This window comes from Dermacentor silvarum, chromosome 3 (genome assembly GCF_013339745.2).
Source record: "Dermacentor silvarum isolate Dsil-2018 chromosome 3, BIME_Dsil_1.4, whole genome shotgun sequence".
In the NCBI taxonomy this organism is placed as follows: Eukaryota; Metazoa; Arthropoda; class Arachnida; order Ixodida; family Ixodidae; genus Dermacentor; species Dermacentor silvarum.
In genome coordinates this window covers 22038725-22110813 of record NC_051156.1, presented here as the reverse complement: position 1 = coordinate 22110813, position 72089 = coordinate 22038725, and the positions used below count along the sequence as shown (strand labels likewise).

The 72089-nt window shown below is 48.6% G+C and overlaps 1 protein-coding gene and 2 pseudogenes across 1 annotated transcript; 2 read left to right on the top strand and 1 right to left on the bottom strand.

Annotated features, from left to right (window-relative positions):
• Positions 1-24386: 24386 nt before the first annotated feature.
• Positions 24387-25707, top strand: LOC119444255 (uncharacterized; annotated as a pseudogene).
• A 2067-nt stretch (positions 25708-27774) lies between these two features.
• Positions 27775-32998, bottom strand: LOC119445369 (uncharacterized; annotated as a pseudogene).
• Positions 32999-33629: 631 nt separating this feature from the next.
• LOC125944195 (uncharacterized) lies at positions 33630-34630 on the top strand. The gene is made up of 2 exons (XM_049664516.1): positions 33630-33898; positions 33993-34630. Exons 1-2 carry the CDS (start codon positions 33832-33834, stop codon positions 34628-34630), a joined length of 705 nt encoding a protein of 234 aa, XP_049520473.1. The 5' UTR covers positions 33630-33831.
• Positions 34631-72089: the final 37459 nt, after the last annotated feature.

Genomic DNA, 72089 nt, shown 5'->3' with positions numbered 1-72089 from the left:
CACTCACCTGCACTCACACTCACTGGCACTCATTCGCACTCACCTCCCCTCACACTCACTGGCACTAACTCGCATTCGCACTCACCTGCACTCACACTCACTGGCGCTCACTCGCACTCACCTGCACTCACACTCACTGGCACTCATTCGCACTCACCTCCCCTCACACTCACTGGCACTAACTCGCATTCGCACTCACCTGCACTCATACTCACTGGCGCTCACTCGCACTCACCTGCACTCACACTCACTGGCGCTCACTCGCACTCACCTGCACTCACACTCACTGGCACTCATTCGCACTCACCTCCCCTCACACTCACTGGCACTAACTCGCATTCGCACTCACCTGCACTCACACTCACTGGCGCTCACTCGCACTCACCTGCACTCACACTCACTGGCACTCATTCGCACTCACCTCCCCTCACACTCACTGGCACTAACTCGCATTCGCACTCACCTCCACTCACTGGCACTCACTCGCACTCACCTACACTCACACTCACAGGCACTAACTCGCACTCGCAATCGCACTCAACTCCACTCACACTAACTGGCACTCACTCGCACTCACCTGCACTCACACTCACTGGCACTCATTCGCACTCACCTCCCCTCACACTCACTGGCACTAACTCGCATTCGCACTCACCTGCACTCACACTCACTGGCACTCACTCGCACTCACCTGCACTCACACTCACTGGCACTCATTCGCACTCACCTCCCCTCACACTCACTGGCACTAACTCGCATTCGCACTCACCTCCACTCACTGGCACTCACTCGCACTCACCTACACTCACACTCACAGGCACTAACTCGCACTCGCAATCGCACTCAACTCCACTCACACTCACTGGCACTCACTCGCACTCACCTGCACTCACACTCACTGGCACTCATTCGCACTCACCTCCCCTCACACTCACTGGCACTAACTCGCATTCGCACTCACCTGCACTCACACTCACTGGCGCTCACTCGCACTCACCTGCACTCACACTCACTGGCACTCATTCGCACTCACCTCCCCTCACACTCACTGGCACTAACTCGCATTCGCACTCACCTGCACTCACACTCGCTGGCGCTCACTCGCACTCACCTGCACTCACACTCACTGGCACTCATTCGCACTCACCTCCCCTCACACTCACTGGCACTAACTCGCATTCGCACTCACCTCCACTCACTGGCACTCACTCGCACTCACCTACACTCACACTCACAGGCACTAACTCGCACTCGCAATCGCACTCAACTCCACTCACACTAACTGGCACTCACTCGCACTCACCTGCACTCACACTCACTGGCACTCATTCGCACTCACCTCCCCTCACACTCACTGGCACTAACTCGCATTCGCACTCACCTGCACTCACACTCACTGGCACTCACTCGCACTCACCTGCACTCACACTCACTGGCACTCATTCGCACTCACCTCCCCTCACACTCACTGGCACTAACTCGCATTCGCACTCACCTGCACTCACACTCACTGGCGCTCACTCGCACTCACCTCCACTCACACTCACTGGCACTCATTCGCACTCACCTCCCCTCACACTCACTGGCACTAACTCGCATTCGCACTCACCTGCACTCACACTCACTGGCGCTCACTCGCACTCACCTGCACTCACACTCACTGGCACTCATTCGCACTCACCTCCCCTCACACTCACTGGCACTAACTCGCATTCGCACTCACCTGCACTCACACTCACTGGCACTCATTCGCACTCACCTCCACTCACACTCACTGGCACTAACTCGCATTCGCACTCACCTCCACTCACTGGCACTCATTCGCACTCACCTCCCCTCACACTCACTGGCACTAACTCGCATTCGCACTCACCTGCACTCACACTCACTGGCACTCATTCGCACTCACCTCCCCTCACACTCACTGGCACTAACTCGCATTCGCACTCACCTGCACTCACACTCACTGGCGCTCACTCGCACTCACCTCCCCTCACACTCCCTGGCACTAACTCGCATTCGCACTCACCTGCACTCACACTCACTGGCACTCATTCGCACTCACCTCCCCTCACACTCACTGGCACTCACTCGCATTCGCACTCACCTCCACTCAGTGGCACTCACTCGCACTCACCTACACTCACACTCACAGGCACTAACTCGCACTCGCAATCGCACTCAACTCCACTCACACTCACTCGCACTCACCTGCACTCACACTCACTGGCACTCACTCGCACTCACCTCGCCTCACACTCACTGGCACTCACTCGCATTCGCACTCACCTGCACTCACACTCACTGGCGCTCACTCGCACTCACCTCCACTCACACTCACTGGCACTCACTCGCACTCACACTCACGGGCACTCACTCGCATTCGCACTCACCTTCACTCACACTCACTGGCACTCCCTCGCACTCGCACTCACCTCCACTCACACTCACTGGCACTCATTCGCACTCACCTCCACTCACACTCACTGGCACTCACTCGCACTCACGCCTTTGAAATGAGTGCGAGTGAGTGTGAGTGAGTGCACTCATGAGTGAGTGCGCCGACCTATGTCGCCAGCTGCGGGCGCCGCGTATACTTCTTCATGCATATAAAAGCCCGCTTCAAAGGGCGTGTATGATGAACCGACAGTGGCTGAATCGGTTAGCGTGGTGGTCTCGCAACACCGAGGTGCAATTTTTATTTTCGCGCGACTTAGGCATTTTCGTACGCCAACGCCAACATCAACACGGACACGAGTGAGGCAATACATGCTTCGCTTGAAGAAGACAGGCCGTATGAGAGATGATATTATTACGATACCATCGACAGATGCTAAAGAGACGATGAAGTGTCTGCTAGAGATGGGCAAAACGGCTCACTTCAGTGAGCGGCTCAGAATGGCTCAGCTCACTGAAATGAACCGGTTCATTTGAACGGCTCACCGGTTCACTTAAACGTATAACCTGTGTTATGCATATTCTATAGTTATGTGGCTTTGAAAAAAAAAAACGATATATGCATAATTTACTAACCGTGTTATTGTTATTTTCGCTATGTTTGGAGAATATTTTTACATATATTAAAAGCGTGAATTGAAGCTTTCTTTTCTGATATTGGGGATAAAATGCTTATGATACTGTGACAGGCAGAATGCGACGTACTTTTTTCAGAAAAAAAAATGTAACTTCATCGTCATTACAGAAGCTTTTCCGTTTTTGGGATGCTTTAAAATAAACTTTTGCCTAACTAAGAACACAAAATGATTGTACATTATGTTTCAACTTTATTCATTTATTCACATACTATAATATGAGTAAGCTGTAACGCCATACAAAATGAATGTAAAAATAATTCCTTGAAGTACAATACAAAAATCATACGAAAGATCCACAAAACTGCCGCCGTACCTTTCGTTTTTTTTTCTCTTGAGTGCACGCGCGATACTGGCGATCATGCCATCCAACACCAGGACAAAAAAAAAAAGAAAGAAAGGAAATGAAGTTATATTACAACACAACAGATCATTGGCCTCGTTTTATTGACGTCCTAATGATACACGCTCAGAAAATGCACTGAAGTGGATGTCATGGGCGACAATTTCATGACTACACTAATTAGCACAAATGAAGACCAGGACGTAAACTGTACGTTCACCTCTTGTCGTTAAAGGGCCCCTAAACCACCCAGAGGTCGAAATTTAGTTGTGGTGTTGCAGTTGTGCACGAGTCTACAACGAAATTTTTCGAAAAATTTTTCGAAATGGTGCCGTCAGGGGGGGGGGGGGGTTATGATCGAAAAACGGCCCTCGCTCGTTTCGCTCTTTCCTTTTGCTACTCTCCTCATCGGCTGGTTTCCCCTCCTCGCCGAGTGCTTCTCGAAAGGTCACGTGACATACGTCATCGCCAGCGCACTTCTCAAAACACTGAATACTTCCGGTCACGTCAACGCTAGCGGCACATATACCGACTGCGAACCGGCCGCCAGTGCCGTAGAACGTCTGCCGTGCGAGAGGTGTCCAAAGTAGACGACAGTTCGGCCGGCGCCCCACCCGCTGCACCATCAATGTCCGAATCGACGACCGCGAACCTGCGCGCCTCCGCCACCGGCAACGAAAACATCAGCTGCAGCCGGGAGACGACGGGCTCGGCTGTGCTCGCATCGCAGCCGACGGCGCCGCTAATAGCGTATTTTTCTTCTTTGTGTACAAGTATTGCGAAGAGCGATAGCAACGATAAGAAAATATTGCGGCTTGATTTGGAACTTGCGTTGCGGGCTGTAATTACCGATTCGCAAGGGCGCACAAACGAGCAACACGACGAGGAAGAGCAGAAAGCGCGCGTACCTGCTAGCAGACTAACCGGAAGTCGTAGGTTCTTGTTAAACCAATGGAAATCGTTTCCGCAGTTGACATCACCAGATTCCACCTGCTGACATCGTAACGACCGCTGGGGATACCGGAAAGGCGAGGGGAGGAGAAGAACGGCATTGTTCTTTTTTTTTGTGGCGCTCCCGCAGCGCGTAGCGCTGCAGCGTTTGTCATCGTTGATCGTGACGGCGTTCTGAACTCGATGCGCGTTTACTTAAAATGTTAAAAAAAATCTGAGGTGGTTTAGGGGCCCTTTAAAGACACGGAAGACCATCTTCGAAGTGTTTTTGGACCAGCGCACGATGTGCGATCGGTGAGAGTCGTGCGACATCGTTCGAACAGCAGCAGGCAATGAACGGTACCATCCTTTGCCAATTAAGACTTCTTTACTTCTCCCCTCGGTGGCATCGGGTGCCACACCAAAAGACGCACAAAAAACCAAGGGGACTGCTGCGCACACCACACACTGCGAGCGAGTACGAGTAGCGCGAGTCGGCCCACACTGGCCACCATTCATCGGTCAGAAATCGAAAAACATCGAAACCCATCAGAAGACCCAGATCTGACGGAACGGTTCGGCACGGCTCATTCAAGGAGAGAGAACCGGTTTCCTCACTCCGAAAAGAACCGCCGTTCACTTACTGAACCACGGCTCCCTCGGTCTTCAAAAGAGCGGCCCGCTCCTGAGCGCTCAGGAGCGAGCCGGATCTTTTGAAGAGCGAGGGAGCCGTGGCGAAAAGAGCGGCTGGCTCCCGAGAGCTTTTTCACGGGAAGCACACATCGTGTGTCTCTTGTTTTTTATTGCGATAGCAATTATATGGACACTTCAACCGGATTTCTGCCGTCGGCGTCGCCGTCGCCGTCGCCGTGAGGTTCCGTATAGATAAAATCTTCACCGCGCGCCGTATGCCCGTGCTTCCGGGAAGCGTGCGGGGACGCGCGCTATCACGGAGAGCGAACGCACTCAATCTCCCTCGCGCAAGCAACGAAGCGGGAAGCCAGCGCCGGAGGGAGCGGGGGGAGGGGGGGGGGGGGCGTTTCTACTCTGCCAACAAACGCGCTCGTCGCTCGACCGCGCCGTCTCTTATCTCCACACGGCTCTGGCCTTTAAGCACTGTGCATTCGCCGCTCAGTATCTGTTGCAGCGATAGACCACACGTACCTTCGCCCGCTGCAGCGTACGGGCTAGCTGCCAGCGTTTTGTCAGTCGTCTGCAGTCATTCAGTGTGATCTATTCATGTTTGTTTGTGGGCGCTCACACCACGCTTGTCCATTCAGTTAGTAATAGTCGGGCCACATTTTCCAACGCACGCTACACATGCAATGCTGCCCGGATCGGCAGTGCAGCGCTACAGGTGTTTCCCTTCGCACGCGCGCTGCCCACGGGAAGCGCTTCTCATCAACACCACCGTTTCACACGCGCCTTCTCGTGGTCATCGAGTCTCTCTTCATGTCGGTCTACTTACGCCGCAGCACACCTGCTTACTTAATCAGCTCATGTTTACTACAATTCATATTGCTACCAAAGCCGCTCACCTTACTTCGTATGACATCGCTGTGTTGCTATCGCATTCATTACTTCGCCCTTAGGGCGAAACTGTGACACTTTTTTTTCCTCAGTTTATTTTTTCGCTACTGGTTATTTGGGACTAAAGAACGCAGTGATTCTTTTAGGGAGAGCGGCTGTTGTTTACGTGGCAAGCGAAGCATTGTGATTTTCTCTGATTTCTCAGCAGATATCTTGCGGATATCAGGTTGTTACGTTATATAGCTGATTTTTTAGACGAATATATTTGTAGCGTGGTGCTCGTAAGCCGATGGTCATTCGTGCTCATTCCCGATCGTAGTGGGTACTGTGACGGTCTTTAAATGCCTGTGCACGGTATGCCCAGGTGTAGTAGAGTTAAGGGGTATCATGGGACCAAAATGTTTCGGCGCTTTCTGGCATGGTGTCGGTTGTAGCCTGTGCATTTCTTCGAAACGTGTGAAGCGAGGTAATACAGCATTACTTCTGCGAAAACATTTTTAAGCACTGTAAGGGGTTCTCTGTACTTACAAGGCAACTTTTCATATCAATAATCACTTTTCTTGTTTTACTTGTACTTAGAAACAGTTTGAAGAGGACCAGTACGAGGGAAATCGACAGGATGGGCGCCGTCTGTTAGTCAACAGCCCTACATCATCATGGACTATATTTTCGAAGTGAAAAACATTGTTAATCTGTATTTGACTGTCCTAGTTTCATTTACGGTTTTTGTACGCGATATGTATGCAGTGTTGTTTATTTTTTCAATGTAGTTATCAGTGTTCCAATGGTTAATTATAAAATGTTCTGTACTCGCCATCGATGTGTTTGGCTGATGCGACGTATTCGACGGTAGCTGATGTATTCTGGCTGGATACCTTGATTAATATTATCCGCGGTTGCGTTTTCTTGTTTGTATTCTTGTTTTCGATTTATATTGTGTGTAATAAGGTTGATGTACTCACTTGAAACCCCCCCCCCCCTCCATGTAATGAATAAATAAAAAAAAACTATCCCTATCCCGAATTGTGTGTGTCGAGCCTACCTTGCGAATTTCTTTATCTCGTCTTTCACATAACCTTCAGGCGCCACACAGTACATATAATTTTTCATGTACATATCTCTTTCATGATTGACTGTACTAGACATTACTAAGTAAATGTATTTTGTGCATCGTTTGGTTTCTTGTGTGTACTACGCAAGATTGACACAGACAAGTTGCGTAACATTTTTCTCTACAGCACTAACTAAACCTTATTTTCACATCGCAGTTATTTTTACACCAGCTTAATCCTGTCAGCACACAGTTTTGTGGGCTAAAAAAGCAAAATTGCGCATAGATATCGTCAAATAATTGCAACGAACGCGAAGAGCACGCGCAACGCAAGGGAAACTAAACGCCGTGCGCGAGTGGCTGGCTATTGTAAAGGAGGCGTGACGTGTAAACCAAAATACAGCAGCGAAAAAGAAAAACTTCCGCACACAGGGGTTCGCAAGCCTTATATACCAAGAAACGAAGCGAAAAAAAATGGTACGTATTTCAAACATACACACGGCATATTAAATGTGATTGAATGAGGCAACTTGAGGCATGTTGCCGGCGCCATACATTTACGTGTTCGACCTTCGACGAGTTAACGGCTATTGGTTATAAAGATGTGCAGATGTGATACCGATAAAAAAATCCTCATCAAGGCAAAGCACTTGGAAGTGCGCCGCGAGTAACACTATGAACGCAAGCGTAGCTGTGTCTGAGCTCGTGTGATTCAACATGGCGGCGCAAGCGGGGTTGTCTCCACCCTGAACGGCGGCGCTGGCATCGAGGCACCCTAACCCAGCAGGAGACGGCTCTGACGGAAAGCATCGGCACGGCTCTCTGAACGCGAGAGAACCGGCTCCCTTTCTCCAAAAGAACCGCCGCTCATTTTTACTGAACGACCACTCAATCGCTTTTTAAAAAGAGCCGCTCACAAGATCCGGCTCGCTCCTGAGCGACCCATCTCTAGTCTGGGCTCCTGGCGCGAGCGAGTGTCTGCCTTGTGGTCTGGCTCCAGTGTAAATAGCATGTAAATAGCCGCTTTTGTCTGTGCCTTTCCATACGTGACATTATGAGAACGTGAAAGGCAGGTGGAGAGGAAAAGGCGACTACTGATAGTCCCCGTGTGAGGAAGAAGATCGGCACGCTGAACAGCCCCGTTGCCATCGTGTGGCCCGTACACAGTGGGCTCTACCTATAGGTAGGCTACGCCCTACCTGCTGGTGCTGCATTTGTCGCTGCTCCTCTACGACCCAGATAAACCCCCTTTACAGTTGGTGGAAGTGTTGGGTACAACAGTAAATCTGGAACTTCGCAACCGGACACTACAGCCTGTCTTCATTATGCCGGAAGAAGGACCACCACAACCACAACCCGCTGCCCCGGTGACTACCTTGGTCTGTCCTGGCTCGTTACGTCAACGCGACCCACCCATCTTCAGTGGTACAGGAGATCATGACGTAGAAGACTGGCTCGCTGACCACGACCGGGTGAGCACCCACAACCACTGGGACGACACACAAAGGCTGAATTACGTGTAGTTTTACTTGAGCGGTGTCGCCAGCGTGTGGCACCGAAACCACAAACGTGATAGCACGACGTGGGCCGCCTTCAAAGCTAACGTAACAGAGGTATTCGGGCGCCCCGCCGTTCGCAAGCTTCGCGCCGAGCAACGTTTGCGTGGTCGTGCACAACAGAGCGGGGAGACATTTACCAGTTACATAGAATATGTTGTCGACCTCTGTAACCGCGTTGACGCCGCAATGGCTGATGCCGAGAAGATCAGGCATAGTCTTAAAAGGCATTGAAGACGACACCTTCCAGATGCTGCTGGCTAAAAACCCGGCAACAGTGTCAGAACTCGTCAGTCTCTGCCAAAGCTTCGATGAACTACGCAAACAACGCGTAGCCACCCGTCAATCTCTTCCACAGGCCACTTCAATGTCCAGCTTGGCTGTTGCCCCGGATAACACTTCGCTGTTATCCCAAATGAAGGAGTTCGTCCGTGAAGAAGTTGTTCGTCAGCTTTCACTGATGCCGCTTACACACGGCCCGTCGAGTTCTCCATTGGCGCCCTCTCTGAAATATGTCATCAAGGAGCAGGTAGCCGACCACGTCCTGCCTTCGTTCCATCAGGCTCCGACTGCCGCTCCCCTGACGTACGCCGAAGTCACTGCGAGACCTGGACTGCAGACCTACGGTCCACTTCGCCCGCCTTTGCGCCCGCCTGTATCCCCTCCCGCCCGACCAGTGGTACAGCATGCACGACTTCAAGACCATTGGCGCACGGAAGACAACTGTCCGATTTGTTTTTATTGTGGCCGTGCTGGACACGTGGCACGTCGCTGTCGCTTACTTGCACCGAACGTCTCCAACAATGTGCGTCCATATGCGCTACGTTTCCAACAACGCCGCAATTATTCGGACAGCTATGAATCTCCTCCTGCCGCCGAGACCGCCTTCTCCACTCGCCGTTTACCATCTCCTCGCCGGCGCTCCGTTTCGACCATGCACCGTCGGCGGAGCCCTCTGCGCCAGGCAAACTGAATACCGCAGTTCAGGAGGCAAGAACTGCGGTGTCAGCAAAATGTATAAGGCCTGACAGTTCCCCGAAAAACGTTATTGAAGTCGCAATAGAAGGAATATTGACGCTAGCCCTTGTCGACACCGGCGCTGCACTTTCAGCGATAGATGCCCGTATTTGCTGCAAAATTGGAAAAGTGACGACACCGCTTTCTGGATTATCCCTTCGGACGGCCAACGCGCAGCACGTCGAGCCATCCGGTGCCTGCACCGCTCGTGTCGTCATTCAGGAGGTTCTCTATGTCATCGAATTCTTCGTGCTGCCGTAATGTTCTCACGACGTCATATTAGGATGGGACTATCTCCACCGAGCGAGAAGGGCAGCTAAGGCCGCCGGACTCCTGGACTGAGGGGACCACCCACTGCCGAGCGGGGGAGCTACCTACGCTCGCGTGCTCTTTTCATTAAAGTTTATTCTCTCTCTCTCTCTCTCCACACATCATGCGATCATCGACTGTGCCCGTGCCGAAATTGAGATGTTTCTGTTTTCGACAGATGTTATACATACCAACAAGGACCCTTGTCACAAAATAATCGTTTCAGAAGATACCGTTATACCTGCATAGTCTTCTGCTTTTGTCAGTATATCTTGTGCCTCTGTAGATGCCGGCACAGTACTCTTCACTCTGTCTGAACTCTTAGTTCACCGCCGATCACTACCACTGCCGTTCGCTGTTCTCGAGTGAATCACTGGCGTCTCTCTGATGTGTGTGTCAAACCCATCGGCTGAACCAATTACTTTACGCCGCCGTGAAAGCCTTGGGAGAGCAGAGTCACTGGCTTCACCTTCAATCTTTGGCACAATGGACGACTCCGCTTATCTTGCCGCATTCGAAGAATCGCCTCCTCAGTCACTGCCGCGTTCTTTTACACCGTCTATTGCGGGTGACCTTACGACGACGCAGCGAGCCGAACTTCTTCACTTGCTCCAAGGCTTCTCTTCCTCTTTTGACTGTCAAACAACGTCACTCGGCCGCACAACGACTGTTTCGCACACTATCGACACCGGAAGCCATGCAACCATTCGGCAGCGTCCGTACCGAGTATCGGCGAGCGAAAGACGCGTTTATTTATTTATTTACAAATACTGCCTTCTCAGTGTGAGACATTGCAGGGGTGGGTACATAAGTAGCCTAAATAGGCAAAATCAAACATTATATAGCATACAATCAGTAGAGCATGTTACATATGTACATGGTCAGTACAAACAATATTGCGTTAAAGAAAGGCATGTATTCAAAGCTACAAAAAATAAAGAGTACACCAGCAGATCTTAGAAATAATGAGAGATGTGGTAGATTTCTTTCGCGAATTGTGCAGGAGGTAACTGTCGAAGTGAGCCGTCAAGGCCATTCCAGAGTTCGACTGTTGACGGGAAAAATGAAAATTTAAAAGTGTTCAAGCGTGATTGAAATGAAACAAGGTTAAGGGGGTGAGTGCTTCGAGTTGCACGCGCAGGACACTTCACAAATGAAACCGGTGCCGCAATAACCGACGACCCGTGTATGATTTTATGTAAAGTGATAAGACACTCACACGTGCGTCTGTGTGCAAGTGTGTCAAGCGATAGGTCATGGGCATGTGAAGAGGGTGAAAAATTGTGGTCATATCTGTTTTGAATATATCTTATCGCTTTGTTTTGCAGAGATTCCAATTTGTTAGCGTCACAAGAATACGGGGACCAGACAAAGGACGCATACTCCAAAACTGGCCTGATCAGTGTCTTGTATGCAGTTATAGTTTGCAATCCTTAGTAGCGTCTTTTAATGTACGTTTTAAATATGCTATTTTGCGAAGTGCCTTCGAGTGGATGCAGTCTATGTGTTTTTGCCATTTCATGTTATGAGCAAAAGTTACCCCGAGGTACTTGAATTCATCTACATGTGCAATTTTAGTTCCACTGAAACCATAATTAAAGTGCAAAGGTGTTTTCTTATTCGTGAAGGTCATCGAGACTGTCTTTGTTAGGTTAGGTGCTAGTTGCCAAGTATCGCTCCAAGCACAGAACTTAGAGAAAACTTCATCATCATCATCATCATCATCATCATCATCATCATCATCATCATCATCATCATCATCATCAGCCTATATTTTATGTCCACTGCAGGACGAAGGGCTCTCCCTGCGATCTCCAATTACCCCTGTCTTGCGCTAGCGTATTCCAACTTGCGCCTGCGAATTTCCTAACCTCATCATCCCACCTGACTTTCTGCCGTCCTCGACTGCGCTTCCCTTCTCTTGGTATCCATTCTGTAACCCTAATGGTCCACCGGTTATCCATCCTACGCATTACATGGCCTGCCCAGCTCCATTTCTTCCGCTTAATGTCAACTAGAATATCGTCTACCCCCGTTTGTTCTCTGATCCACACCGCTCTCTTGGAACTTGGAGGTTTACAAAGAAGCTCGAGAACAAGTTAAGGACCGCACAAAGAGCAATGGAACGAAAAATCTTAGGAGTAACGTTAAGAGAGAAAACTTCATTTAATACTAACTGGTCATTTGCATTCGACACTTCGGAATACAATACACATTCGTCTGCGTGCAACCGTAGCTTAAATGGCGTGTTTTCAGTGACCTTCACGGCGTCATTGATATAGATTATAAATAAAAGCGGGCCTAACACAGATCCTTGGGGCACACCAGATGTAACTTCGATAGTATTGGACTTACTTTTATTAAAGGAAACGTACTGGCTTCTGTGATGCAAGTAATCAGCAATCCAAGTAATTAGTTGGTCTTTTTCAATAACCTCACGAAGCTTGAGAAGCAGTTTTCTATGATAGCAACAGTCGAAAGCTTTAGCATAGTCTATAAATAGAGCATCTAGCTGGCCTCGCATATTTAGCACCGTAGCAATATCATGCGAAAACTCAATAAGTTGTGTTATTGTCGAGAAACCGGGCCGAAAACCATGTTGACACGCCGAGATAACGTTGTTGTCTGTTAAGTAACTAACAATGTGTTTGTGAATAACGTGTTCAAGTAACTTACAAGTAGTACATAACAAGGAAATTGGCCTGTAGTTAGAAATGATTTGCTTTTTACCAGATTTAAAAACTGGGACCACGTTAGCCGTTTTCCAAATGCTCGGAACGGTAGATGTCAGAAGTGATTTCCTGAAGATAATTGCGAGGTAACGTGCGTTCCACTTAAAGTATCGCTTAAGAAAAGTGTTTGGCATATTGTCTGGACCACAGCTTTTAGTTGTGTTGATGTTGAGTGAAAAATTAAAAACACCTTCGACAGTTATGGTGATATCGGGAAGCGCTGGGAGGGCAAGAGGGTTGAAAGGTGGATTAAGACCATTGTCGGAGACAAAAACGGATTGAAAGAAATTATTGAAAGCCTCTGAGATGCTGGAAGGCTCGGTACAGGGGATACCATCGATAATAAATGACGAAGAACTAGAATCATAAAGATTGATGGTTTTCCAAAACCTCGAAGGATTAACTTTGAGAACAGTCGCTAGGGTCACGTTGTAGTAGAAGTGTTTCGCCTCGTGTATTTTAGCTTTTAGTGTCGTCTTCAACGTTCTTAGTAGACTGACAAAAGTATGGTCTTTGTGATGACGCTTACGAACTCGTTTTATTCTGCGCAACAGGAGAATGATTTCGCGATTGTACCATGGATGACACCGATTGCGTTTTATGCATTTCTTGGGAACATGTCTAGAGATACAGCTGCGCACAATACCATGAAACATGCTCACTAAAGAGTCAACACTGCACTGGTCACTGCAAAACAAAAAAAATTATCGTACGCAGAAGCAAGCGCATTTACAATGGATGCATCGTCGGCTTTGTCGAAGTTTCGTACGTATTTAAACACTGGTTTTCTGGCTTCGCACGTAACATTCACACTCACGATCACTGCCTTGTGATCAGACAAGCCTTCAACAGTGTAGCAATGGTGTCCATTATGTACAAGCTCGTGGTTTACAAAAACAAGGTCTAAGATAGCATTCTCGCGTGTTGGGCAATCAACAAGTTGTGTCAGATCAAATGACAAGGACATGTCGATAACCGACAAACAAAGCTGTTTATCGCGACCAGTTGGCTTGAGCGATTGCCAGTCGAGATGTGGGAGATTGAAGTCGCCTGTAACTACTAATTTCCCATTGTGTAGTCTATGCTGTGCAATATATTTCTGACAAGGCAAAAGATATCACCAGGGGTATCAGGGGGACGATAAATAGCCCCTATTGCAACAACCAGGGATCCAACCTTTACCTTACACCAAAGTGACTCGGTACCAGGAAGGTCAGGCAGTAGGAAGAAATCAATGCCTGTCTTAATAAAAATCGCTACGCCACCCCCTCGGCTACCGCCCTCGGCGTTATCGATGATTTTCCGACCCATCTTCGCCGTTTACATGAAATTTTGACCTGTCTTCGGTCTCCAGCTTAACTTGAAAAAGTGCCAGGTGAACGATATACTCAAACGCGGTGTCATCTAGCCTTCTAGTAGCCCCAGGGTATCACCAGTAGTCATAGTTAAGAAAAACGATGGCACCATACGATTTTGCGTTGATTATCGAAGGCTTAACAAGATTACTCGAAAGAATGTATACCCGTTGCCATGTATAGACGACGCACGTGACTGTTTACAAGGGGCGGAGTTTTTTTCCTCCTTATCTTTCCGTTCTGGCTTCCGGCAGGTGCGTCTGGTTGACGCTGACTGTTCAAAAACCGCGTTTGTAACACCAGACGGCTTGTACGAATTCAGTGTAATGCCGTTCGGTCTCCGAAACGCACCCACCACCTTTGAACGCATGATGGACGGCATCCAGCGTGGCCTGAAGTGGCATACATGTCTCTGCTACCTCGATGACGTTGTCGTCTTTTCCTCTGATTTTCCGACCCATCTTCACCGTTTACATCAAATTTTGACCTGTCTCCGGAATGCTGGTCTCCAGCTTAACTTGAAAAAAAGTGCCTATTTGCAGCTAGAAAACTGATTCATTTTCTTAAATTTCTGTGCGCAAACGAACAGGGACGAAGAAAAGGAGACACAAGGACGAAAGCGCTCGTCCTTGTGTCTCCTTTTCTTCGTCCCTGTTTGTTTGCACACAGAAATTTAAAAAAATGAATCTGTTCCAACTAGGCCGACTCGCAGTTATGCTTTAGAAAACTGACAATACTAAGCCACGTTGTCTTCAAAGAAGGCATTCTTCCCGACCCTACTAAACTTCGTGCCATATCCGAATTCCCGAAGCCCACTAACTTGAAAGCACTACGCAGCTTTATTGAACTATGCTCTTATTTTCGACGATTCGTTCGCAATTCCGCTACTGTGATCGCACCCCTCAACCAACTTCTCCAAGGCGACAATGAACTTTCTGATTGGTCATAAGCCTCTGAGGATGCGTTTACGACTCTACGCCGCCTACTTATGTCTCCGCCAATCTTGCGCCATTTTGACCCAAGCGTACCTACAGAACTTCACACTGACGCCAGTGGTGTAGGCCTTGGTGCCGTGCTCGCACAACGTAAGAACACTAATGCCGAATACGTGGTCGCTTATGCCAGTCGGGCGCTTACAAAACCTGAGGCCAATTGCACAGTAACAGAAAAATAGTGCCTGGCCATCGTATGCGCACTTAAAAAAATTCGCCGATATCTCCAAGGTAGACCTTTTGACGTGGTGATGGATAATCATGCTCTTTGTTGGTTATATAACCTCAAAGACCCGTCGGGTCGCCTCACTCGGTGGGCCCACCGCCTCCATGAATATGATATCCGTGTCGTCTATCGCTTTGGACGCGCACACTCTGACACCGATGCCCTCTCGCGCTTCCCGGTTACTTCAGACGCCAGTACTTCTATCAACAGTCATGATATCTCACCACTTGACATCATGGACAGGGCCTTGGAGCAACGCAAATACCATGGATCATCATGTTATTCGATATTTTGTCCAACCCTCCGGCGGCTTCGGCAGCTTGAGCTGCCAGGCAATCCGCGACGGACTTTTATACCGCCACAACTACCGCAATGACGGCCGCACATTGCTGTTAGTCGTGCCCCGCCACCTTCGAAACGATTTATGCTCCGCTTCTCACTCCGACCCCCAGTGGAGTCACGTCGGAGTGTCGAAGACCTACACACGGCTTCGCCTACGCTACTATTGGCGCGGGATGTACACCTTCATCCACAAATACGTACGCTCCTGCATTGCCTGCCAGCGACGCAAATGTGTCTCGCACCTCTCCAGCCACTTCCCTGCCCAGCTCACCCATTTGACCCTGTCGGCATTGATTTATACGGGCCTCTTCCATCTACTGGCGCTAGCAACCGATGGATTGTCATCGCCGTAGATCATTTGACCCGATATGCTGAAATCGCCGCCTTACCTGCCGCATCAGCAAAAGACGTCGCCGCGTTCATTTTACACAACTTTGTTCTCCGCCATGGCGCACCTCGTGAACTGCTGAGCGATCGGGGTCGCGTATTCTTCTCGAACGTGCTGCAGTCACTCCTATCGGAATGCCAAATTATTAATCGCAGAACTACCGCTTAACAGCCACAGACGAATGGATTAACAGAACGATTCAAGAGAACTCTTGGTGACAAGCTATCAATGTATGTGGCGTCAGACCCCTCCAACTGGGATCTTGTACTTCCCTTCGTCGCATACGCATATAACACTGCCTCCCAAGCCACTACCAGGTTCTCACCATTCTTTCTGCTTTGCGGCCGCCAGCCCTCCAGCACCATTGATACGGTTCTCCCGTACCGGCCGGACCCTGTCGACTGCTCACCTGTTGCTACGGTCGCTCAGCACGCCGAGAAATGCCGACAACTTGCCCTTTCGTTGACGTCTGCTCAACAGTGTCGCCAAAAACAGCTTCATGACCTAAAACCCCCTCCTCCCCCTGTCGCCATCGATTTCGACGTGTGGCTTTGGGTCTCGCCTGTTGCTGCTCCTGGCCTTTCGTCGAAGCTCCTCCCCAAGTACCACAGGCCGTACCGCTGGGTTGCGCAAACATCACTAGTTAATTACGTGGTTGAGCCCGTGTCGCCCTCTTCCGATCTCCGTCGTCGCCGGCGACAGACTGTACACATTGACCGGCTCAAGCCCTACTACGATCCGCTGAACTCTCCCTAGGTCGCCAGGATGGCTACTCTTCCATACCTGGGGGTGATTGTGAGGAAGAAGATCGGCACGCTGAACAGCCCCGTTGCCATCGTGTGATTCGTACCAGGTTCGATCTATGGCTACGCCCTAACTGCTGGTGCTGCGTTTGTCGCGGGTGCTCTACGACCCAAATAAACCCCCTTTACACCCGGGATGGGTGAATCTGGAGATACTGTCTGCGTGCTACCGGTGAAAAGAGGTTTATTGGACGTGGACCCTGCATCCAGAAAGGTCCGCTCAAAGTGGTGCGTTGCCTCAATCGAGGGACATTAAAGGCCCCGGAGCTCGGCACCGGCTCAACCACGAAGATCGCGTTTTCCCCCAACTCGGTTAAGCCACGCACGCCTAATCGCAAGAGGCGATAACTCCCATGTGCTCGGATCCATGGCGTCACAATACATTGAACGCTCGGGGACCGCAGACATTGAGGGAACGCGAAATTCCATCGTAGTCGGCGGTACCAAAAGTGGCCGACGGCGCAAAGCGTCAAAAAAAAAAGTTCAGATTAACGTGAAATTTCCCAGGGAGGTTCCTGTAAATAAAGTGTAGTGGAGAAGAGAGACACGCTAGTGGATACAGCGCTACTGGCTCTAAACGCTAGTGGGTCAAGCGCTCTCGCTCAGCAACGGCTCTCGTGCTGGGAAGCTGTTACTGCGCTGACCGTTGACGCTGCGCTGCTCCAAGCTCTGCCGAATAAACACCCTTAGAATTGGTGGATTGTGCTAGGTAACCTCAGACAATCATCCTGGAACTCCGGTCCCGTACCCTACCATCTACCATGGCCCAAGACGCCTCCGAGCAAACGCCTCATCCTGCGCCCACTGCGTGTCCCGGGGTACCTCGTCACCGCGGCCCTCCTATCTACACTGGAGCGGACGACACTGACGTGGACGAATGGCTCACGGCGTATGACAGGGTAAGCGCCCATAACAAGTGGAACGAAGTGGACAAACTGCGCCATGTTCTGTTCTACCTCGCTGGTGTGGCCAGCCTGTGGTATAATAACCACGAAACAGAGTTCCAGACATGGTCTGAATTTAAGACTTCCCTCGCCGATGTATTTGGTCCCTGCTGTTCGCAAGCTGCGGGCCGAGCAGCGTTTGCGGGAACGAGCTCAACAGCCAGGAGAAACATTCACCGGCTATATTGAAGATGTCCTGGACCTATGCAGGAAAGTCGATTTGACCATGGCGGAGTCTGATCGAATTCGCAACATCCTGAAACGCATAAAAGACGACGCCTTCAACATGTTGCTGGCCAAAAGTCCTCGCTCTGTGGCTGAAATTATCACACTCTGCAAGAGCTATGAAGAACTCCGCAGGCAGCGATCACTGACCCGTCTATCTCTACCGCGTGACGAACACCTCGCCGGTTTGGCTGCCATATCCGACCAGACAGCTTTGCTCGCAGAAATGAAGGCGTTCGTCCTCGAGGAAGTTGCCCGGCAACTGTCATTAATGGATTTTGCACAGCCGCAGCCGGTACACGCGCCAACGCCGAGTTTTGCGCCTCCGCTTCACCGCGTCATAGCGCAAGAACTGCGCGAGGTTTTGCCTGAGTACCACCAGCGCGTTCCTGCGGCTGCGCCTCACAGCTACGCCGAAGTCATGGCCAGGCCCCAATAGATACCAACGACTGTGCCACTCAGCTACGCGGAAGTCGTCACCCAGCCTCAACAACTCCCTCAGCGGGGACCTCTCACGTACGCCGAAGTCCTCGCTATGCCCCGACAACAGCCTGCCGTGCAATCACTTCACCAGCCGCCACGTCCAACGCGTCCTCCCACATGGATGGAACCTGCCACAGCGACTCGGTGGCGTACGGCGGACAATCGGCCGATATGTTTTGCGTGCGGCTACGCAGGCCACGTCGCACGCCACTGTAGTCGCGTGCAGTCGCCCAGCGCTACACCATATGCGCCAAGTCCTATGGTGGGTTCTCCGCGCCGATATTACGACGACGAACCTCGGGCTGCGTCACCACCATTCCGCCGGTCTGCCAACATTTGCCGCTCACCTTCTCCACGCCGACGCTCCCCATCACCGATGCGGCCTCGTCCCGAAGCTTGGGATGAGGAAAACTAATCGTCGCAGTCCATGAGGCAAGGGCTGCGACGCCGTCGAAACGCGAAAGTCCTCAACGTAGCTCAACCAATGTGATAGACGTGTTAGTTGACGGTGTGCGCACATATGCCCTCGTGGATACCGGAGCCGCTGTGTAAGTTATGGACGCAAAGCTTTGTCGCTTCCTTCGAAAGGTCACGACGCCCCTTGCCGGATTCTCCCTCCGCACAGCAGGCGCACAGCGTATTCATCCGCTAGCGGCGTGCACCGCTCGTGTTCTCATCGAGGACGTTGTATACGCCATCGAATTTGTTGTGATTTCCTCGTGCTCCCACGAAGTTATCCTGGGGTGGGACTTTCTCGCCCGCCACAATGCTGTTATTCATTGTGCAGGGGCCGAACTAGAACTGTCGCCGATCTCAGATATGACGCCTGTCGATAATGCTTCTTTTGCGAACAAACCGCTCGTCAGGCACGACACCAGCGTTCCTCCCAAGTCGTCAGTGATTGTCTCAATGCATTGCAGCAGCCTCTCTGACGCCGTCGCCCTACTTTCTCCGTCTGGCCGATTTTATACTCGAAAATGTCTGCTGGTACCTTTTGCAACTGTGAACGTCAAACAGGGCTCCACCGCTATTTTCATCTGTAACCCCTTCTCATACCCCGTGATGCTGCTTCAAGGCGAATGTCTTGGCCATGTGGAGGTGATCGACGACGTACAAATTACGGATGTTCCCGAAGCCACGTCCTGCGCCAGTTACAACACGCTCAGTTCTCTCTCTACGTCCGACCTTTTGCCCACAGGTGTGTTCGATTCATCTATTGCCGATGGCTTCACCCCAGCTCAGCGTTATCAGCTTCTGCGCATCTTAGAAGAATTTCGTTCTTCTTTTGATCTCTGGCAACCTTCCCTGGGCCGGACGTCTGCTGTCACGCACCATATTGACACTGGCTCCCAACCGCCATTGCGGCAACGCCCATATCGCGTCTCTGCCACAGAACGCCGTGTGAATAATGAGCAAGTGGACGATATGCTTCGCCGTGAAGTGATCCGACCCTCGAACAGTCCATGCGCATCTCCTGTCGTCCTTGTTACGAAAAAAGACGGCTCGGTACGGTTCTGTGTCGACTATCGGCGCCTGAACAAGATCACTCGCAAAGATGTTTACCCGCTGCCGCGAATCGATGACGCTATCGATAGCCTACAAGGAGCAGAATTCTTTTCATCTCTAGATTTACGCTCCGGATATTGGCAAGTACCCATGGCTGACGTCGATAGGCCGAAGACAGCCTTTGTCACACCCGACGGTTTATACGAATTTAACGTCATGCCGTTTGGACTTTGTAATGCGCCAGCAACATTTGAGCGCATGATGGACACAGTTCTGCGCGGTTTGAAGTGGCACACATGCTTATGTTATCTCGACGACGTTGTTGTTTTTGCCTCTGACTTCACCACGCACCTTCAACGCCTACGGCGTGTTTTGACGTGCTTAGAAAACGCTGGCCTCCAACTGAACCTAAAGAAGTGCCGATTTGCAGCGCGGCAGCTCACGATACTAGGTTACGTCGTCTCGAAGGATGGAATCCTCCCCGATCCAGCCAAACTTTGTGCCGTCGCCGAATTCCCTAAACCGACGTCCGTCAAAGAATTCCGCAGTTTCGTAGGCTTGTGTTCCTACTTCAGGCGCTTCATTCGCAATTTCGCCGCCGTCATATCGCCCCTGAGGAAGCTCCTCGGAGGCAACGGACCACTCCATTCGTGGTCATCCGAGTGTGACGAGGCGTTCACTAAACTCCGTCGTTTGCTGACGTCTCCTCCTATTTTGCGCCACTACGACCCAACGGCACCTATTGAGGTGCACACAGATGCCAGCGGTGTTGGCCTCTTCTTCACCCCAACTCTCGCCAGCTGGTCTGCAGCCTCTACCCTGCCCTACCCGGCCGTTCGGGTGCGTTGGCATCGATTTGTATGGGCCACTTCCCTTGACGTCGGCTGGTAACCGCTGGGCCATTGTGGCAGTAGATCATCTTACACGATACGCCGAAACCGCCGCTCTCCCAGCAGCTACGGCGCGCGATGTTGCCTCATTCCTACTTCGCCGATTCATCCTGCGGCATGGTCCACCTCAAGAACTGCTCAGCGACCACAGACGCGTCTTTCTGTCGGAGGTAGTTGAAGCGATTCTCAAGGAGTGCCACGTTGTTCATCGTACGACTACGGCGTACCACCCTCAAACGAATGGCCTCACAGAACGCTTCAACCGTACACTCGGCGACATGCTTTCAATGTACGTCACCTCCGATCACACGAACTGGGACGCCATTCTGCCCTTCGTGACCTACGCGTATAATACCGCTACGCAGAGCACCACTGGATTTTCACCCTATTTCTTATTGTATGGTCGACACCCTTCGCACACCATCGACACCATTCTACCGTGCCGGCCGGATGCATCCGAGTGTGTGCCTATTTCTGCCACGGTCAGGCATGCAGAAGAGTGCCGCGACCTAGCACGGGCCTTTACTTCCGATGATCAAGAGCGCCAGAGGAGCTCTCGCGGTGACGCCACTTCCACGGTCACCTTCGATCGGGGAGCGCTCGTGTGGCTCTCAGTCCCTTTCACTGCCCCTGGTCTCTCATCAAAACTGGTCCCGAAGTATGAAGGCCCTTATCGTGATCTCGAACGCGCATCCCCTGTGAACTACGTAATCGAACCAGTTGAGCCATCTTCAGACATGCGCCGCCGTGGACGAGACATTGTCCATGTCGACCGTCTCAAGCGTTACTTCGACCCGCTCATCGTGACGAGCTGTTAGGTCGCCGGACGGCTCCCTTATCGCTCCCGGGGGTGATTGCAGTGAAGAAGAGAGACACGCTAGTGGATACAGCGCTACTGGCTCTAAACGCTAGTGGGTCAAGCGCTATCGCTCAGCAACGGCTCTCGTGCTGGGAAGCTGTTACTGCGCTGACCGTTGACGCTGCGCTGCTCCTAGCAGCGCAGCGTCCTTAGAAAAGTAAAATAACCTTAGAAAAGTAAAATAATGGTAATGAATCTGGGGTGCGAGACGAGCACGCTTCCCCGACGCTACGGCGGTCCCACAGTTCTGGGGGGTACCTAGTGTGCGTATCATTGCACACATCACGTCGCAGCGATCTGTCTGACTAAAGGTGTGGCCTAGTGCATGCGTCATTGGGCACGTGACGGCACAACAAAATGTGGCGCCACGTTATGAGCGTATAAAATCAGCGCGTTCATGACGTTCCGAGGTCTACAAACGGTATAATGGTTTGGCATTCCCACACGTAAGCAGTCTTAAAGGGCCCCAAACCACCTCAGATATTTTTTGATCATTTCAAGTAAACACGCGCATCGAGTTCAGAATGCTGTCATGATCAACGATGCCAAACGCTGCAGCGCTACGCGCCGCAGGAGCGCCACAAAAAAAAAAAAAGAAAAAAAAAGACAATGCCATCATCCTCCCCTCGCCTTTCCAGTATCCCCAGCGGTCGTCACGATGTCAGCAGGGGGAATCTGGTGATGTCAACTGCGGAAACGATGTCCATTGGTTGAAAAAGAACCTACGACTTCCGGTTAGTCTGCTAGCAGGTACGCGCGCTTTCTGCTCTTCCTCGTCGTGTGCGCCCTCGCGAATAGGTAATTACAGCCCGCAACGCAAGTGCCAAATCACTCGCGTTCCAACACAGTCGTGCTTAGCGGTCTGATTAGCAGCGCGAACAGAGTGCGACAGTGTTGGCCTTTCCAGACGTGCGCGCAACACAGGGTCTATTAGCCCCGAGAACGAACACTGGCGTCGCTGCAAACGCCGCGGTGTGACGTCACGGACAGGACTCCCCTGCTACGCCACCGCCGTTCTCCTAGATCTGCACCGTCCGCCCCCGCTTTTGTGTGATGCGATGGTGACTTACTGCTCTGTTCCACAATGTAAATCTCGCAATGAAGATGGTGTAAGTTTTCACTACTATCCAAAGTCGATGAAGCTAAAGAAAGTTCGGATAATAAAGCTTAGAATGAGCAAGCTGCCGTCAAAACGCTCCGTCGTCTGCAGCAAGCACTTCAGAGAAGAGGATTTTGTATATTCCGTATACAAGACGCTAGGTAAGGCCACTTCGGGTGTACTTCTCGCTTCTTTGCAGTCAGTTGACGTGTCCGTCACTTCATTACCAGGTTACAAGTACCGAAAGTTGTCGCCGGAAGCAATTCCGTTCGTCAATCTGCCTGAACGGCCACACGATGCGAGGCGGCGTCTCGTGCGAGCGGCGATGAGACGGCGTAAGTTTATCGGATATTGATTCTCTTTGCGGTTAGTATAAATAAGTCGTTCAAACATGTATGTAGATACATAAAGAATTGAAAATGATCTGTGGGAGCCAGAATGGGTGAAATGTGCTGTCGGCCGCTCCAGCATCGCTCGGTGTAGGAGCGCGCACGGTAACACATTAGACAGTTTTAGTTTAGCGTTAGCGTAATAGCGGGGTTACGGGAAATAGCGTTACCGTTCCGCAAACCAACTTTGCAGAAAGAGAGTTTTAGTATAGCGTGATAGCGTAGTTTACGTGCGGGACGCTATTCCATTACGCTTTGAATTTCGCATACACAGGGCACCTAATTCTATGTGTGTGTGCGTCCGGAAAGTGCGATAGGCAGCGCAATGGAAGCCAGGAGCGCGTTCTATTTTTACTTCACATGTCCGTCGATCTGCAACGAAACAGACAAGCAGTACAAGCTGTCTACCATAGCCTCCGAAATCCTCCTATCTCAGAGGCCATATGCCGTCGTCGCGCCTATCTCCCGACTTTAGCGACAGATGGTGCTCGCATCTCAGAAAAAATTTCTCTCGTTAGGCTTAGGCGCGTTCGAAACGAGAAGCGATCTCGAAGATTCCTCAAGATTAGCCATAACACTCTCTCGGCGAAGCGGCATGAGACTAAGCAAAAGCCGTTTACGCAGTCATTTGCTACGACAAAGTGAATTCTACAAAAACAACGCCAAATTAAGTTCGAAGCGGGCGACCGCGACTGCCGCCATGTTTTACGTACACTACGTACACCACGCTAACACGGTAACGTTAACTCTGAGAAATAGCGTGCGCACGGTAAACGGTATGGGTCAGTTAGCGTTCTGCGCATGCGCACTTCGATCCCGCTATTCCGGTACGTCCGCTATTCCGGTAACCACGCTAAACTAAAACTGTCTATTGATTCACGACAGATGTACTATCGCGTTTAATAATGTAGAAGCATCGCTGATCGTGCATTTGTACCCGCACGGGCGCTCCCTCGGTTGTCTAGCTTATTATTCACGGTAACAGCGAGTCATTACTGTCTACGTATTAAAACAATTCCGCAGCCATCTTAAACGTGTGCCACATGGGACACTTTCTACCGCGATCCGGCCTGACCGAGATGAAAATTGATCGCGATTGCCTCCCTCGCGTAAGCTGTGGAAGAGAGTTAATCGCGATCGAGAATTTCGATCCCGATCGGAAGTGGCTGTAATGCTATTAGCAAAATGTCCTGCAAGGTTTGATTTCCATTTCAGGTGAAAGAGGCGTTTCCCTACGCTCTTACGATTTGCCACAGACATCTTCCATTCGCACTGATGCTGTGGAAAAATGCCAAGATGGGGCAGCCGAGAGCTCGAGCAGCTCGATGTTAGAACCAATTGATGCACCACTGGCCGAAGAGACAGAACCAATAGAGTGCTGTGGTACGTTTACCTTTCAAGTAATACAAATGTTCATGTGCCAAATTGTGCTGCATGTGGGCCCTCATGTCATTTACTGTGATGTAGAGTACTTGGTTATTTTTAATTAGTTTCATTTCATTTTATTTTTCCACCCTCTAGAGGTTCCGGCTGAGAGTTCAGGCAATTGCATTACAAATTCAGAAGGTACCAGAACAATTTGCAACACATTTGCTGCTGTTTGTGTTAATACTGGTGACTGCTGTAAGTTATGTTATTGTTACATTCAATTTGTTTTTCTTTTTCAGAGATTATTGCTGAAACTGAGAAGCTCTCTAAAGAAATTGGAATTCAGGTCGATACTAGAAACTTCTTGTTTGCCAGGGAACAGCTTATCACAATTGCAAAAGTTCCTGATGAAAATGGTCGTGTTGTGCTCACAGGTATAAGCTCTTTCGAGTTGTTTTACAACATAACAGAGCTTTACACAGAAGCAAGGCTGCATCAAGGTACGCGAAGCTTATCCTTGAGTGATGATGCTGCTGTGCTTCTCACATTCATGAAACTCTATCATCATTTACCATTTTCTCTGCTGGCAGTGTTGTTTCGTGTTCACCGTACAACTGCGTCTAACATTTTCAAGGATTCGATTGTAATTCTAGCAAGTATTCTTGAGCATGCAGTTTTCTGGCCAACGAAGACTGCAGTTGTCGACTGTCTTACAATGTATTTCAAAGAATACAAAGACACGAGGATGGTGCTTGACTGCACTGAAATAGAAATTGAGCGCCCAAAAGATCTTGTGTCGAGGCTTCTCACGTACAGCCACTATAAGCGCACATACACTGCAAAGGTACTGGTGAGTGCGACACCAGGTGGCTTAATCAGCTATATGTCCGGCGTATGGCGAGAAAGCATCTGACAGATACATCACAAAGCAGTGCAGCATTCTTGACAAGTGTATTCCCCATGTTGACAGTGTAATGGTAGATAAAGGCTTCCTGATCAGTGAGCTTTGCAAAGAAAAAAAAAAACATAAAAATGATCAGACCTCCCTAACTCAAGGAAAAACAGCTTACTACAGAGGAAGCTAGGAGAAATCAGTCCATAGCAAGTGCCCGAGTACCTGTGGAGAGGGCCATTCAAAGGATGAAACTGTACCGCATTTAAAAAAATCGGTTTGATCTTGACCTTGTGCCATACATTGTCTGCATATTCAAAGTAATTGCTGGCACTGTGAACCTCTCGAAGCCGTTGCTCAGTAACAACAAGTTCCTTTTCAAATGATAACATCTCCATGTGTATGTTATCAGGTTAAGTCTCTACAAAGTAGTTCTACAGCGATTACTAAATTAGCTTTGTGAGCTGTTTCTTCGTCTTTCTGGGGTTTTACGTGTCAAAACCAGTTCTGATTATGAGGCGCGCCGTAGTGGAGGGCTCCAGAGGAATTTTGACCACCTGGCGTTCTTTAACGTGCACTACAACGCAAGCACACGGGTTTTTTATTTCACCTCCATCGAATGAGCCGCCGCGGCCGGGATTCGATCCCCCGAACTCGCGCTCAGCATTTGCGAGCTGCCATGCAAAGTGTGATATTTAATAAATGTGACTAACTTATTGGTGTAATAATAAAAACATTATCCAAAGAACCAGTCAGTGTGAATTTTATGAATGTGCACACCTACACTGTAATTAGCCTAAGCAGAAGAAACATTTCTGGATGTAATAAGTGCAGTGGTCCTAAAATGTACACAATAACACGAGCTGTGTCAGCAGTTCTGGTCTATATGATTTGGAGTGTACTCGAAAAAGCATTTTTTTTCTTACAACACTGCCCACTAACAGTAAAGCCAACTGGAAAACATATTTCAAGCTTCTTGTCAAGAAGCACCACTTTTAGTTTTCCTTGGCACCAGAAATACATGACTGTTGCATTTCTAATACATAAAAAGTTTATTTCAATAATTTCGATCTCAAATAGCAAATTTTATGAGAAATGTGATGCATAAAAATAATTTTGACGCATGCTTGACTGTTGAACTGTTTCATAATGCAGTTACATCATCACATATCACAGTAATGCTTGTCAGCATATCTTTGTTTTAAGATCGCAGTATATCAGTGGCAGCACGTGAGTTTAAACGAAACGTACATACAAGCATGATTGAATACCCATGTGGAAAGCTGCGCATGGCACATGAACCACAAGTGACTACTGTCATTCCCTGGAATGACTTTTTGATATCACAGTTATTTCTTGACAGTATCACAGTTGCATTACAAAATGCAGTCACCCATACCAACTATATCACAAAACAAACACCAGCCCGAAATGAAACAAACAAAACTACAGATACCTACTGTACAGTGCAACATTTGTCTAGCTACCCCAGTATCACAGTATCTGCCAAATATCCCACAGACATGACTACATGAGCTGTAGACAAAAAATGAGAACGTCTTTCTAACGCCTTTGTGCACTTTTCTTCATCATTGTTGTATGAATGCAAGCCGTGTGAGAGTTAATACAAAATTCACATACAAGTATGATTGAATACCCATGTACAAAGCTGGGCATAAAACATAAACCACAAGTGACTATCCCCGGGATGACTTTTTGATATCACAGTTATTTCTTGACAGAATCACAGTCACATTACAAAATGCAGTCACCCAAAAATTAAATCCACAGAATGCCACATAGAAAACTGCACTGCATGTGATTCCTAATCCGTCATTTTAGTGTCTGTTATTTTTTGAGGTTTCATCACAAAATGCTCTAGCCACTGCATGACTCGGCCGTTTACACAATAATGTGTTTGCATGGTCACGTAATGCAAATTTTTTGTGTACTACTGCCTGCTACCGTGTTTGCATTTTCTTCCTCAGTGTACAGAGAGGCCCACTGTTAAAGGGAACATTTGAGTGCAGAGCATGTCTGGATTTTCCTCTCTCGCAATAGTAAAATCACATAGACTTGGAGCAGATAACTTGTAGTTGGTAGCTCTCATTCCTTTCGACACACCTGTGCAGTGCATTGACATTGCTTCCACAGCCACTTGCAGCTAGGATGCCAGACAAGTTAGGGCCCCACATCTGAGTGTTCCCTTTCACAGTGGACTGCACTGTACATCAATACAAAGCCTCATACTGCAGATGTGTCCAAACTTTCTAGGAGTGTTTTCTCTGATTGCACATGCAACTTTTCTTCTGGTTTATGTATCCAGTTAACTGTGGCAATGGCATTGTTGCTGAACATGAAGTTGCAGGTTGATTTCTCGGCTGCGTTCCTACCGAGAAAGGGCAATAGCAAGGTGCTTATATACCCAATACTGATATATAACTGCCCCCTACACCGTCCCAAATAACACTTTTGTCACGTTGGAATGTTAAACCTCATACATCAGTCATTTTCGTGGCTTAAAAAGGGAGGCTGCAGTTTGGTTACGCGCAGTGCATTAAAAATTGCATGTGCAACTGAAGCAAAGCATTTCATGTAGAAAGAACATATGGCAGTATGTACTGCTCAAAAAAATAGGAAGACCTTTCAACTACATCACTGAAATAGGCCTCATCAAATGGCACTGTAATGCAAATATTGTCTTGTTCATTGACAAATACAAACAAATGTGCATGCTGAACTCCTGTGATGCCCATTTGCACCTGCACTTGGCAAAAATATGTGGTTGCACGCTTTAGGCTTTGAGTCAAAACTTTTTCTTTGTTCTTCTTCATATTCTCTTCCAAGAATTTTTTCATGGACTCGGGGCATTTGATTTCCAGTACCCGCTCAGGACAACAGTTGCACTTTACTAGTCCATCTGGACTTGCACCCATGTAAGGCCGGCCTTCCATAATGAAAAGTCCACACTGCCTCACAACCAAGTTTTAATGACTGGCTCGCTGGCTTTGGTAGCAATTTCTTGCACTGCCTTCTAGTGTACCGCCACGACACATTGTTGCTGTACGGACATTATTCTGCCGCATCACTTTTTTTATCAAGGGTCTCAGATCATGTGGGCCCATCTTTTCCCTTAATGTCTTTACACGGGTAAATATGCTGTAGGCAATAGAAGCTGTGATCATGCCTACCCAGTGGCGCAGCCAGAGACTAGATTTCACCTGATCTCGTGTTAACATTTCAATCATTATGTCTTCATGACTCTTGCTTTCCTGCAAGTGTTCAAGCAGCATTTCTGGTGTCACTTCACTGCTGATCCCAAGAACACTCCTCAACTCCTTCACAGAACCAATGAGTGTTAAGTCTTTAGGTGCTGGCTCAGAAGTGGAACATCCTGCTTCTACAGCTGGGTCCAACGTGGATTCTGTTTCTGAAATACATCTTCAGAAAAAAAGCCTGCAATTAGTATTCACAGTAGCATGGTGAAAACTAGTATGTGCAAGAAATGTGATGAAACAGATAAAACCCACTTCGTCTTGGATGCAAAATACACAGATGTTTGCATAATTAATTGCTGGGGTAGTCATAACGTCTACATTTGACTTGTAGTTGGCAAAAAATTGTTTTAAAGGTTTCAAAGCAACACATCTCTTGTACTTCCTTAGCATGAAATGTTTCGCGCTGGCAAAATGCCTCGAAGACGCATTCGAGACTATTCAAAAGAGAGGAGCCGCAAAGTTTGGGGCGATAAACATTACATTTTGCTACATGTAGCTGCCCATGAAGGATACTGGAACTTGGAACGCATTAGCCTTAGAAAACTGCACACGCCCTTGGATATAGTATCAAGAATATAATTAAAATATTTTTGCACTTAGCTAATCTCAATGCGCTGCCTAAAGGTTCACATAAATACAGCTGGCACATATTAAAACTAAAACTGGTTGATTTGTTATCGTGCTTATAGATCACATGGGGTTCTGTTTAAAATAATTAGGTTACAACAAAAGCAACGAAACACAGCGCACTGCCTATGCAACATGTTGCAGTACAGCTCATTAGGCTACATTGCAATCAACTACATTGCAAATACTCAAGCTTAGGCAAGACTTGCGAAATTACATTTTATACAGTTTTGGGACATGTTTGCCCGCTGTATTACTGCTCTTAGAAAAGAAGATTAGGCGCTGCTGCTGGCCAGTCCTTTATGACACTCAGATTCAAACAGCCAAACCAAATTTGAATGCATACCTAATTGAGTATCTCTTTCCAAGTGCATTTTTGCTGCAGATTGATGGCTCATATTCTGCAGAAGTCTTTCAAGTATGTTGCCTTCCAGCTGGGGGGTCTTTTTGATTTTTGCCTGGAAAAAGTAGCAACGAGAGGCAGCAATGTTATGTCCTAGATAGGAACTTAGTCGTAAACACTGCACCACTCGTTACTGTTGGGCAGTTAGCATTACGGTTTGTGCATTCATTTTCCTACCTCTCGGACTTGATAAGCAAGCATGAAAATGAATATTTTCACTACGGTAAAGAATGCTAGATCCTACTTCTGTTTATAATAAGAGATGTCAAGCATTCACCTCAGATGCACCTAATGTTAACTATACTGAACAGCTGGCACATGGCACCATTGACTTCATTTGTGCTCTGTGAATCTGATCAAGACATCTGTAAATAACATTTGCAGTACATAGTTTACAGTAAAACTAGAGAATTTGTTGAAATCATGAAACTGATCTTACAGCTTAAGAAAAAGCAAACAGCAAGGCTATTTACAAGAGTGTTTTCACCAAGCAAGCACTGTGAACCGACTGCCATTCGTTTCAGCATTGGCCTTGCTGTTTTCCCTCTTATTCCACTCAGTTTTAAAAGACCAATATATTTGCAAACCTTTTTTGCACATGGAAGGTCGTCTATAGCTCTTGGCTCATACTTTTGTTTTACACGCTCTTTGTGCTCCTTGCCCTACTTCTATGGCTGGTCAGTTGGTGACAGCTTGTAGAATGTCTTGGCAGCATTTTTATGCAGCAGTACAGCTACAATGTGTTTGCACTTGTAGTTTCTGTAAAATAAAACGCTTAGGATATGTCAATTACAAGGACATTAAACCTCCAAAAGACAAATTTCACTTAGTCTTTAAGCGTAATAATTTTCTAATCATGCATTCATCAAACTTCTTAATATACATTGGAATAGTGATTGATGTGAAGTTTCCGTCTGAATGAATACATTTCCTGCCAAGACAAATAATGCCCTTTGCAGCCTACAACAGGTGATATTTTATTACCAAGAGACACTTCAAAAAGAACACCTTCACTGTAAAAAAATATTAGTTAAACTGGAACAGGCATGCATTCCAACAAAGGTTGAAATACGTGGGTCTAGCAAATATTTCTGCTAAATGAATGACTTCACTACTGCTTGGCCTCAGTTCCCCAATTGGAACATGTGTCTCCGAGTTAATAATGATCGACGAAGAAAATTAGCGAGTCTTTGATGAGAGCATTGCGCTATCTGCAACAGGAGACTTTAAATGAATCTCCTTGCAATAAATCTGCTGCACATTCTGCTGCTTGCAATCTGCTGCACATTGAACATCTAAAGATCAAACAAATTAACAGTGCCAGTCACATAGTGCAACAGACCGCTTTCGCATGTCAACCGGCGATCGAGGTAATTGTACTTGGAGCATATCAAGGTTTCTGCCCAGCAGCCACCAGTGATCATACCCTGCTTTGCACGAACAGCTGGCTAGATCTACCACTGCGTCGCAAACGGTAATCTTCACTTCATGCGGCGCACTGCTGATAGCAGTCGTTTGCAAGACAAACGCCAGAAAGTCAAAACGAGCGTTCTCAGCTGTTTCGACGGCGCACTCAACGACGTGGCCCGCGTAATAAACTTCCTCGCACGCCTTGTCCACATACCGGTTGATGCTGCTCAGCGGCAATGCAGCTGTAAACAAAATAATTTAAAAGCAGGTTATCTAAATTAATGCTTGTGACATCATCGCGGCTGCAGCGCCGCCCGAAGAGACGAGCGGACCGCAGGAAAGAAACTCCAGCCATTACCAATTCAAACGCGTTCGTGCACGCGAACAGAAGCAATTGCTTCTGTTCGCGTGCACGAACACGATGCAATAAACAGTTATTGCAAGAAAAACGTGAAATTAAACAGGGTGCGTGAGCGAGTATGCAAGAAAACTGACACAACAGCTGGGGCTGTATTTTATATGGGGATCACTTTCGGATAAAGTTTCACTTTCCAGAGATTTCGCGAGACTCGGTATTGACAGCACTCTTGTCACTTTTGCGAAGATAGCAAACTTGGCACAGTGCCAAAAACGCTGTCGGGCATATAAGCGTACACATCCCGTGCGGAGAAACCTCGCGAAAGTGAAACTATATCCGAGAGTGATCGCGCGAGCACCGCTGTCAAGGCATTCACGCCGGAGAGCGGGCATTTCTCTCTCGCGCTCGCGCACTGGTGACGATTGTACACACATATATCGTTGTTTGCTTACCTGAAACACGATCACTGCAGTTTTAGTCATTCATCTGAAGCTTGCAGCGCGCAGAAATCGAACGCAAGCACAGAACTTCACAGTGTGACGAAGCGAGCGCACGTTATCGGGGCCGCCCTCGAAACTTCAGTCCTGGCCGTGACGTCATCCAAACTTCCCGCCAGGTGGCGCCACTTCTAATTCTCGGGGCTAATAGCGGTACGCTTCGCATAACACGAGCTGGCACCACAGCAACAGCGCGTAGCGGAGAAGCGCTGATTCCACGTCCACGTTACCGGCACGGTAACTCGTCGCACGCCGTTTGCCATTAATTACTTATCTACACCTAGCGGATTTCCGCTGAACTATTCCGTCAGCCGTTTCCCATTCCCGGGCCGCCGTTCGACGGCGGTTCTTGCTCGCGAACGGCGAGATTTCCTTGCCGTACGTAGAGAGGATGAGACCGGGACTAATTTGTCCAGCAGCCTCACCGCCGCTGATCGCTCGACGGCGCCGATATCGTCGCTAGGCCTTTTCTGGTTCCCTTCAAAGCGAAAACGGACGGCGCTTCGAAATGAAATACCGACGCTCACAAGCCGCAATATTTTCTTATCGTTGTTATCGCTCTTCGCAATAATTGTACACAAAGAAGAAAAATACGCGGATATTAGCGGCGCCGTCGGCTGCGATGCGAGCACAGCCAAGCCCGTCGTCTCCCGGCGGTATACCCGTGCACTACAGCTGAGCTGCAGCCGATGGTTTCGTTGCCGGTGGCGGAGGCGCGCAGCTTCGCGGTCGTCGATTGGCCCATTGATCGTGCAGCGGGCGGGGCGCCGGCCGAACTGCTCTCTACTTTGGACGCCTCTCGCGCGGCAGACGTTCTACGGCACTGGCGGCCGGTTCGCCGTCGGTATACATAGTGTGCACGTGCGTCACTGAGCGCCGCTTCGTCACTTCCGGTAGGCGCCGCCGGCATGCCTGGGTACCTACTGATGCTGTCGCAGCCCGCTGCCGTGTTGTTACGTTGTGTGTGCGCCCGCTCAGTTCGGCCTCGCGATGCCAATTTGTGGAATTTTCGGCTGGAGGAGCAGAAGCAAGTCGTCTTTGAAGCCCACGAACAGGGAGCAATGCGTGGGGATGTTTTCTTTGCCGAACGTTATTACCCGACATTGTGAACGCACAATGCGTCTTTCCGAAGAGCGCCGGCGTGTTTGGCTGGCGCGCATTAACAGAAATGACTTGAAGAACCTCGATAACATTCGCGTCTGCGGACGTCACTTCATTACCGATATATGCTATTCAAGTAAACAGATAGTTTACCGTCTCTGGTCCGAGAGTATGATGGAGGGCATGCTAACACATGTGTTAAGCAAGTGACAGTTTCATTTTTTGTGTTTATTCATGTTCAGCCGGTATACATATTCTGCGCTTTTTGTGAATAAACCTTCAGTTGTTAGTGCGCCCTGTGTCTGTCTCGTTACTCGTCATTTGGTCCTGTGCATATTCTGGCGCTGTCTTTTACTTGATGATGAAGAACCAACAGCCCAAAAATACGTCCTTACCTATCTCAGTTACAGTGGCAGTTACGTCGTTTTCGTAATTGCATGCTCCTCGCTGTGACCAAAGTCCACGCATGCGGTTCCGCAAAGCATGGTCTTTGCTGTAGGTGATGGAGAACCTCTTTGTTTGCCCTTCTGTTGCTAGTACACTTGTACACCCTGCTTAGTAGATTGCAGCCTTAGAGGACTTCCATCAAACTAAAAACACCGGTCCCGACTTGACAAACTGTGTTTGTTTGCAGGAAAGTCATCAAATCCCCTGGAGGATAGCAGCCCAGATTGGGCACCTAGCCAGCATCTAGGTTATGGTGGTGATGACAGAGGTGCACTAAAGAGGACTGAACTATATGAACACACAAAGCGGCGCAGGAGACAAGTGATCACCACCACTGCAAGTGAGCCGTCCTCTCTGCTGTGGCTGATACATCCGTGCCACATTCTACAATGGATCTTGCAGCTGAGTGTGGACCAACCCTACCTAGTGGCTCACTGGACGAGGGGCTCTACGAAGGTTTGCTCGTGCTACCAGTCTTTCTTTAACACAAAGGGCACCTGTTGCCTAAAACTTGTATCTAATGACATCATAGTATTAATTGTTCTTGCAGATGCAACTGTCCAGACAGAGCTGACCATGGCAGACTTGCAAACAATCCAGGCGGAAAATGAAAGGCTGACCTGCAGCCTCCCCAGTGTAGTGCAGCAAAAAGAGCATTTAAAAACTGTGTCACAAACACTGGACACCGACAACCAGAGGTTGGCTGAGGAACTGCGCCTGCTTGCCGCAGAGAAAGAAGAGTTAGAAATAACAGAGGCATCACTTCGGCAAGATAATGCCAAAGTTCTTTTTTATACAGGGATAGCTAACTTTGCCCTCCTTTGTGCGATTTTTCAGCTGGTTGAAGTTGCTGTCAAGCACACGCCTCAGAATGGCCTGGCAAAATTCCGGGAATTTGTTGTTTTTCTGATGAAGCTAAAATGGAACTTCCCTCTCCAGGATCTTGCTTACAGGTTTGGAATCTCGCACTCCTCTGTAAGGAGGATCCTAGAAAGGTGGCTGCAAGCTTCATTTTGGCGACTTCAGTCACAAATAGTATTGGCAGCGAGAAGCGAACTGCAGAGGATAATGCCACAGGCATTTGTCGACTCATTTGGGACAAAGGTGGCGGTTATAATAAACTGCTTTCAGATTAAGCTTGAACGGCCGTCATCTTTGCTCCAAAGGAGCGAGACGTGGTCGCAGTAGAAAGCCAGCAACACTGCTAAATTCCTAATTGGCGTAAAACCCCAAGGTCACATCACGGAGCAATGTGACCTGCTTGACAAACTCACGCATGGGGACGTCGTGCTTGCAGACAGGGGCTTCGACATTGCAGACAGTGTCGGCCTGTACTGTGCCACACTTCGCATCCCAGCCTTCACAAAAGGCAAAAGTCAGCTGTTAGCACTGGAAGTTGCCAGCACCTGTAAGCTTGCCAGCGTACGCATACACGTGGAAAGGGTAATCGGTCTGGTCCGAAACAAATTTATCATCATGAAGAGTGTTCAGCCAATACATTTTGTGACTTGCAAGCCAGGTGACAAATACATTGCATTAGACAAGATTGTTACAGTGTGCTGCGCACTTGCAAATTTGTGCCCATCTGGAGGGCCAATGAACCAGAGCGATGATCTGTAGTACCTGAAAATGCAGTCATTAACTCACTGCAGTTTCTGTTTAGCACGACCTGTTACACGCAGCAGTTGTACTTAGCCCTAATTGTGTTGTTCATTCAAATGCTTGAGTAGCGGCACCCTTCAATCCTGTCTGTTGAGTGTCACGGAGCGGCATATTTTCGAATGGTTTGGACGCTGATTAACGACACGCCGAATTACGAGCGTCAAAAACGTGGGCTCCTGACTGTGCAGCGTATAATGCATTCGACATCGACACGCCGAATTACGGGCGTCAAAAGCGTCGTGGCCGCTCGGGCTGCCATCTCGATTCCAGACGCGACACGCCGATTACGGACCCCGAGGTGTGCGTGTACGGCCACGTGGTAGTGCCGGGCTCGACCTTGGCCCTTGACATTGGGAGAGAGGATAATCTGCGGTTCTTCGTCCATGGTGAAAAGGCGCGACCAAGATTGTTGGGAGCTAAGAGAGCTGAATTCGGAGAACGCTACATAGCGGCAGTTTCCCTACCTAGGGAACTAGGGAAAGGAGAGGCTATTTAAGCGCATGTTTTGGGCCCTGCTGAGTAGTCTAGAAGCTGAACCTATGCGCTGCTGAGAAGCCGTTGGGGGGCTAGTGCCGTCCAGTATCGCCTGGGCCGCCTGGCCACGCCGGAACTCCGAGGAACTTGTTGACGTACGAGACGTCAAACCAGCGTCTGCAACGAAGCTCACGGTAGTTCGCCTCAAGTTAGCTCAACCTGCTTGAGAGAACACGTCAGATCTAGACTCCCGGGAAACCCAGCTCAGCAATTCGCATCCACCTCGACAAGATCGGACCGCCAGCATTCTTCGGGAAAGCTTTGTGCACCGACTTCCACGGTTTATGGACTTGCTGCTGCTGCCCGGCCATGCGTATGACACCCTTTGTTTTCTTTTGAACTTTGATGTATTTTGAACTTTGCTTTAGTGAAATACCGTTAAGTGTATTCTTGTCTATTTGATCCTCGCACTGTTTCATATGTATATGTTCTGTTGATTGCTCGTATTTATTTGTCTTCATCATTGTGTTAGATTAAGTTCAGGTGTGTTAGTCTGTCTTGTGTTTTTTTATTATTGTATTTTATTAATCTGTGTGTATTTATCAGCCGATAAATATCTTGTTTTTTGTTTACTCCCGACTCTGACTCTTTTCACTGTGCTCGCTTGCGTACGGAACGACCAACCAGCTTGTCTACCCCGTCGATTGACTTCGCGCCGACGACGAATCGGGGACAGCTGTGACATTGAGTAAATGGTAAGCAATTGCTTTTCAGCAGGCAGCCTTAAAAATTATGGGGTTTTACGTGCCAAAACCACGATCTGATTAAGAGGCACGCCATAGTGGGGGACTCCGGAAATTTGGGCCACCTGGGGTTCTTTAACGTGCACATAACACGGGTGCTTTCACATTTCGCCCCCATTGAAATGCGGCCGCTGTGGCCGGGATTCGATCCTGCGACCTCGTTCTCAGCAGCCAAACAGCCATGGCAGAACATTTGCATGATTTTGTTTAGCCTGTCAATTATTGTTTCTCTGCCTAATGTTTGTAATAAAGTTGTTTTAAAAGCTTTTCTTGTATCAAAACGTTGTGAATTTTATTACTGTTATGTTGTTTGGGGGTCGTACGGTTATTGTACGACCCGGGTAATGATGCGACGGCACGGAGCCACATGAGTGTCGAACAAGCACTGGCTAGACTTAGCTTGCCTAGCCCTTTTATTAAACGAAGACATGGGTAGGGGGCGCTAGCAACTATACATAACACGCCCCTTTTTGTTTTCAAGAAACTAATATGAGAGGCACAAACACAATAACAACGTTCATTCCCGGTACCTGGCCGGTGGCTGTATGTGTGTCCCAGCACGCGTCACATAGGTCGAACCTTGTCGGACTTGAGCAGGTAGGGTGCGAGGTGTAGCATCACCAACACTTGCACTTGGCACAGGTTCGTTGGTTGGTCCATATTCATCCAGGGTGTAGTCTTCTGCTGAGCGGATGGCATCACTCATCCTTTGAACACGTGGCCTTAGGTGTACACGGTTAAGTACATATTTTGCTCCATCTGTGGTTCGCACAGTGTAGCGCGTTGGTTGGGGACCAACTTGAGTGACAATTGCCTTTTGCCAGGTATTTCTGTGCCTCACCCAGACAGGCTGGTACTTTTCCAAAGTTGGAAGTGTACGAGTGCGGTTGTCTCCGTGCTTGTGCTGCGCACTCTGTGTGCGTTTAAGAGGTTGCCTATGCGCAACAGTGGAGTAGTACGGTTTCAGGCTTAGTGGTAATGTTGGTATGAAAGTTCTCAATCTCCTGCCCATTAACAGCTCTGCAGTGGAGTGTGCTCTAATGGTTGGGGTGGCACGGTAATTGAGAAGAACCAAAGACAGGTCCTTGCCATCGTCTTGACCGTCTGTATTGTTCTCTCCACTTGCCCGTTGGACCTGGGATAAAAGGGTGACGATGGCTCATGAACAATGTCCCATTGATGCAGAAATGATTTGAATGCTTCAGAGTCAAATGGCGGTCCTTGATGTGAAATAAGGACATTGGGGATTGCAAAGCGTGCAAGTATGTCTTTCAGGACCATAATAAGCGACGATGCTGTCGTAGTTCCCATACGCTTCACGTCAACGTATTTTCAAAAGTAGTCAACTACAAGGATATACGTGCTGCCTTGACAGTGGAAGAAATCAACGGCCAATTTTTCCCATGGTCTTACTGGCGAGTATCTGTGAAGTAAAGGTTGCTGGGGGTTTGACTTCTGGTTGGATTGGCATATGTCACAGCTTGAGACTAGGTTGACGATGTCCTTGTTGAGTGAAGGCCAATAAACAATCTGGCTTGTCAATCCCTAACAAGCCACAATGCCGCGATTAGCTTGGTGCAATTTCGCTAGAACCTCAGCTTGGAGGGCTGCTGGAATTACAAGGCGTTGCCCACATCATATAAAACCTTCTGTGATGTAGAGTTCACTCCTTATGTGAAAGTATGGTTTCGCTACAGGGTGGACATCACAAAGGCGATCTGGCCATCCATGTTGAATGTACTCACTTAGTTGCTGTAAGGTTGGATCTCGATCTGTTGCTTCTTGAATCTGCTTTAGTATTGTAGGCGACGCTTGAACCAGAGTCGACACCATTAGTCCGGGGTCGCTGTGTGTAGTTTCTATCTTGGATTCAGGATCTGGGCACCTTGACAGTGCATGAGCCACAGACAGTAGCTTTCCTGGTACGTACACAAGTTTAGTGCTGTAACACTGAAGCCGGAGCATAAGCCTTTGAAGTCTAGGTGACATGTTGGTTAGTTCCTTAGTCTGCAGTCCACCTAGAGGTTTGTGGTCTGTTTCCACAGTTACCGATCGGCCAAAAGTGTAGTAGTGGAAGCTATCACATGCAAACACTACTGCTAAGAGTTCTTTTTCGATTTGAGCATAACACTGCTGGGGCGCTGTGAGAGCTGCAGAAGCATATGCAATTGGTCTGCCTTCCTGTAACAGAACCAATCCCATGCCATACGAGCTGGCATCTGTTGAAATAGTGATGAAATAGATAGAGACTGGTCGAAATAACGCAATACTGGTGCTGTTGAGAGCTTCTGTTTGATGAGGTTGAAGGTCTCAGTATGGCAACTTGTCCAGTGCCACGCTACATCCGCCTTGAGTAGCGCACGCAATGGGCTGGTCGTTGCTGAAAAGTTGGGGATGAACTTTGTCAGATAGGTTGCCATTCCTAAAAACTTTGTAGCTGTGACTTGTCGGTTGGCACAGCCATGGCTTCAATGGACTTGACTTTTTCGGGGACTGGAGCTAGCCCCTCGGTGGAAAGCCGATGTCCCAGATATGTGATGGCTGAAACTGCCAACTTTAATTTTGCTTTGTTTAACTTCAAGTTGTTCTTTCTTGCAATAGTCAGCACCGTTCGAAGATGAGCCATGTGTTCTACGGAAGTCATTGAGGCAACCAGTATGTCGTCAAAGTATGGCTTGACTATGACTTGGCCTTGAAACACTTCAACAGTGGCCTGTTGGAACAGCTCGGGAGTGTGGCAAGCCGAAAGGGTACTTTGAGAAAGCAGTATCTGCCCCAGGGTGTTGTAAAAGTACAACGCCTTGAACTTGCCTCATCCAGGGTCAGTTGCCAGAATGCGCTCTTGGCATCAAGAATAGAGAACACTGTTGAGCCACTTAGGCTCGCAAAAAGCTCCTCAGGAAATGGTATGGGGTAGTGGTGCCTCTTGAGGGCTGCATTTAGGTTGCGTGGATCCAGGCACAAACGAACAGTCCCGTCTTTCTTTGTTATCACCACAATTGGATGAACCCACTCACTATGTTGAGTCACTGGAACTATCACGCCATTCTCCTCCATTCGTTTGAGCTCCATTTTCACCTTGTCCTCGAGCGCGCATGGTATTCTGCGAGGCGCACAAACTGTTGGAACAGCACCTTCACGCAGGTGAACGCTGTACAGTCCTGTAAGTTGACCGATGCCTTCAAAGATGTCAGGAAATTCATCCAGCACTTGCTGGTACTGCTCTAGGGGCTGTGTGTTGGCTGAGTTTGTTACTGCATGAAGAGTCTTCACACGTGAGAGCAATCCCAAAGTTGCACATGCAGTGACTCACAGTATTGGTTTTAGTGGCTTCTTCACCAACAGAAATCTGAGTTGGCACACCCTGCTGTTTACTGCACAAGTGAGTTCACATTCGCTGTCTATCGGACGGTGTTGCCACTGTAGGTAGTGACTTTTGCTGTCGTTGGCTTTGTTGCTGGTCTGCACGGCCACTGTGTGAACCTCTGTACAGGAATTATGTTGAAATCTGACCCGGTGCCTAGCTTAAATGGCACTTCATGCCCATTCACACTGACAGTCTCGCTCCAGTCAGCTGTGTCGACAGTGACACTGCACGCAGTCAAACAGCCCAAGTATAATTCCTCCTGTGAGTCTTGCTGTAGAAGCTCGTTTAGCAATCCAACTTGCAGTCTGTACGCTGCTGGATGCCGACGTGTCTGTTTGCACAGATGTGCGAAATGGCCAAGTTTTCCGCATTTGTGACAACTTTTGCCATAAGCTGGGCATTGTCGAGGGATATGCGAGGTTCCGCATCGAGAACACTTACGATTAGAATTTTCAAACGAGCGATGAGGCTGCTGAGGCCTGTAGGCACTTATCGGGCGATCCCATCGCTTTGTGGGTTTTTTATGCTCATGAACGGCATTAACCTCTGGCTGTTGGTCGCTTGTTGCGATTTCCTGTACATGGCTCTTCGAGATTTCAGCTGCCTTGCATGCAGACACAATTTTTTCAAGCGTAACGTCGCGCTCTCGAAGAGACGTTCACGGAGAGCTCCGTCACGAATGACAAGCACTATGCGGTCACCAATGAGTCTGTCGCACTTGTCGCCAAGGTCACATTTCTGCGCCTGTCGTCGAAGATCAGTCACAAAATCGTCATTTGACTGACCTGGCTTTTGCACCATAGAGTTGAACAGGGCCGCTGCCTGTATGACGTTCTTTTACGGGCAATACAGTTCGTCAAACTTGTAAAGAATGTACTTCATGGGGCCGCTGCCTGTATGACGTTCTTGTCCGGGCAATACAGTTCGTCAAACTTGTTAAGAATGTACTTGAATTACAACTAGCATATTTGAGCAGTACGCAAGGAGGTTCTGTTTAGTGCAAGGCTTGTGCATGATTAAATGATCAAAGACAAAGTCGCTGCCAAAGCCCTATTGCGGCTCGAGGTGGCGTTTGGGCCATGAAACCACCAAGTTCATTGATGAGTATGACCGGTAGTAGGAATGGAAGAAAAAGGATTTAATGTAAATTATTTACACTAGCCCCTAGTACGAAAGCCCACTCAATCAGGCGCTTACTAAACGTCTGAGTTCACATCGGGACACGTCAGAACCACCTCACTGCACCACAGGTCTCCGCTTTAATACCTTCGTCTTCCCTAGGAGACTGGTCTGGGCAATCACAATCGTTGAATCGGGCGCAACATCCCTCCCATGTTGACGCACCGTTCTTACAGGCCCGCCTCTTATGTCGCACCCCCGCCCCTGCATTCTTGAATATGCGTGGCCACCTGGGAAACTGCATGAGCTCGAAGATATTCCCATGGTGTTGGTCGACGATGGCCCCTTTCATCAATTAGCGGGATCTGCGTGACGGTTAGCTTGCAGGATTAGGGAGAGCGATCTTCACGGTAATTACCTTATCCACGAATAACCAGGTGGTTGTTGCCTCGCGACGAGCTCCTTTGTTAACGCATCACAGTCTATGACATGCCCGGTTGCTGTCGGTGCACGCGCTGAAGAATGGACTAACTCGTGCCAAACGTCCAAGGAATGCGCTTTTCCAGGTTGAGATGTAACAGCCACCATCAATACGTTGGTAGCCTTGACAAAGGTTTTTTATTTGTTAGGCAAGATAACACTACAAAGAAGTTTGTTTAAACATCGCTAGATGAAAACAGCAGTTACTATGGAGAGAATTGCCGGAGAAAATTCTCAGCTGCATTTTCTCAGCTGATTTTCTGTGTAGCACATTCGGAGCAGAACCACGTCTTCTGTTTCGGAGCGCGCTTGATTCCAAGGCAGCTGTAGTGAAACCATTTGTATTTGCACTGGCTCCCATCACATGCTATTATTCTCCCTGATTCAGGGCCTCCTCAGTAGCAGAAGGATTCTGCATCAGTTCTCTTTCCAGGGTTCTCCATCTCCTTTCTTGTAAAGTACTCTTCAAAGAGCTCTGGCAAGATTACATCAGTGAAGAATTTTTGTGCCCGTGGCAGTACACCTTGAAAGAACGTGTCGTCTCTTGACACTCTCTCAATGCGGATAAACGTTGGGGACCATACAACGAAATCACAGTATGAAGCCCCACACACAGCCATTTGGGTCTGGATTTGGTAGTAATAGCTGTGGGTCCGCTTTAAATGCAGGTTTGCATTGGCATGCTCAAAGCAAAAATCTGTTTTACTGCATGCTGCCTGAAGTCCAACAGTAACTATAGACAATGGAAACTTCACTTCAGTAGTGCCCTTACCGCAGCATCTGCACTGCACCAAGGCATCTGGGCTTGCTGTCAAGACTAGGTTTGGTGTGCTGAGCCAGACGCCTGTCTTGGAGTACGAAAAGTTGAGGTGGTGCTTTTTCCTTCCTCTGGCGTAGCTGCACAAGGCATCAAATTCGTGCCGCAATCCCCACGCTGTTGCTGAAGCAGATAATTTCTGCTTGTAGGGATTGCAAATTCTCTTGATCAAGCTGACTGAGGGTGTATCGGTGCTTGTACAGCATACACTCTTCTTGACCGACGCTGTTATGCGGCCAGCCCGGTATGCATACCATTTCGGACACTTTGACTGCATCCTTGTGCTACTCTCAACGTAGTTCACCATCTCTTCGCTTACTTGCAGTTCCGCGAGAAACATCTCACTACGAGAGACGAGTGCTGGCAAGTCCTCAGAGCGTGCTTCTGGGCACGATAAATTGCAAAAGAGCTGTGGTTCTCTGTTACATGGTGGTACAAACATTTTACAGTAGTGTGGGAGAACCATAAAGATTGCCGGTCTTACACCCGAAGCTTCAACTCGCGAATAAAAGAGCTGCAGCTCCTCTTCTGTCGGTGCAGGTGGGACAGGAAAGCTTTGTGGTGTAAGGTCTGGCTCATCTTCTCTATTTGAACCTTGGCTGGCACTATCCATTTGCTTTTTCTTTGCCTGTGCTGACGAAAAGTCATTGTCCCTCAGACGCTTGTACTCAGCGCGCGGGTTGTGCGCTGGCAGCTAGATGTCTCTCTCAGTGCAGGTTTCGCATCTCTTATTCGTACCGCTGTGTCGATGGCAAATAATGCTGCTCCAACATGCGAGCAGGCCTCTCTTACGCCTGTCATGCACGTACAATGTGCAGTAATGATGGTGCCATCAGCACTGGCCGCGGTGGATCCACAGCCTTTGAGAGTGGTTGACCTGGGAAAAAGAAGAACCTCATTAGAAAAATGCGAGCACAGCAAGTGATGAGATACCATTAAAGAGTTTAACGAGAAAATTTTCGGTAGAATGGACAGGCAGATGGTATGCACCCTGCATTGTTGCACAGTCAGCGGGTTAGGGAGGCTGTTGAAATCGTGATGACAATCCCAGGGAGGGAAGGGGGAGGGTGTTCAGTGTTAATGAATAGAGCACTGCATGGGCCCGGGCCGGCCCGAAAGCCCGGGCCCGGCCCGGCCCGCGGGCCGGGCCGTCCGGAGCGTTTGTCGGCGGGCTAGGGCCGGGCCCGGGCTTTAGGCCACGGGCCCGGGCCGGGCTCGGGCTTGAGGCCGCGGGCCCGGGATCGGGCTTGAAGCCACGGGCCCGGGCCAGACTCGGGCCCGCTCATTGAAGGGCCTACGAGCACTTCGGGCCCATTGAAGGGTCTTCGAGCACACGCGACCGTTATGCATTGCATGGTTCAGTGCATTCTGTGCCAAGCTGAAGTGACACGTGCAAGATGACTGTCATCATCATCAACAGCCTATATTTATGTCCACTGCAGGACGAAGGCATCTCCCTGCGATCTCCAAATAACCCTCTTTTGCGCTAGCTGATTCCAACTTGCACCTGCGAATTTCCTAACTTCATCACCCCACCTAGTTTTCTGCCGTCCTGGACTGCGCTTCCCTTCTCTTGGTATCCATTCTGTAGCTCTAATGGTCCATCGGTTATCCATCCTACGCATTACATGGCCGGCTCAGCTCCATTTTTTCCGCTTAATGTCAACTAGAATATCGGTTATCCCCGTTTGTTTTCAGATCCACACCGCTCTCTTGACTGTATATCTTATCACATGAATATATCTTAGCAAAGAAAATAGTAAAACAGATGAAGTTCTCATTTTTAACAGCGGAGCTGTTTCAGCCGGGCCTAATGTGTCCACTGAATCCAAAAATGTGGGCCGATCCAGGCAGCAGTGCGGAAAGGGTCCAAGCGCAATGGCACATACACCTGTGAACTAGCGAAGCTGAGCCTGGATAAGTCTAGCTAAGAATGGTGGGGACTAATTGCCTATCGATAGGCAAATGATAGCCAATCAGTAGCTAGTCGATAATCAATCAATAATCAATAAATTCCTGAAAATGCTGGGGATGACTTGGTAGTGCTTAGCCTAGCCCAAATACGTGGCCAATACCTTACGATAGCCAATCGACAGCCAATCAATAGTTAATCGATAAAAAGATCAATTATCAATAAATTCGGATAACTTGCTAGAGCTTAGCCTATCCCAAATACGTGGCCAATATCTTGCAATAGACAATCCATAGCCAATCAATAGCTAATCGATAATCAATCAATTATAAATCAATTCCGGGAAATGCTGGGGATGACTTCGTAGTGCTTAGTCTAGCCCAAAAGCCAGGACTATCTATAGGTGCCCATCATCTGCGCTGTCTCTTTAGCATTGCGCCGCCAGTGCAAGCTACGCAAATTTTTTTCTTTTCCGCAAAAACGAACATTGTTTCCGCGTAAGGAAAAATAAATTATACAATGAAGCACTCCTCAAACCATTTCCATGTTACCGCTTTTGCGATCGCACTATTACCAGTGTCGATACTATGGCATTATTTTAGCGCTAAGGCCAGTTTCTGTTGTGCTTCAATGCCTAAAACAGCGTTTTCCTCAAAACGTTAACTGGAACGCCCATGCATTTCGTCGGACACTTTGAAAATTAATATCTCGAAAGTGGTTCAGTCCTGAGAATTAGTTTCAAGTGGATACGCCTTGCGAACTCAGCGGCTATAATTCGTAGCTTGAAAGATGTGCCGTAAAATAATTAATTAAAGAGTTAATTCGCGTAATTATGTTAAATATTCAATTAGGCGTTTTGACCATCCATTAGGCTGCCATGTCAGAATTAGCTTGGAACTACATAAAACAATTAGCCTCCTTAGAGCGACGTCGCATTAATGCGAACGCAAGAAATCCTGAGATATGGTCAATTCCATACTTCAGAACACTCTATAAGCATCACTCGTTAATACATTACCTACCATTCACTTTGAACAGATACAAAAATGGCGGTAATTTCAGTACGAAAGAACTCAGCTGACACTTTGGTCGCTTGTAATGTATCTGATGTGATTATTATTCTGCCTTTGTGTATGGTTCTGAGTATATAATATAAATCCTGTTTCGTTTTCTTAGCAAATGTTGATCTTGTAAAATTCAGTCTCATGCTATGTTGTATAGCTGGTGTTGCGTTGTTTTGTATAGCTAGTATTGTTATTGTAGTGTTGTTTAAAATGCATTCTGCTAAAACTTTTTCTAATTCTGTTCACTCGCCGTGACGCAAATATTCTTTGTCTTTCTGTTCATAGCTATTTCGTCTATGAGGAATTCCAGCGATAGCTGGAAATATATGTGAATTATTGTGCATGTGTGCACACTGTTTGCTGGTCTTATGTGTCACGTCAAGCTACATATGTAGCTTTTAGTCCAAAATGACCGTCCAGCATGTATACTGGAGAATAAATTGATTTGATTTGATTGATTTCGTTGGACACTGAAAATTATTATCTCGAAACTGGTTTAGTGATGAGAATTCGTTCCAAGTGGATACGCCTTGCGAACTCGGCGGCTATAATTCGTAGATTGAAAGATGTGCCATAAAAGAATTATTTAAAACGTTAATTAGCGTAATTACGGTAATTCTTCAATTAGGCGTTTTGATTTCTCATGGAAGTAATGGCCGCCTCATCGAGTAGTTTAGATCAAGGATTATAACTGTGCTATCTGCCACAGGCAATCTTTAAAAATTTGGTTCAGCTAAAATAAAACGCCCGGTATATTTGCATGCTAAATGACATCGTAAAACCATATCGTACAAATCAAGGTAAGTGCATGCGCACTACCAGAAAAATAGTAGCACAGGCAATGGGCCGGATTACTGATGTTCCCGTGGGCGAAACAAAGATTTCGGCCTTTTATTGCTTATATAGTGCAGCTGATTAAACCCCTAGAAGGTGAGGCTGACAGATACGGTACAATCTGTAAGTAAAAAAAAAAGAATTTTTTTTCTTACAGGCCAGGCCTGGTCATGCACACGCGGGCCCTAGCTAAGCTTAGTAATGAACGTCCGGGCCCGGGCTGGGCCCGGGCTGGTCTCGGTCATGTACGCCCGGGCCCGGGCCGGGCTCGGGCTTTGTATTACGGGCCCGGGCCGGGCTCGGGCCGAAAAATCAGGCCCGTGCAGTGCTCTATTAATGAAGCTGTATTCGCTGGCAGTTTTAAGTACAGCACAAATGAGTCCCCTAGGTTAACCTTCTGATCGGTTCAAATGGGGGTCAGATAACCTCGCCAGGGTAGATTTTGCTGGTTATTCTTTAAGTCACTGTCCATGATTTGTAGGTACGCCACACTAGTGCAAAACAGCGGCAAGAAATACGAGGCATAAAGCAGGAAAAAATACGACAGAGAGAAACAGTAACATACGCATTTTTTTGTACCCGTACGTAGTTCGCGATCACGGCAAGTGGCTACCTTGCACTCAGACAATTTTATTTTCCGGCTGCTTCCACGAATACAGAGCAAAGAGCCTCAGCTTCGTCACTGTCTAAAACACAAGGAAGATCTCATATTTCGCTCTGCATGAACTACTTCCGCGGCGTAGGCCGTATCTCGCGTAAACTTACCTCGCTCAGCACGATGACACGTTTCGATGGGAGCTACTTCGCTGCGAGGCCCTTCACCCATCCACTCGTAAAAAGATTGTGGGCCTCGAGCGACTTGTAGGCCTTGATCTGTTCCTGAGTCACGTAGTTCGTTGTGAAAACGAGATAATTAGACATGTCCGCATAGGTCGTGGCAGGCAACAAGTCGGCGTCCGCGGTGGCATCTGTTCCGATGGAAAGCCGGTACGGGTCGACGTCGTCACACATTTTTATCTTGGACTCGTATCGAGCTCTTGCTGGTCCGACGAGCTTGTCGAAGTACGACGGCAAAAAACCACATGGCTTCATGTCGCGCGCAGCAACAGGCGCCAAGCCGTCAACAGCCTACACGTGAAATGCGGCTTAGGATGGCGGGAGCGGCGGATGTGACGTCACGTGAACACTATGTATATGTGCCCCTCCATCATAGCCCCTCCATCCACACGCCCACGTGACATTTCGAGAAGACCAGCTGATGAGGAGAGTAGCGAAACGAGCGAGGGCCGTTTTTCGATTATCAAACGCGTGTAACTCCGCTATTACGGCACCATTTCGAAAAATTCTCGCGGCTACGTGTTCGCTGTAGACTCGTGCGCAACTGCAACGCCACAACAAAATTTCGACCTCTGGGTGGTTTAGGGGCCCTTTAAGTGTCTCTGCAGCTTTTTCAAGCGAAGCTTGTATTGCCTCACAAGTGTCGGCGCTGGTGGTGGTGGCATAGAATAAAGAACCAACTTTAGAGAAGGGAAACTGTACCTTCCACAGTGGTACGAAAATAAGAAGCGGCAGCGCATGGAACTTACATAATAAGACAGATGGCGCTGCTCAAACAGGAAGCGGAAATGAAGTTTTTTTTTTGCAAAATTCAATATGACCGCATTGTACTGGTCGCGTACGCTGGTACACGCCGCGCTCGCCCGGTTGGCGTTGCGGCATGCCTCGTTGCCTTGGCTGCCGCGTAGTTTTCGCGTTCTAATTGCCAGGAGACCAAAGAGCCTCTACTGACGCCCATAAAAACAAGCTGCAAGTGAGTGAACGGAACGTGCGACTTTATTGGCAGAAGACAAGCAGTGCACCTTCCCGTACAAGAGCAGAAATAAAAATTGCATGTCGAGATGCGCTGGAATCATTAACGCGAGCTCGTAAACGGCTCACTTTCGTCGTCGCACATGGCGGTCTGGTAACGAGCGACAACAAGCAGTGCAAGCAGATTGGACAGTGTCCCACCTGTTTGCACCGACAGTCGCCGTTGAACATGAGCAACTTGCATTGCGAAGCAATCGGGTGACGCCGGCATCTGCTGCCGCAGCCAACACAGGGACATGGACTACCCGGAAATTTAACGTTACCTCCGTTCCAACCTGCATGTTTCTTTTTTGTTATTTTGGGTGCCGCGAATGTGTAGGTCACACTTGGTGCCCCTCTATCTTTCAATATGGACATGGTCGGTTTCGTGGGCATCACCTTCGGCAGCCTTTTTGCGGGCCTTTCAACTTCACACACATCGGACCATGTAAGCATGTATGCTGGTCTAGGATTACCGTAAAAAAAACACGAGACGAAGAAAGAGATAACACGAAGCTGTACTGACAACTATTTATTTAATGAAATGAACGCCGAACTTATATAGATCAGACACACGTGTGCACCCGAAAAGCAACGAGAAATCCAATAAAAACACAGAGCGACTTTCAACAGAGAGAGAGAGAGAGAGAGAGAGGTTTATTTGAGGAAAGGCAGAGAGGTCGGCTTGAGCGTCAGTTTGCTCTGGCCTGCTACTCTGCACTGGGGAAGGGGGGAGGGGATAAAATTTAGAATAAAAAAGAAAGAAATTTTTTTCCAGCTATTTATAATTTCGTAAACAATATGTGGTAATTAATGATTTCATATCTGAAGTTAAATATATATCATGCGGCGTCCCACAGGGATCCGTTCTGGGTCCTTTATTATTTTCTCTTTACATAAATGATCTTCCTCAGGCACTGCACTTCTCAGAAATTCTGATGTATGCAGATGAGACGGCACTTACATTTACTGGTAAATCGCTTATAACGCTGCAGAACCGTATAATGGTGGAACTGTCAGCTCTGTCTTCCTGGTTTTCAGGTAATCGTTTGACGCTGAATGTAGCAAAAACAAAATATGTAATTTTTCATTCTAGACAAAAGACACTGGACTACAGTTTAATTTCTCTCTCGTTAGACACCACTTTAATTGAGCAAGTATTCTCGTTTAAAAAAATGTCACAGTTTCGCCTTAAGGGTGAAGCAATGAATGCGATAGCAACACAGCAATGTCATACGAAGTAAGGTGAGCGGCTTTGGTAGCAATATGAATTGTAGTAAACATGAGCTTTAAGTAAGCAGGTGTGCTGCGGCGTAAGTAGACCGACATGAAGAGAGACTGGATGACCACGAGAAGGCGCGTGTGAAACAGTGGTGTTGATGAGAAGCGCTTCCCGTGGGCAGCGCGTGCGAAGGGACACACCGGTAGCGCTGCACTGCCGATCCGGGCAGCATTGCATGTGTAGCGTGCGTTGGAAAATGTGGCCCGACTATTACTAACTGAATGAACAAGCATGGTGTGAGCGCGCACAAACAAACACGAATAGATCACACTGAATGACTGCAGACAACGACTGTCAAAACGGCGGCAGCAACCATACGCCGCTGCGGGCGAATGTACCGCGCATTGGCAGCAAGCATACGCCGCTGCGGGCGAATGCACGGCGCATAAAGGTCAGAGCCGTGTGGAGATAAGAGACGGTGCGCGCGAGCGACGAGTGACGAGCGCGGTTGTTGGCAGAGAAGTGCGCCCCCCCCCCCCCCCCCCCGCTCCCTCTGGCGCTCGCTTCCCGCTTCCTTGCTTGCGCGTGGGAGATTGAGTGCCTTCGCTCTCCGTGATAGCACGCGTCCCCGCACGCTTCCGCTCGGGCATACGGCGCGCGGCGAAGATTTTATCTATAGGGAACCTCGCGGCGACGGCGACGACGACGGCGACGACGACGGCGACGGCAGAAATCCGGTTGAAGTGTCCATATAATTGCTATCGCAATAATACTTAGGGGTTCTTTTCGATAATCATTTACATTGGAAGGACCACGTCAACAATGTATGTAAGAAATTAGCGTTCGGGTGCTACACTCTGATAAAAGCCAAGCAGTATTTTCCATCTTGAGTGCTTAGATCTCTATACTTTTCGTTCTGTCACTCTCACATTAGCTATTGCATTGAATCTTGGGGACTTACATATGTGACATACTTATCGCCTTTACTGCGTCTTCAAAAACGGGCATTACGGATAATTAGCTCCAGCACATTCTGCCTATCAAGCACAAATTTTTTTGAAGAGCTTCGTATTTTATCTTTTATGTCATTGCGAAGTTATAAGATCTGCATCACGATAAACAACATTATTCAAACTAATTCTCCATTACCGTCGATCATTTTCTTTTTCCCAAACCGTGATACTAGGCATGCTTTTAATCTCAATTTTAACCTACCAAAATGTAGTAACTTGTACGGTGAACGGCTAATTCAGTTTGCCGGCGCCAAAGTTTGGAATGAGCTACCAATAGAAATAAAAGTAGCTAGAGATTTTGAGATGAGTTGCAAACTGTATTACTTATCTAATGAAACAGAACGGTGAAATGTCGTGTTACTGCTGCGTGATTGTTCTTTCTTTTTTGTATTTTTGTTTTTCTTTGTTTTTCCCCTTTGATTTGGGTTGTGAAATGTTTGTTTCCCTCAGAGAATTGTTCAATTGCATAAGTATGAATCTGTGGTTGTTAGAATTTGGTATAGTGTGTTTTTAAGTAACACTTTATGCTTACATTTCAAGGACATGTTACAGGTGAGCGTTGCTTGTTTTTCTCCTTGTACATAACCTGTATGCAAAGTCAATATTGGACCGGCTACTAGCTATTAAGCTATCGGTCCAAACAGTGTTTTGCGCAATCATTTCGGGTCTTTAATAAAGTGTTTCCTCCTCAAAAAAAAGAGCGATGAATGATGATGATAAGATTAGGAGGTGCGTATGTACATGTCCATCCCGTTGAGGTCACACTATAGCCGTGCATGGAGTGCAGTGGCTTGAAGGAAGGCTACCATCGCTTTGATGACCACAGCTGCGCTGTTGGAGTCAGGCCAAGGACCTAAGACAATCTCGTCAGACATTGGTCTTTTAGTTACTCGCTGAATAGTTGAAATGAGGCTCTGCCGTTCTCGCGCGTACGCTGGGCATGAGCAAAATATGTGCTCAAGTGTTTCTGGCACTGGGCAGTGATCGCAGTTGGGACCAGTGTCACTGCAGCCGATGATATGCGCATAACGCCTCGTGAGTGCCACACCAAGACGAATCCGGTGTAGCAGACTTGTGCTCCTCTTCAGTTTATGCGGCATGCGGAACATGAATTCATTTCTTGGTCCCATTTGTGCAGTATCTTGTGTCGTCGATCAGGATTCGTCCAGTACTCAAGTGTAGAGTTCCGCATAACGCAACGAAACAGGGCATTCGTGTCTGTTCGTGAGAACGCGAAGCTTACTTCTGGCGCATTATTTGCAGCTATTTTAGCTTCAGCGTCTGCTTGTTCATTTCCTATCACGCCACAGTGTGCAGGTATCCACTGAAAGGTGACGTGGTGGCCGCATTTGGTCGCAATGTCGAGAAGCTCTGCGATTTCTAGAGCTAAAATATAATAAGGGCCTTGTCTTATAACGCACTCAATGGCTTGAAGCGCGGGTTTGGCGTCGCAAAATAAAGTCCATATGCGAGGAGGCTCTCTTGCAAGGAATCGTATTGCCTCGCGGATAGCAACAAGTTCTGCAGCAGTTGAAGTGGACTTGTGGTCTAATTTAAACCGTCGAGCGATGGACATTTGCGGGATGACAAAGACTGCGGCGGAGGCACATGGGGTAACAGAGCCATCGGTATACACGTGAGAAGTACCACTGTATGCTGTAAAAATGTGCGATAGGGTAAGTTGCTTAAGGCCAATGGATGAAACACAGGACTTCCTCGTCATCCCAGGGATTTGAAGTTTAACAAGCGGTGTAGGTAGGACCCACGGAGGTGCACTAGGAATGCATGGGGGAGAGAATCTAAACGGCAGAATGTTCTCATGACGCAATATAGTTCTTGAAGAACTGCAGTTTGGGTGTGTGGCAGGGAATGCTGATAGGGGATGTTGCCTATGTCGGGTCAACAAGCGTAGGTGCACTCGAAGAGGTTCGCAGAGCATATATACGTTGATGGGACAAGCCCGAGCTTCCGCAATGGTTCCATTCGTTGAGGTGCAGCGTGGTAGGCCCAAGCACGTGCGCAAACCTTGAGCTTGTATGCTCTCTAACGTCCGCACACAGCTGGGTCTCATGTTCGAGAGCACCGGCATGCTGTGTCTTATATTGCCTACGAACAGGGCTTGGTACAACTGAAGAAGAGACGATCCCGACGGGCCCCATCTTGCTCCTGCCACGACCCGAAGCACAAGGACAAAACTCTTCAGTTTTGACTTCAGTGAAGTGACGTGCCTTGACCAGGATAGTTCACGGTCGATGGTTACACCAAGGAACTTGTGGTGTGTTACGTAAGGTATCGATGTTCCTTTAACGACTATCGGATATTTAGTCATTTGTTTGCGCGTGAAGGCAAGCACTGCACATTTTTCAGTTGAAAGTGTGAGGCCTTGACGTCGTAAGTACGTGGCTGTAATAGTCACTGCGCGTTGCAAACGCGCACGCAGTTGCGGACGCGTAGCTCCAGATGCCCATATGCATATGTCGTCGGCGTATGCGCTAATCTTTACTGTGTTGGGAAGCTCAGACGCAAGTCCAATCAATGTCACATTGAAGAGAGTCGGACTGAGAACTCCTCCTTGGGGAACACCGCGGTAAACATTATAGTGACCGGTGTCTCCATCGCTTGTCGACATATATACGGTACGGTCATTGAGATAACTAACGATCCAATTATATAGTCGGCCACCAATGCCTAAATCGTCAAGCGCATCAAGGATCGCGTAATGCAGAACATTGTCATAGGCGCCCTTAATGTCAAGGAATACTGCCCCGACTAATCTGCGTCGACTTCTTTCTTGTTCAACATCGGAGATCAAGTTGACCACACCGTCAATGGCAGACCGGCCTCTTCTGAACCCATGCATAAATTGGGGAAAGCTGTTATTGCTTTCTAAGAACCACTCTAATCTAGACAGTACCATCCTTTCCATTACTTTGCCGACGCAGCTGGCTAAGGCGATCGGCCTGTAGGATGAAAGTTCATTAGGGCACTTCCCTGGTTTGAGCAGTGCAATAATGCGGCTGCATTTCCAATTGGCAGGGACATTTCCTGATTCCCACGAGATGTTATAATAGGACAACAGGATTTGTCGTGCTTCTGTGCCAAGATGACGGAGTGCAGCGTACGTGATTCCGTCTGGACCTGGAGCCGATGAGCGTCGGGAGACTGAAATTGCAGCGTCAAGTTCTTGCATCGTAAAAGGCACCTCGAGACGCTCATCAGGTGACGGGGGTGCTATGGTGGTAAGAGCTTCAATTTCGGTATTAGAGGTAGCCACCACAAGTTTACAGTAGTCATTGGCCACCTCCAATTCGCTCCGGCCTTGATGTAGAGCCACGGCACGGAATGGGTGGCTTTGTTGTGGACTCGTATGCAGACTTCGTACTACCCGCCAGATCTTAGATAAAGGCTGTCTTGGGTCCAGAGAGCCGCAGAACGTCCGCCACCGCTGCCTGTCAAGCTTGTCGAGATGTCTAAGAACGTGTCGTTGCGCTCGGCGACTGGCTGAAAGGTCTGACGGAGACTTTGTTCTTCTGTATCGTCGTTCTGCGTGGCGGCAGTTTGCACGAAGGGTCTCGTATTGTGAATCGATCGCTGATCTGCGCATTGGTAGGTTAACTTGTTTCGTTGTGTCACGCAGAGAAGTAGAAATGATGTCCTCAACCTCGGATGGTGTAGGCGGGCACTGACATCTGGTTTTGATAGATGCCTTAAATAAAGTCCAGTCTGTTTGGTGTGTGCATCGTGAGGCTGATCGGCGGAACCAGCTAAATTGAACGTATGTTGGGAGATGGTCACTTCCATAAGTTTCTACGTCCGTAGACCAACATGCAGTTGACAGAAGGCTTCTGGACACAAAAGTAAGGTCAAGGCAGCTGCTGTAAGAAGTTCCACGAATGAATGTGGGTGACCCGTCGTTGAGCACATTTAGTCCCTGAGTACTCATGAAGTCGGCCAGATCTCTGCCACGACAGTTCACTGCAGCGCTACCCCATATGGGATGATGTGCATTAAAATCACCAATCACAACGTGCGGACCTCGTGCGGTTTGCAGCGCAGACGTCAGGTAGGAGCAGTCAATCTTCGCTCTTGGATGGATGTATCCACCTATTACAGAGAACGTTCGCCTTTTGTGTGTTATAGTCAGGCATACGTAATCATTGGTAGTATGCGGCATGATGTCATGTCGAAAGTACGTCAGATCGCGGCGTATACAAACTAGTACTTTGCTTGCACGTTGGTCGCTGCGAGACCATTCCTGGATATACCCAGACATACGGAACGTGGAATCCATGTTTGGCTCGCATATAACAATCACTGGAATTGGTACTTAAACAAACGCTGTCTGAAATCTGGCAGACGACCACGTAGACCTCTGGCGTCCCATTGCATAACAAGCGACTGACGTATGCGTTCCTCAAACATAAATGCCATATTCGCTTATTGAAGAACCACTAGAACTGGCTCCAACACCTCAAGTAGCTGTACAGCAGCCTTAGCAGCCGGGCTGTTTAGGTTGCCAAGGATCTTGCGCATCGAACCCATCAAATTTTTTAACATAGCCTTGACGTCAACATCATCCGTCTTACGATTCTCTTCATTGCAAGCAGCAGCACTGTGCGACGGGGGCGTACACGTGGGTCTCGATGGTAACGATGGCCATTCTGCCACCGATGTACTCGGGGCTAATGACTGGTGGCCTTGCACTTTCACGTTCTGTAAGGTCGCGTACGCCGCTGTAGACATTGAAGTACGCGTGTCTTCATTTCTGGCCGGCAAGATCGGGCGAGGAGGTGATGAAGACTGTACTTTGGGTGTTGGTTTTTCTACTTGATCAGCACTGCTGCTTCGTCGTCGTCGTCGGTGTCGTGAACGACGCCTACGGCGCTGGACAGCCCTTGCAGCTTCTCTGTGTGTGGAACGGTCTCTAACCATCTTCTTCATGATACTTATTTCGTTCCTCATCTTGGGACATTCCTTTGATGTAGCATCATGGGCGCCCGAACAGTTTGGAATTTTGCAGCAACGCTGCAGTTATCATCTTCGTGAGATCCACCGCATCGTTTGCATGTTACCACACCTTTGCAAACTGCACTTACATGCCCGAATTTTAAGCACTTATGACATTGTAGAGGCCTCGGTACGTAAGGACGAACCAAATGCCTCACATATCCAACCTTGACGTGTGTAGGCAAGGTCTCCGACTGAAACACTACTTTCACACATCGGGACCGTCCAAAGCGGTGAAAGCCAAGTACAGGAGCCGAGGATGAGAGCAATTTTTCAAGGCTGGAGTCAGTAATGTCTTCGTCCACATCGTAGATGACGCCTGTTGTAGTTCCCTTGTCATACGCGGAGAATGCGCGGACCGGAATGTTGCCCAACTGACCAATTGCTTTTAGTGTGTCCAGTATGGTCTGTGTATTGACTTCCACAGACAGGATGTTCTTTTGAGCATTTATACGTATCTCTTCAACTTGGCCAGGGGCTACAAGTTCAAAATACTCCGTCAAGCTCTGCCTATTCAGAGAGTTCAAGATGTCTGTCGTCGTTGTTGGTACATACGAGATTGTGTATGACCGAATGCCACTCGCCTTTTTCGGTGGCTGCCGACCGGTCGGTGATGTCCTTTTGATCTTCCTCTTCAAACGGCGGCTTGAGACAACGGTGAAGTCGCTATCCGAGGTCATATCTTCAGTGGAATAGCCATCGGAAGTATCAATGTCGACGACGCTGGGACCGAAGCGGTCACTCACATCGGAGGCACAATGATGTGGTCGTCCAGGGCCCCATTGCTGGGAGGAATTTTTATCCCCAATCCTAAGGGAACACGTCCCCCAGTGTTCTTGTCTCTGATAGCAGAAATCACGAGAAAATCGCAGGGATACACTGAGAGATTGGAGCTGAGGCAGATCGCTACGATCACTTCTTCTTCCTCCCGCGTGGACCCCAACACTTCAACAGGGTTGCGATACAAATGCTAAGATAAACGCTTGTAGACTACTACTACTACTAGAAAAATAACTACTACTACTACTACTACTACTACTACTACTACTACTACTACTACTACTACTAGAAAAAAAAAGTTCCTTCTGGGTAACAGCAACTGACTGAAAACTAACGCAATCACCATCCTTAAAGTGTCGCATGGCTATTGCCTCTACAACCTCTCTTTTCAGCTGGCCATTTTTTTCTGCCGATAATCTGCTGTTACCCGGAAAGAACTTTTGTTTCTTTCCACGTGATACACACGTGTTAGGTGACTCAGTAGTCTATCAGCGTGTATCTTAGCATTTGTATCGCACCCCTCTTGAAGGTTGCTCTGTGTTATTATTAGTTTTATCGTTGCTTTTTGGGTGCACACGTGTGTCTGATCTGTATGAGCTCGGCAATCGTTTCATTAAATAAACAGTCGTCAGTACCGCTTCGTGCTGTCTCTTTCTTTTTCTGGTGTGTTATTTGCGATAACTTCCCAAATCATGGATGCCCAACTGGCCTACACCCACACTCTTCTAAATGCCGGTCTACGTTCGCGCCAAATTGCGGCCGTGGAAGGCTACATGCACAATTTGCCCATGGTTGCAGCAGGAAAGGACAGAACGGGGAGCACCAATCACGGAGCATGTAAATTGGGAGTCTATGTCATTGTGCGGACTGCAGGAGCGAATGCTTACCACGAGAGACTGCTTCCCAATGCAGCGGACCAGGCCGCCACGTCCGAGAAACGTAACACGGCAACCATAACCAAGTCAGATAACAGTGAAATGAGACTCAGCAATCAATGACCGCATAAGGCCCACACATTACATTATACATTCGTGAAGATCCATATGGCAACAGTGAGCATTCACATACATGGGTCGCTTATGGCACATTCAACTGTCCGACTACAGGCATAGTGCTTGCCTCCAACACACATGGTGGTCTGGTAATGAGCGACAACAAGCAGAGCAAACAGATTGGGCCGTGTGTCCCACCTATTTGTATCGACAGTCACTATTGAATAATAGCAACTTGCATTGGGAAGCAATCAGGTGACGGAGGCATCTACTGCCCCAGTCAACACAGCAACATGGACTACCCAGCATTTTAGCATCAACTCCTTTCCAGCCTGCACGTTTCTTTTCTTTGGAGGGCCGCTAATGTATGGCTCACACTTGGTGCCCTAACTTGTCTCAGTATGGACAAGTCGGTTTCGTGGGCATCACCTTCGGCAGCCACTTTTGCCGGCCATTCCACCGAGGTGGCTATCAACCTCATACACCTCTGATCATGTAAGCACGTATGCTGGGGTGCTATGCAGGATGCCCCGAGTTTGGCGAAACTCGGGATCTTCACGAGCTCTGGCGACGCCCCAAGATGAAAGAACTAATGGTAACAAGACAATGTTTGTCCGTCGGCACACCTCCAGTTTCATTGGTTTATCTAGATTCACTCTGGGTGGCCATCATCCCTTGGGCGTTGCCATATGGGCGGTCGACAAACTGGGGCTCACGTGATCATACGGTCGGTGCATGGTCGTGCATTCTTTCACTTGTTTGTCCTTCCACCGAGTGCATTATAGGCACAAGCAAGTTATCAAACAAATGCATTTAGTACAATGATATTAGTCACAATACCGTAGGGTATAGGTGTTTTAAAGTTTACAAGTTGTACACTGAATGTGTATTAGACTAATGTGTGGTTTAATCGTTTCGCGTTATACCGCGAGGACACGCTCGCCCTCCTCTTTCTTCCTCTGGATTAAGATTGGCGCGGCTCGCTACGTGCTTGCGCTAGCATTTCCGAGCAGAGATTGGTGTGTGCTTGGTTTTCGCACTGGGCTTTGAACAGATCGCGCGTTGCTCTTTCTCTTTCCTCTGGATTGAATTGGTGCGGCTCGCTACGTGCTTGCCCTCCCATTTCCGAGCACAGATTGGTGTGCGCCTGATTAATTACACTAAAGTAAGGCTGCGAGACGAAGGGAGCGTCGGCTAGCGCAGAAGTGGTTTGCCGCGCGCTTACCGTGTAAGCACTCAGGAATGTCGGAAAACACTCATGCAAGGATAAAAACAACTACGCTTTATTTTCTTTTACATTGTGACGCACCTTCATACTGGCTAGCGCCGAGCGATGGCTTCTAACAACCCCAGGAAAGAGTCTTGATACTGGGTAGCCCGAGCGATCTGTGGCTTCTAACAAACGCAAGAAAGGGTCTTTGCAGCGCACGTGGCCGTTGAGTGCCACCACATTCATCCAGGTGGGACTCCAGCATCAGTGCAGTTACTCTGTACCCACTGCTGACGAGGTGGCGCTTCACTTTTTGACAATAACTTTATTTTTTGCGTGTGAACGCCCGTGTTGGTTTCCACAAAGTGCACGCTGTGGTTAACTGTCTCCCAATGCAGATTGAGGTATAGCCCCATTAGCATCCACTAAATTTGGGATACAGTTGTATGCGGCCAATTCGTCACTATGAATAATGGTCCCCGGTTGAACATTGGCTGCAATAATGGCGCCTAGCGTCGCCGCCTTTCGTCGGTCGAACTTGAAAAGTAGCAGCACCCCTCAGGTCGCGCAGACCATGCCGAAGATCCATGGGCTCCATCTTTAACACCACCGTTTTTGGCGGCTCGACGAAACATTGTCGCCTGTCATTAGGCGATCTCGATTGCACTTTTGATCGCCGCGAAGAAGGCACTCGTCAATTTGCGCTGTCTTCCCGGGGCCACCGAGTGGAGCTCGCGCCAGCAGCTCGTCCCTCGCGACCTTACGGTGGTAGCTCCTCCAGTCGGCGATGGCGTGCTCTGATAGAGGAAACAAGTCTACGGCCTCTTTCAACATTCATATGTCTACGCTTTTGCTCACGCAGTACGTGAGCCAAATCATTTGCCGCCTGGAGAGGTGGTCGTTCGGACGGCCGAGGCGGTCCGTGTTGGCGCAGTAACTTCCTTCGCCTCTCTGCCCGTGCAGTGCAGTGGTACCGTGTACCTGCGAAAACTGATTTCGGCACCTGTTGCACCGGAAGGCAGCCCGGCGTCCATTCTGAATCTTCCAATATAATGTGACTACTTCACCTGCGCAGGTTGGTTGGTCCGGGTTGAACCCCAGGTGCTCGCAGGTGCTCCAGTACTCCGATGACGACGCCGGACCTGGCCTGGGGCTGGGACGCGGTGGACGAGCTTGCTTGAAACAGAAGAGAGCCGAAGCGATCGCACGAACTATTCCTCCACAGCCTAGTCACACCAGTCTGCGCTGGGAAGGCATCATTTGCCCGCCACCCTATTTCCACAGACGACGGCCTTCGCCTAACTCGTCACACAGCCAGCGCACTCACGTTTTGGAAAGGCAAAAATGACGCTGAAACTCCACGTCGGACATGTAGGTGAACGGGTCCAGACGGTCATATTGACGCTTGCTGCCGCTGGATGCGATTACACAGGCTGCTGCTGCCGCCACCATGTTCCCGAGTTTAACTCGAGGGGGGTTTCGCGATGTACGAGTTTGGCCCGAGTTCGCGTGTCAATCAAAACCATACGTCACGCCCCGCGCGAAGCATGTAACTCTTGTGCGTGCGCCCTCCACGGTTGGGCCACGCCCAACATATTTTCCGGCAACAGCGACGTGGTGCGGAACTGAGAGGCATCAACAATCTTGACCGCCGACAGAAAATACGCACAGCACACTGTGATCAGTGATGTACTGAGAACCACTATCAAAAACAAAGCGGCGACTTTCGCTGGCTTATGCATATATCTTCTTAGGCTGTGATGGCCCCACAACATGGTTCATTGTCTGCATTGTAGCGACGTAGCGCACAGAAAATAATTATCGGCAAGTCACTGTAGCTGCTTGCAAGGCGTCGATGAGCCGTGGTGGATGACGATGCTGCGCAGTGCGTAGTTTTCCAACGTCAAGGTATCGCAGCTGTTGTTTGAGATGGCTGCTCCGTCATCGGTGATGTATCGGATCCGCAGTGTCGTAAACACGGTCAGCGCCAAGAAACGCTCGCTTTTTTAAACCCAGTGCGATGGCATTTCTTCATCACAAGCACGGCATACTAAATAGTTGCAACCCCTTCCTGCGTTCGAAGTTTAATTTCCTAACTGCACACAGGAGCCATCACCCGCCAAAATGCGATTGCTGCGCTGTCGTTACTGTATCCATGTGCGATCGCTATTAGCTCAGCAGCTGAGACAATCGGCAAGCACATTGGAGAGAACAACACACTCAAACTCTGTGTATACATGCGAATGGAGGCACCTTCACTGGGAAAGCGATGACAAGCGATGAATTGTGTCACAGGGCAGGGCGCTCTTCTTTGCAATGAATCGCGGAGGCTTCCCGCACGCAGATAAACGGGCGCATTTTCACTGTGCTGCGTCACTACGGACCCTAGAATACCGCACAGCCATTTTGCAGTGACAGCCGTTGCTCTAGTCGTTTCAGTTGGTAAAGCGGCTGCCTTAATAGCCGCCTCAGTGAAGCACCTGCGGTGAACAACCATGCCGTATCGCTGCGTTGCCATTCCCCTAATAGTCAGGGAATGGAACGATCATTGTCATGACTGACTTTATCAAGTATTAGAGTGCCTCGATGCGCGCGGGCATCAAGGCACCCTAAAAAGGATAGCACTACAGCGCCGCTGGCGACTGTTCACCGTGTGAACTCCCTCGTGCGTGCGACCCTCTACAATGTATCCGCTTGTAAGCTTTCGCCTCACTGTCGCCACTCGCGGCAAAAAAGTGCAAAATTTATTAATTCGCTCGATCTGTGGTTGTCATCAAACATTTATAGCATTCCAAACGAAAAACAGATACTTCAGGAAATAAAGTGTTTCTTATTTTATTTGTTGTATTTTAACGTAATCGATTGAGCGAAAGTGTAGGCGCAAGAATGCACCGCATGTGCCCTGTTCGCATTCGACGGAGGATAGAAAGATAATGCTCGAAAGAGGAGGGCCCTAGAAAGGCGTGGCAAGTGGCTCACGGCAAGTGTGCAGATAGACAGCGGTACAGTCCCGGTATTGCTAAATGGTGATAATACGTTGATAACAATACGCGGCGCTGGCGCGTTTTGCTGCGCAGTCCTGTGTGCTTGAAGCACGGAATCACTGGGCCGCGCAGGGTGCGCTCATGTTGTCATACGCGGCTTTATCTCGACATTTCTTTTTGCCTGCTGTTCTTGCACGTTCCTTGCTATCTCCGTTCACTGACTGCCATCGAGCAAACTCGGGTGAAACTCGTGCGAACGAGAAACTCGACGCATCCTGCATAGCACCCCTGGTCTATGTTCATGCCAAATTGCAGCTGACGAAGGCCACAAGCAAAATTTGCGCATGGCTACAGCAGGAAAGGATGGAACGGGGTGCACCAATCACGGTGCCCGTAAATTGGGAGTCTATGTTGCTGTCTGTGTTGGGAGTCTATGGTGCTTAACTCGAGAGACTGCTTCCCAATGCAACTTACCAGGTCCCCACATCCGACAAACGTAACACGGCGACCACGGCCAAGTGGGGCAACAGCGAAACCAGACTCTGTAAACAATCACTTCAGTGTAGCATGTGCTACACTGAAGGTTATCGAACAAGGCAAGGCTACACCCAGGCAAGGCTAGACAAGCAGGGCTACTCCCAGGTTATTGAGCAAGAAGAGCAATGTTGAACGAGACTAGGAATTATGGCAATCAGAAAGCTTGTGTTCATGAAAGAAGCCACTTGGCTCTGCAAGCACTGAAGGCCAAAAACATTAAGAAAAGTCAAATGCTACATAGCACACGGTGCAACGGTTAATGCAAGACGCATGCCGATGCTGCATCGGCTATTTCTGGAGAGGAATTGCACATGGCAGCATACAATAAGAAATATGGTATGCTACTAGATAGTGAATGGTATTAAGTATGAGCACAGAATCGGTTGACCTTGATGTTTGGATGGGGAAGAAAAATTATCCCTAGCAAGAGTGGGGAATGAAAAAGCTTGCATTTATAGATAAAAATGTATACTCGGCACAAATAGAATTTGACATGACCAGGAAGCTGATTAAGGAAAGGCAAACTGATGGAACTCTTTTGGCCAGCGTCGTCCGTGCTTGTCCAATGGTTGCAGGTGCATCTCAACATGAAGAATTTCTAGAAAGTCTTTGTTGAGGTACCTGGACGACTCGGCCAATATCCGTGCTGGTGGAATGATGGCTGAGGCTCTTTTCAGTCTTGACATTTCATCCAAATACTTCTGCATCCGCTCATTTTTTTGGGTGTAAAATCCTTGTAAATTCGGCTCCAGCCCCTTCCTGTCAGGGTAGATGGGGGCTCCTGTGATGAGGACCATGGTGTGCTTGGTGCAGATTCTGTTGGGGCAGAACAGTAACACATGAGATACAGCACAGATTAGCCAAACTCATGTAGTGTTTTCTTTTGTGTTTGAACCAATTATGCTGAACCGTAAATGTGGAAAAACATTCATGGTCATCTGCTACAAACAAATGATATGTATCCAGACTAGTGAGCCAATACAGTATATATCAAGCATATTTATTTCTGAACATGGTGTTGTTTACCTTGTAGTAACAGCCATGTCCAACAAGTCCACACAATGGCCTTGTAGCAGGAAGTATCTTGTCTTTGGTGTATGGAATGTGTTGCTTTACACTGGTGCCATCCTCTTTACTGCACGTCTGGAATATTTTGATTGCATCAGACATTGAAAAAGCACAATTTTGAAATAAGAAATGCAAGAAGGTGTGATATTGTTACGCTGCGCGGTGGAGCCGAAGAAGAGGAGATCGAAGAACTGGGCGTGTGTTAGAGGATGCCCGACTGCCTGCGATCCCGTCTCTATGCCCCCTCTATCATCTTGTAAATAAACCCATCTCATCCGCAACAACTTTGGTGGACGGTGCGGGGTAATCGCTCTGGACAACCTTCTTCTACGCACCCTCCGACGAAGCCGGCGCTTGGTCGGACTACCGCCTGAAGACACGGACATGAACGAACCGCAAGCAGCTAGCGGCAGCCATGACACAAGCATGCAAGATGATAGCGAGCGCCCAAGGCAAGTCATCTGCTGGATTCCTCGAAAAGAACCACGCACCTTTTCCGGCAAAGCTGATGAGGATGTCGACGACTGGCTCAAGTATTATCACAGGGTAAGCGGTCACAATGGCTGGAACTCTACGGCGCGACTTGCTAACGTCGTTTTCTTTCTTACCGGAACCGCACTTCTCTGGTTCGATAACAACGAGAGCACGATGACTGCGTGGGAAAGGTTCGTTGAGCAAATCAAGAAAGAAAGCTGAGCCTACGCTTGCGCGAAGAGTACAGTTGCCCGGTGAAACATGCAAAACTTACATTGAAGAAGTATTGAAACTGTGCAGAATTGTGAACACGGGCATGTCGGATGAAGATAAGGTTGGCCATCTCCTGAAGGGCATCGCTGAAGATGTCTACAATTTTCTTATTTCAAAGGAAGACCTGCGTATCTCTTCAGATTTAAGACGTCACTGCCGTGCTTTTGAGGCGCTGAAGACGCGAGGAGTATTGCCAAAATTTGGTAGACTTGACAACGTCACCACGGTCGCAAGTGTGGACGTCTCCACCTCCCACGACATCGCTTTGTTGGTACGCCAACTCGTTAAGGAAGAACTGGCGCACTTTCAAGCACCAGGTGGAGGAAGAGACACAGGACGGGAGTACCAGCAATGTACACTTGACGCACGCTGTCCTGAACAGCCGGTACTTTGCCAACTGCAAACTAACAACGAAAATCGGCCTTTGCGTGATGGACGTGTCCGCGTCGGCACGACGGAGTTCCGGCATCCTTCACGTAACTTCGGACGCCGTCAGGCCGCACCACCCCAACGCATTTCACCCCGATACAACCAGCCTCAGACCCCACTTTATGACAACCCTGTGTACCGCGAGCCACCCATTTGCTTTAGCTGCGGAATCCGTGGACATATCGCCAGGTATTGTCGCAGACGGCAGCAGCACGTTTCGGCCATCCCCGAGTATCAATCTGGAGTGCACTACAGTACGCCGTGGCAGACCGCTGCGCCCCTTCGACGACATCCGCGTGAACATGTATCCCGGCGTGAGTCTCCAGCTTCCGACCGCAGCCTTACTCCACCTCCGACCGGCTATCGCCGCTCGCCATCGCCTCGCCGTCGCTCACTTTCACCACCACTCCAGCTGGGAAACTAGCTGGTGCGACCAATGGAGGTGTGGGTCGCGGGACGGTCACGTAGTCCTCCACCTGTCGCCATGCTCAAAAACAAAGTGTGTGTCAGTGTTGATGGTTTAAGTACTCATGCCTTAGTGGATACCGGTGCTACAGTTTCAGTGATGAGTGTGTTGTTTAAAAATCGTCTTGGACACAAGGTTATGTTCGCGTGGGACCGAAAGACTACTTTTCGTGGAGTTGGGGGTGAAACCCTGCCGTCCGCTGGTGTTTGCTCTGCTCTAGTGAGTGTTGGTGGACAAGATTTTCCAACTGAATTTATTGTTTTGAACACACCACCCACAACATCATCCTTGGGATTGACTTTCTTGGTGAATGTGGTGCATTGTTAGATTGTGGGGCTGGTGAAATTTCTCTTCGAAGTCATGTGATATCACCAATACCAGAAGTATCTGACGTGGACACGCAGGGAGTCTTTTCCGTGTCCCATGACAGCCTTTTACCGGCTCAAGCTGCGGAATTTGTTCCAGTGATTTCGACGGATGGCCCTCCGCATCGCTCTCATGGTTTAATTGAGCCGTACGCCCCTACCATGTTGAAGAAAAATATATTGGTTCCTCGCTCCATTATCGAATGTGTAGATGGTCGTGCACACGTGTGGGCGGTGAGCACGTCTATGGAGCAAGTTTTACTGCCGACTGGACTCAAGCTAGCCACCTTTGACACAGAGGCGACTGTCTCTATTGATGCCGTTGACGCTTCTACCGACGCGAGTGCAGCGAATCGCGACTACACCTTGGAATTCTCCCGGATGACGAACAAGTCGCTATCCTCTTCTGAGCGGACAGAATTGCAAAAGGTGCTCGTCCGCTATGCGCGAGTATTCGATTTCGCGCAAGACCAGCGTCCCATTTCGCTTCCTGATTCACGAACGCAACACCGCATAAACACGGGCCAAGCGACGCCTATTCGCCAGAAGCCGTACCACGTCTCTCCTGCAGAACGAAAATTAATTGACGAGCAAGTTCAAGAAACGCTCCGGAAAGGTGTTGTCCAGGAGTCTTGCAGTCCCTGGGCAGCTCCTGTGATACTAGTTAAGAAAAAGGACAATTCTTGGAGGTTCTGCGTTGATTATCGAAGACTTAACGCCGCCACGAAGAAGGACGTATACCCTCTGCCACGCATCGACGATGCTATCGATTGCCTTCATGCAGCCTCCTATTATTCCTCCGTTGACTTACGATCGGGATACTGGCAAATACCGATGCACCAGACTGATAAGGAGAAAACTGCCTTTGTGACCCCGGACGGACTCTTCGAGTTTAATGTCATGCCTTTCGGTTTATGCAACGCGCCAGCAACTTTTGAAAGGTTTATGGACACAGTGCTACGCGGATTAAAATGGGAGATCTGCATGTGCTATCTCGATGATGTAGTAATTTTTGGAAAAACACTCGAGGAGCACAATCAGCGACTTGGCATCGTACTGGACCGCATACAAAACGCAGGATTGGTTTTAAACTCAAAGAAGTGTCACTTCGGTGAGCGCCAGACTCTCGTTCTCGGTTTTCTCGTCGACAAAGATGGTATACGACCTGACCCTGACAAGACTGCTGCAGTGCGCGATTTCAGCCAACCGAAGACAGCGAAAGACCTCCGAAGTTTTCTGGGCCGTTGTTCGTATTTCCGCCGGTTTATTCATAACTTCGCCCAACTTGCTCACCCACTCACGTGCCTCCTTCACAGGACATTCCGTACGTATGGACTACAGAGTGCGAGGACGCATTCCGTCAGCTGAAGTACTTACTCACCTCTGGGCCAGTCTTGCGCCATTTCGATCCCGAGGCCATGACTGAGCTACACACTGATGCTAGCGGTGTGGGCGTTGGCGCCGTCCTCGTTCAACTTCACCATGGGCGCCAGCACGTCGTTGCATACGCAAGTCGGACACTGACGAGAGCGGAGCGAAATTACACTGTCACCGAATTGGAATGCCTGGCAGTAGTCTTCGCCATCCAGAAGTTTCGGCCATATCTGTACGGTCGCCATTTCCAGATAGTGACGGACCATCATTCCCTTTGCTGGCTTGTTGGACTGCGGGATCCTTCTGGACGGCTGGCACGCTGGGCGTTGCGCCTTCAGGAGTACAACTTTTCTGTCGCCTACAATAAGAGCGGTCGGTGTGATGCCGACTGCTTGTCTCGTCTCCCGTCGCCACACTCCAACGCTAACGACAACTATCTTGCCAGCATTGCCGAGTTTCCTGACGTTGGTACCTTTAAATGTGAACACCCCTATTGGAGGCTGCCCGCACGTCAGGTCAGACCACGCCGTTCACGCTGTGGGACGGCCTGCTTTACAAAAAAAAGTGGTCGCAGTTTCACCTGAAAGGCGAAGCATCAATTGCGATAGCAAATTTGTAGAGAGCTATACGGAGTAATGATATTAGCTTTATCAGCTGTATAAACTTGGACATGCAGCAGCATCGACAACACGCAGAACTGTTGTCGACGCCATCGGCGTTTTGCCCGCGTTCGCTCAAAATGCGTGCGGCGTTGGTGACTGTTGCCGGAGCCTGTGATATAAATAGGCACTTGGTGCCGCAGCTAAACGTCGCCTCCCTTCCCTCCCCCTCCCCCACGGCTTCTCGCGCGTCGGAAGAAGGTGCGTTTGCTCTACATATATGGTGATTGTAAAGGAGAAAAGAGACGCCTACTTCTGCAGCCCTTAAGCGAGCACGGCGCAGAACGCGCGTTTGTTCTCCGCCGTGCGTTCACTCCCCGTGAAAGACGCGCCCCTCGCGCCCTTTCACTCGCACATACAGCGTTCGGCGCGCGGCGACAATTTCTTCTCCAAATGACGTCATACGGAACCTCACGGCGACGGCGACGGCTACGGCGACGCCGACGGCAGAAATCTGCTTTTGAGTGTCCATATAATTGCGATCGCAATAAAAGAATTACTCTGCTGACGGCGCTTCGTTGCTCCTCGTCGTTCCCGAATGCCTGCGTACTGCGATTCTTCGCGCTATGCATGACGATATCACATCGGGTCACCTGGGCTTTGCCCGCACGCTTCATCGATTACGCCAGCGCTTTTATTGGCCGAAGCTATGGAAGAGCACAAGACAATACGTTGCCAGTTGTCCAGGTTGCCAATGTCATAAGAAGCCGGCGACGCCTCCTGCTGGCTTATTGAAACCTGTGAAACCTCCTGCTTTACCCTTTGAAAAAGTTGGTATAGACTTGCTGGGCTCCTTTCTCTCGCTATACTCAGTCTCGCTATACTGAGACTGCGGCGCTTACCTCTGCCACTGCCGCCGATGTGTCGTGCTTTCTCCTTCATTCTGTCATTCTGCGCCACGGCGCTCCAAGTGTTGTGATAAGTGACCGTGGACGGCACTTCACCGCCGACGTTGTTGAAGATTTGCTGCACCTTTGCGGTTCTACTTATCGCCATTCAACGCCATACTACCCACAAACAAATGGCCTCACCGAACGCACAAATCGTACTCTTACCAACATGTTGTCATTGTACGTCTCGGCTGATCACAAGAATTGGGATGCCGTGCTGCCCTTCGTCACGTACGCATACAATACAGCCAAGCACGAAGTAACCGGGTATGCGCCTTTCTATCTGCTGTATGCTCGCAGTCCCCAAAGTTTCTTGGACACAATTTTGCCATTCACACTCAACGAAGACACATCCATAGCAGAAACATTGTGTCGTGCCGAAGAAGCACGCCGGCTTGCTCGACTACGAACACTTTCTTCGCAAGTTTCAACCAAGGCACGCTATGACGCCCGGCATATACCTGTCACTTTCGCTCCAGGCGATCACGTTTTACTGTGGACACCTCTACGGAAGAAAGGCTTGTATCGCAAGTTTATCTCAACGTACAGCGGTCCATTCGTGATACTAAACCGATTAAGTGACGTCAACTACGTCATAGCAAAACTGACCTCCAGTAATCGCTCGTCGTGGAAGACACAAGTGGTTCATGTGGCCCGCCTGAAGCCCTACCATCATAGGGTTCCCGAATCAAGCGGTAGCAACCATGTGGTACCTTAACTCGCTCGGCGAGCTTCGTCTGCGCCGGAGGAAGATGTTACGCTGCGCGGTGGAGCCGAAGAAGAGGAGATCGAAGAACTGGGCGTGTGTTAGAGAATGCCCGACTGCCTGCGATCCCGTCTCTATGCCCCCTCTATCATCTTGTAAATAAACCCATCTCATCCGCAACAATATATATATTGTAATGGTTTTAGACTGCAGAACACATTCAAATGTACAATTTGTTCAAGGGTGCTCAAGCAACATGTTAATTAAATGAATATCGCTACCTGCCTAACTACAATGCGTGTCAACAGCTTAAGTATTATTAGGATCACAAATGAGAGCATTTGTGTGCTCATTTGTACACCAGAAGATATCACGCTGCTGGTTCCACAAGCAAATGCAAGACAAACATGAAGCTATTAGAACTGCTGCATTCTTTTAACTGATGCATTCTTTTTCTGCATGAAAATGATGCACCACTTCATTACTGCAAAAATAAATGCCCCAAGGTCAATCAAACGGAGCAGCAAGAACACTTGGAACAAACAAGTACGAAATATTGGTAAGTGATCACGCGTGCAACTGTTTAATACATTAAATTCAGTACTTTCACTTCAATTTACCAAAGGGTTATCCGGTTTTGTGGACGAAAGCAGCTACCGGCGGAATCTAAATATATATATATATATATATATATATATTAATAAGGCTACTCAGCCGCCTACGGCCACGGATACAACGAGATGAAAAATGTGACGGGCGTTCCAATATTGCTGCCTTTTTTCGTCATTGTGTTTACATAACGATGGCCTCGCAACTGAAGATTATTTCTGAAACAGCAACGGAGGGTCCTGACTGCCCATATGTAATGCAGGATCTAGTTCGTTAACTTGTCTCCGCCTGTAAGTTAACGAGACGAATATTACATAACGATTCAAGAAGCAGCGGTTTTAAACGACTTACCGGTATTGCCGTCCTCAGTCGCAGCACAATCCGGCTCCCTTTTCGATGCAGACTTGTTCCGCATGGCTCACGACCGAAACCTAGCTTTCGGGCTTACATCTCCTCTCGCAAACCCGTCACTTCACCCCAAGTTAAATAACGCGAGGTGTCGAAGCGCGATAAACTGGTTTTAGCACCAAATAAGCAACCAGCATAAGTGTATACGAACCAATGAATCCGTGCTTGCCGTGTACGCGAAAAATAGCGGAAAAAAGTTTTAATCCAGGCCAGAGGTCACGTCGGAGATCGATGATGATGAACTTTATTTTGCGTTTATAATGGCAAAAAAGGAACAGAGTTGGTACTCAAAAGTACAATTTATAATTAAGAATAATAATTTTGTACTCTTTATGAAGTAATAAAAACGCTTAGATGAGCGCGGGAGAAAGTTTGTAGGTTAAAATTGCGCTTATTACGGCGCCTCTAGCGGGAGCTACTGAACTCACTTAGGCATATTTTCCAGGGGATGTACTATGCTTGTTTTGTTAGCAGCGATTCTTTCGCCCTCTGTGGCCATTTGGTGAACTCGCGAGTTTCCGGGGCCTGGTTACGGTGGTGTCACGCTAAAAAACCCGGCTAGAGCGGGGAAAGCAAGCGGGCGTCGGATCAGGTGACGCGCGCGACCAATCAGGGTCGCGGGGAGGAAAAGGGAAGCAAAGGGGGTTAGCGCGCGCTCCACCGGGCTTCCCTCGCCTGAGATGAGTTTCGGCCACGGTGTAAGAATAAGGAGAGGTGCTGACACTCTCCCCCCAACGCGCGCGAAAGCGCCGCTCGCTCGCGTCCAGATTATGTTCGGCTTGGTTGCAGCTGGTTCGGCGCCGTCGTAGAGGGCGCTGCCGTATGCGGTCCCAGCCTCGGCGGCAAGGCGCGTGCTGCCGCTGCTTCGTCTTCCTGCTTGCATGTGCGGTTGCGCTGTTTTGAAGGCACGATTTTTGTTCGCGTTCGTTTCATGAGCTTGTGCTTGGGTATTGTCGCCACGGGCCCTCGACGAAGGTGGCAGCGGCCTTCTGAGGGGCGTTTGAAATGGCTAGAAAGTGCTTCGTTACGAACTGCAATTCTGGATACCTGACTTGTGCGGAGCGTGTGCCTTTATTCAAAGCGCCGTCCGACAGCGGTGGTCTAGAGCAGTGGCGCCGTGCAAATCTGAGGTCAGACCGAACTCTAACGCCTACCGACCATGTCTGCATCAGCCATTTTTCAGAGGATACGATATCGATGGCATATTGTCACGACGTCGAAAGCTCGAGGGACAAACGACACGCACTTGTCGGCAGAGGCAGTAACAAGAACGGACGGTTTTAAAATAGCGCGCGCTAGTCACTGCTTCTTCTTCTTCTTGCTATGTTTTTCATAAGTGCCGATGTGTCTTATGCCATCGTCATCGCCGCGCTAGACACGTGGCAATATTACGCAGAGCGCTCGATAGAAGGATTCCCACCTTATTTCCAAACTGTCCAAAGAACCTCACACGGTCAAATAAACCTCGAAAGCCGCTGCGGAAGAGAGAACCTCCTGTGTGCCGCAGTAGTTTGTGCAAATTTTGCTGCATGTAAAAGATATATACTGGGTGGTTTACTATCATGCACCAAGATTGGAAAATATGTAAATGTCACGTAGCTGGACAGAACCAAGGTAATGTTGTCTGCCGTCGCTTGGAGATACTCAGATTATTTTTATTCCGCTTAATTACATAATTATTTTCATAATTGATTGATCAACTCTTTTAATGCTATAATTGGATAAAGGTTTGTGAAAAATGCGGAGACGAACTTACCGTAAACCACATATTAATATCATGCACGAAACTCGAAACACTGAGAAAAAATATTTTACTTTGTTTTACAATGAACACATTCCTTTTCATCCATCATTAATTTTAGGCGAAGACGCACTAGTAAATATGGCATACGTTTTTAGCTTCTTAAGGGAAGCAGGTGTCCTCGAAAAACTATGAATGTGACCCTGCGCTTCATTTCACATTATGATACTCCTCATTCACCTTCTCTTCTCTGAGAAGAAGACTGAGGTTTTTTTAATTTGTTGGGATCCTGGGGGTCCTTGCCCAGACAAGGACTGTTGATCAGGTGACCCAACTGTCGAAAAGAAATTTTACCTTGTGGTTGGCGCATGATAGCCTTAGTTGCTTATGCGCCATTAAACACAACACAACACAGCAATTGGATAAAAAGTATGAACAGGAGAATTGTACAGCAGCGTGGAAAACTCCCAATATAACTTTCTGTTGCTCAATACGTGATACATAAAAGTGTTTTCCGAGCGTGAACGAAATCCGCGAATACAGCAATATTGCCGCGCGACTGGCCGCTCGAGGCACTTTGCGTGTATTCGTGAGCTTCTTTCATGCTCGGAAAAACACTTCTACGTAGCGCGTATTGAGCAATAGAAAGCTGTATCGGGAGTCTTTCATGTTGCTCTACAATTTTCTCATTGACACTTTTAATCTAATTATAATAATTGAGAAGATCAATAAGTACGACTAATGATCTAATTAGGCGGAATGTAAAAAATAACCGAGTATCTCCAAGGGACGGCAACAACATTACTTTGGTTCTGTCCAGCTACGTGACATTTGCATATTTTGAAATATTTGTGCACCCTGTAAAATACTGCTGTTTTCTGTGCAGATGTGTGCCTGATTTTCAAATTTGTTCCATCCTGGCTACTGTTTTTTTTAATGCGCGTGCGGTGTATATTACACGCTTGCATGTTTTTATACATTTTTCATTGTGGGAGTGTATGAGGCCGCAAGCTTCTGGGATGGTTATCACCTATTAAAATTATCGAGCTGCTTCATGCAC

Coding starts and splice junctions, on each gene's coding strand:
- LOC125944195 (XM_049664516.1), top strand. CDS start 33,832: ATGGATCTTGCAGCTGAGTGTGGACCAACCCTACCTAGTGGCTCACTG. Junction 33,899..33,992: donor GGACGAGGGGCTCTACGAAG/GTTTGCTCGTGC, acceptor TTGTTCTTGCAG/ATGCAACTGTCCAGACAGAG.